Source organism: Phragmites australis, chromosome 4 (assembly GCF_958298935.1).
Source record: "Phragmites australis chromosome 4, lpPhrAust1.1, whole genome shotgun sequence".
NCBI classification, from domain to species: Eukaryota; Viridiplantae; Streptophyta; class Magnoliopsida; order Poales; family Poaceae; genus Phragmites; species Phragmites australis.
Window position 1 is genome coordinate 34,960,956 of NC_084924.1, and position 72,089 is coordinate 35,033,044.

The window sequence follows — 72,089 nt, forward strand, 5'->3', positions numbered from 1 at the left end:
TTCAGCGTGACTCGATTCTTATATAAGTTGTTGAACGTTTCTTGTAGGTTAGGATGAGATCTTCCTTATTTTTGGTTTTGATGACGAGATCATCAACTTAGACCTCTATGTTATGGCCAATCTAATCTTGGAGTGTTATTTGCATTCCTCGTTGGTATGTGGCACCGGTATTCTTCAATTCGAAGGGCATTTTAACATAGCAATACACCCCGAATAGAGTGATAAAGGAGGTTTTCTCCTCATCCTCTGGATGCATGCTAATCTAGTGATAACGTAAATAGGCATCGAAAAAGCTTAGATAGTCGCAGTCAAAGGTGGAGTCGACTATCTAATCTATTGGCATTAGAAGGAAAACGTCCTTAGGGCAGACTTTGTTGAGGTCCGTGAAGTCGACACACATTCACCATTTTTCGTTTGACTTTTTGACCATAACAGAGTTTGAAAGCCAATCGGGGTGATCCACTTCTCGAATAAAACCTACCTTGGTTAGTCTTTCGATTTTCTCCTTAATGGCTTCTTTCCGATCATGTGCGAACCGTCAAAGTTATTGTTTGACTGGCTTCATGTTGGGTCGGATAGCTAACTTATGCTAAATCACCTCCCTTGGGATCTCAAGCATGTCTAACAGTAGCCAGGTGAACATGTTGGTTTTTGCCCAGAGGAAGGTTATGAGCGTGAGTTTCTATTTCAGATCCAGTTTGGAGCCAATCTGAACGGTCCTAGATGGCTCTGTTGGGTCCAAAGGAACTGATTTGACTTCACCGTGAGACTTCACGATAGCCTTAGGCCTTGAGTTTTTCATCTCCTTGTCGAGTTGATGTTGTGTGGCCATATCTAAACTCCGTTTGTCACAGCGTAAGCCAACTTTCATGCGGCCCCAGATGGTGATGACTCCCTCGGGTCTCGAGATCTTCACGCACTGATAAGCGTAATGCATGGCTGCCATGAATTTGTTGAGAGTATGTCTTCCTAAGATGGTATTATATGTCGTCTCAAAATCGACCATGTCGAACAGAATTTTCTTTGTCCGAAAATTGTTGTGCTTTCCGAAGGTAATAGGTAGTGATATCTAGCCGATGGGAGTAGTTGAAGATCTGGGTATTATACCATTGAAGGCTTGAGTAACCGGTTTAATCGTAGACCGAAAGATCTGCATTCCTCCGAGTGCATTAGCAAAGAGGATGTTCAGCGAGCTCCCTCCATTGATAAGGACTCGGGTAACCCTGCAGTTATTTATCATAAGCTCGACCACTATCTGGAAGCTGCCCTACCGTATGAAGTTATCAGGGTAGTCTTCTTGATCAAAGGAGATTTCAGTGTCTCACCACTTCACTGCCTGACATCCCTTAGGGATGGTGGCTAGGACTTCTTGGGACACCGTCTTGTACTACCGCTTAGACTCGTAGGATGCAGAACCACCAAAGGTGTGGTCAATTGTCTTCTCGCCCGACTGAAAAAGACATTGTGTCCATATTATCCTCACTGCCATCCAATTCGGAGTCCCTACTTTGGGTCACGACCTGGATCTTCTTTCCCTTAGCCGATTCTTTGACATCCATTTTGACCAATTTTTTCTAGATGTGGCACTCGTAGATGTTGTGGTTGTCGGTTTGGTGTAAGTCGCACCATGGCTTTTCGTCTCATTCGATAGATCCTGGTGTAAATCCTTTACTCCGTGAAGGACCGGAGTGCTAGTCGGGACGGACGTCAAGTAGATCTGCAAACACTTCGTCATATTTAGCTGTCTTGCTATTACCTCCCTTGGTGTTCTTCTTGCGCTTGCTCTGGACCTTGTTGCCACCGAGCCTTAGTTGAGGATGCTTGATGCCCTTAGTTTTTTTCCTTAATGTAGAGGAGTCCATCCTCGACCTTAGTAGACTTATCGACAATCTGCATGAGCTCCTTAACTGTTTCAGGCTCCTTTCTAGCGATGTCTTCAACACAACATTGGCTCTTAATCCATTAAGTGAGTGCCTGGATGACATCGTAGTCGCAAATCTTTGGGATGATATTCTGGGTATTGCTGAAGCGGCACATGAACTTGTGCAAGGTTTCGTTCCCCATTTGCTCACAATGGTAGAAATCGTTTTTCGTACCGGGGCGAATTTGGGTACCCTGAAAGTTTGCTCAGAACACATCGCAAAGCTACTCCCACGAATAGATTGTCCCTGGTGATAGATTGGTCAACCATGTCCCGATTGCTCCTTCAATGGCTATGGGGAGGTAATTTGCTATGTCCCTATCAGCCGCATGGATGGTCGTGGTATAGATCTATAGAAACTCAACGAGATCTGTGTTTCCATTGTATTTCTCGATCATTCTGGGGTGGAACCTTGCCGGCAAGCTTACGTTTCTTATATCTGGAGAGAAGACCAGGCATCCGTTGATGGCGCCTTACTTGGTTCTTGCACCCCCAAGAGTCTTTCCCACGGCGATAGGAGATTGATCTCGATTTGATCGATGCTAGGACATTTTCTGATTAGATTGATGAGGGGTACAAGAAGCCTCCTCAAAGGCCCCAGGCATTTTCACCAGTTGTTGATGACCTGAAGCAAGTCATTGATCGGATGACCTTTGACTGATGAGGTCCAATGGTGATTGTTTGTCCGATTGTCATCTCGGGAATCCTTGTTCCTACGGTTACGTCTCTCCAAGTCCGAGGCGTCTCGTGATGAGGGATTGTCGGGTCTGTCCCAATTAGCACTGTTTCTGGCTAGGGCCTGGTGAGAGTTCTCGACCTAGATGATTATCTCCTTTGTTAAGTTGACCGCTGAGTTCACTCAATCCTTACCAGCTTAGGTAGTCAGATCCGTGATCAGATCTTGCATGAGGGTCTCTTGCAAAAGGAGGATCCTCTTAGCAATCGTGAATTTAAAGCGATCAGCCCCCTATTGATAATCGGAAGACTATATGATCAGGCTCCCGATAAGGACAGGAAGTGGTGTGCCTACCTAAAGCTGACCATTACCTACCATCGGGGCCAGAGGACTTCGACCGTCCGCAGGATCGTTGTCATGATGACCTAGATCATCACCCCCGTCTCCAAAAATGAAAACTTCTTAGGGGTAATCTCCATTAAATGAGGTGTCTAGATCCATCATTGATGCTTCATCGGATTGCTTTGGATCAGTATCTTGACAATTTATGTTGTCAGAAACTGGGAAGATTGATCCTGACTTGTCGTAAATCGGACGACATTCACAGTTGCCTTGGCTGCCGAGTGGTTCGAACTCGATGCTGCAATCTTTGACGCATTGATCCACAAATCAACTTACCTCGTCGTTTGAATCATCACCAGAAAGTTCATCGCCAAAATCCATCCGATCAATCACTGGTTTGTCGGGAAGATAGATAAAGTTGTTGTAGAACCCCTCATTCGAAAACTAGTTTTCGGCGAAGCTTTGGGCGATGTAGACAGCATATCGTGTGTAGACTCTTCAACGTTTTTTTCATGATCCCTACGGACGGCGCCAGCTGTCGATGATTAGTAAACCGTCGATATAACAAACTTATTGAAGGATTGAGGAATACTTTGAGTAGACATCTTGTTTATCTTGTATTGATTTGAACCTGTTATAATGAGGTGTGGCTAGTCTATATGGATCTAAACAGTCGATGACTTTCTTCTTGGCTTCCGTTGACTTGTCTCGCTTGTAATGCTCTCTGATGACTTGTTTTTGGCTCCTTCATAAGGCCCCTTGGCTTTGTATATGTACGAGTGTCGTGCATCCTCCTTTTTATTCTTGAAGATAAATTTTCCCGATTAAAGAACACCTTAAGTATCTACCGGTGTTTCCTTTCTTCTAAAAATTCTCTTCCTAAGATAAAGATATATACAAGAATTATAAAAAATTATAAAATACCTAAATACGATAACTATCTGTTGTTCATCGTCAGCTCCTTGCAAAAGTTACAAGGATCTCAAGTTCTAGATGGACTAGCTCGTAGAGTGCAGGGAGCAGACATTCATTCTGGCACCGCCGCTGCGAGCCCGGGAGGCGAGAGCAACGGTGCACTGTGCGCAAGTCTGGCATACCTGAAGCGCTGGACACCGGACAGTCTCAAAACTAGCCGCCGGCAGCCGGCCGCGAGACGCCGAAGAAAACGAAGCTCTAAGTCTCCAACCGTCGATGCCGTGGATATAACCGTTCGTCGAAACCTTGCGTGCGCCGTCCACACAGCCCAAACTGGAGGCTCTTTATTCGCATTATGAAGGGCAAAAATACAACAAGTAAAAAAAAAACAGAGAGGATGGAGGTGCGGGGAATCGAACCCCGTGCCTCTCGCATGCGAAGCGAGCGCTCTACCATATGAGCTACACCCCCTTTCGTATTAGGCGTTTAAGAGATTTACTTAACATTTATAATTTGAATGGTATGAATAGCAGGAATAAAAGTTGGTCGTGGTTGTAAGTGAGCTAAGAGCAATATATAGTCGCATGCCTGGATGCTTATTTCCTCAAGGAAGTGAATTCTTGTTCTTATTACATGAAATTTTATTTTTTCCTGCAAAAGATTACGTGAAAGATATTGGGTATGAGTGCAACGATTATCATGAGAAAGAAATAGGACACACGAAATTAGAAAACTTGGTTAATTCTCAAGACCGATTCAGATAGCTAACATTCCTGAACACGTTTCCTTTGCCACCTTCGTTCTTGTGTTTCGCAAGTTTGTATTAGTTGATGGAGGTGTGGCCCACTGCATGGGGCCAAGTAATCTTCAGCTCAAATATGTATATCTTTCTTTTTCCTAATTGAAAGATACATAACTCATCCAAAGTAGCTTTGTTTCGGGCTTGAGCAAGTGTTGGGAGCTGTACCTAGCCTAGTCGCTCAGCCTGACATTTGAACAAGCTTAGTTGGGGCTAAATGAAAGCTGCTATGTCCAAATATCTAGCTTTGTGCCTCTTTGAGTCCTACTTCTACTGTGTATCTTCCTAAATTTGTTGTTGGTTTATGTAATTCCAATCGCCGGCAACCAAGTTGCCACACACTCGCATATGACACGCGAATCAAGCAACTCTCTTTGCCTCACATCCCCAGACCCTCTCTTCGTCTGGAATGCGTCACTGAACACTCGGTGTGTGTTTATTAAGCATGCAAAGAGAGAGAGGGAGTGTTAAGAGCCATAATATGTTTGAAGCTGAAGTTTGTATATTCTCTTAGTCAAGTTTGATAAGGTTAATTAGATTTATACCATTATAAATATTGCAGTTTTAAAATACGCCATTATAATTCCGGTATTGGGAAACATAAAATTATATCTCTTAAAATTAGGTCCACGTCATTACAAATTTTCTGAAAATTTGATCCATACCATTGAGAATCTCCTGAAATTTGAATTCATACCATTTTAAATCTCCTAAATTTGGATCCATACATTTAGATTTGTAATAGCATGTTTTTAAATACCGGATTTGTAATAGCATATTTTAAAATCATGATATTTATAATATTATGAATCTAATTAACCCTTGATAACGTTAGGCAAGCATTTGTGGTTTGTCTTGCCACGGCTTAGAATCCTTAGATGCGCCAATCTTCTTTTAGCTTGCTTCGGCAGATCATTCACTTAGCTCATTTCTTTTGGATGTTCATTTGGTCAATTTTAGATGCATTGTAGTCAAGACCAAAATGCGGAAGGAGAGGGTTTTTCCCTTGGCAATTAGTCCACGGCTCCACGGTGTGATGTCACGGATTCACTGTATGGGAGAAATCCCCGTGCGTCCTTCTTCGTCCTCCTCCCCTCCCCTCTTGTTCGTTCTTTCTCTGATTTCTCCCCCAATTTCGTCCCGTCCCAGTCTCAAATTCCCCGTTCTTCTCTCCCTCGCAATCTATTGTGCGCCATCATCGGCGACCTCGTCGCCGGCGGCCGGATACACTAAGCCAGGTCCCTTTCCGCCGAAATCTTCTCTCGGCGAGAGCAGTCGCGCTCCTGCTCCTCGCCCCCTCTGCTGGTACTGGACTTAGCGTGGAGTGGAGATCCATCCGGGCATAGTTTGATTTCTTCGTTTTGGTGAGTAACCCTAGCTTGCTTGGATGGATTGTCCTTACTCTAAGAGCTCCTTTTGTTTGCTGAATTGTGTGCAGTCAAATCCAAATCTTTCTTTCTCTCCATACAATTAGTTATGGATTTGTTTGCTGAGTAGTAGTAGTACCCTAGCAATATAATATGTCCATCCATGCTTCGATCGGATTCTTCTTCAGCGCGCAAGATCAATCTTAGACACCATAGGACGACTTCTTGGTAGCCGATGTGCGGGTGCATTTATTTTTCTTAAAGGATTTGGAATTGAACTCCCATGTGTCACAGTGCTGTCGTGCTGTACTTGTTGCGTACTTGCGTTGGAGCTTGGTGCTGCTATTAACGTAAGGTAGCATTTGGGGAGGTGTTTCACCACGAGTTCCTTTATGAGCTATGAGAAATACCCTTTGGCCCTCATGCGGTCTGAAGGTGTTGGCCGCCGGCAGAACCCCTCGGAATCCGCACCTGCCTCTCGAGCTCCTCCATCAGCTGATGTTAGCTTCCGTTTTCTCTGCTTAGGCAGAACCCTGTTCTTTTGATGAGCCATATTCCGTGCTTGCCCGTTGGTTAACACTGACGAACTTTGTATAATTCTTGCACGAGTGGTTGGAGTATGTCTGAATTTGCTGTTCCTTGTAGACTCTCTCGGTTGAAAATTCTTAGGTTGGCCCCTGCTTTTGCAAAAGCTTAGCAAGCTGGGGTATGAGCTGGGAAAGGTCAGGCCTAGTAAATAACGTTTGTAACTAGGGAAAAGCTATCCTTGCTCTTTTGCCATAGCCCACCTTGCGTCCTAGTGGTGTTGTGCTGTCCTAGTAGTGCTTTCGGAATTACGAGCTGTTAGTAAGAAGGTAGCATTTGGGAAGGTGTCACCACCATGAATTTCCTTAATGAACCACAGCTAAATGTCTTCTGTTTGATCTTTCCAGGTCTGGAGCATGCAGTTAACTCTGACCTGTTGGTTATTTTGGTAAAAGTATGGATATGCGTGTGGACTATTGGTTTTGTCATTTCTAGTTGCATGCCCTTTATTATGTTTCTGATATGCCTGGACATTTGTTTCAGGTTGCGGCTCTGGCCTTTGGGCGACTTATGCGACTACTGCAGGCAGGCTTATCATCCTGTCATAAGGAAACTGAAAAAGAGACAAAAAAACAATTTGTTGTCTCATTCTTAGAAGCTGGCGAGAACCCGGCATGGCAGATGCTAGTTCGAGGACTGGCACCTCGACTGTTGTAGACACTGACGATAAGAATCTAAGGGTAACCCCTCTTTTCTCCATCTGTTGTATGTTTCGTTCCTGATGATTGATCCTTCATGAAGAATTGGGGGAGAAGTGAAAATAATATTGGTACTATGTTTGAGTTTACCGATAGTCTAATAGGAGGAGAAGAATTTATTGTATCCAATAAAAGATGAGTTTGGCTTCTGTTCTCTGATGCACATAATTTTTTTACCATGTTTGTGTAACAATTTGCAGAACATTGTACACACATGCTCTAATGCCTGAAGAAATAAGATACAAATTATATATTAACTTGCAAAGTTGAAAAGTCTGATGTTAGACTATTGATTTCGTTAAGCAGAAATATCAAATTTGTAGTGCCTTAAAGTGTGAACACTTGGATAATCAAAGAAATCTTTGACGAAGATAAGGACGATTCATGAATTGGTTATTACCCCTTGGTGATGTGAGATACTCTAAATCCCTACAAAACAAGGAGAGCATAGACAAAAGATGGTCGTTTCTTGTATATTTCCCCTCTCCTTTTGTCTCTATTTTTCCTGTTTTATCTTTATAGACTTTGCATTGTGGTTCGGTCATCAGGTTGTTTGCATATACTTTGCTAAGTTTGCTTTAGAGTTTGCAAGCATTAATTGACACTGCAATATCGGTTCACACTAATCACATCTTCTATATTTTAGATGTGAATTTTGTCAAGAACTTGATTACTAATAGAATAGAGCAAAGTTATTTTTTGGACTTAGAGGCACTAGGTTCTACTACATAACCGATAATCTCCTATTTTGTAATTACTCGTGTCAGATGATTGTACAAGTCCTCAACTTCACTCTGTAGAACATCTAATGGTGAAGGTCTTGCTGAAATACATGTAAAGTGCTCATTTCACCTTGAAGTCATTATATGTTACCAATTCCATCATCTATGTACTGCCCCATGCCAACTTTTCCTTTACGTTATAATTTGATTCATAAACAGTATATTTTTAATTTGTCTTAACCAACTTCTACAGTTAGAAAACGGACAGAGGGCAGCTGTCATGGCTTCTAATTCATCTGATCGGTCTGACAGATCTGACAAGCCTACGGATCAAAAGGTATTAATTTTCTCTCCTATGTCTTATGTACTGTTGCTTACCATTTCATAGCAATGGTATTTAGACAACGAATTTGCTATTGTAGGTCTTAAGGCGGCTTGCCCAAAATCGTGAGGCAGCAAGAAAAAGTCGGCTGAGAAAAAAGGTATTACTATCATTACTGTGCTCACAGAGAGAGCGAGGGGGCTTGCAGTAGAGTAATTTAACTACTTCGATTTATTACATCTGGGAGTTATTGCTACATGTTGGTGCAGTCACGTTGAAAATTATGCACATGAGTTGGTGTGTGGGTGTCTGGCTGACACATGCACGTGTGTGAGTCAGGATTGAGGAGCGTTGTTACCTAGTTGCCATCAGGGTAAAAGCCACAGGCCCACAGCCCATGCTGCTTGAGCTTCAGCCTGCCCCTGGCCCCACACTGACCTAATATTCTCCTGATCATCATTGTGTAACTTTCTAAGGATTTGGTTTTTGATACACTGATGCATTGACTCTTGAGTACTAACAGTCATACGAGTCTACTTTCCAATATAATGTTTGTAAATTGTAATTGATGTGTGTTGTATGCAATGGTAGAACTTGCAACTATAATAAATAGAATCTCAGATAATAAAATCATCCTGGAATTCTGTATAGTTCAACGCCCACACATTGTTGTGAGCTTATACAAAAAATAATTCCACATCGAAAAATGACTTCATGGAAAATGAGAAATCCATACTTGATTTTTCTACAAATGCACACAGCACAGTATTGTAATGGGTTAGGTAGCAAGAGATATGCCAGCCAGGCCTGTGTTAATTCCTGGTTCCTCCACTGTTTGTAATGGTGTAGTATGAATAAGTTTGAGTTTGTGCATCAAGGAGCTAATATTGCATGGTAGTGCAGTTTGGATAACCTGCAGATACGAGTGATTTAGCACTTCTACTTCCATATTCTTTTCTTATTTCATGATATTGTATGGAAATTATAAAAACGCACAAGGTATCTGCTTTGAAAAAAAGTGTGCAGCCACCAAGGCACTCCATGTTTCGTTATGTACAACTACCCTCGAATATTTGCAATTTGAGCATAAGCAACTGAATTATGTAAATTGACGTGTATCCGCTAACTTTTATTTGTTCACTTTTGGGTTTATTTATTTGTTAACAGCCCTTTCTAATACTTCATGTTGTTCTAAAGGCATATGTGCAGCAGCTAGAGAGCAGTAAGCTAAAACTTGCCAGCCTAGAGCAAGAGCTCCAGAAAGCTCGACAACAGGTAAATCTGTAAATGTTTATTTTGTTGATGTTGATAGATGTCCAATTGTATGCACTTTTTTGCTGACATGTCTCAGAGGGTTCTTTTAATTTTGTTACTTGGATGGTGTACTCCAGGGAATCTTCATTTCTAGCTCTGGAGATCAAACTCATGCTATGAGTGGAAATGGTGATCTGCTTTTGCTAACTTGCATCATTGTAATTCCCTAGTGCTTGTTAGGAGTATAACTGAAAAGGTAAGCTTTTCTCTGCAGGAGCTCTGACATTTGATTTAGAATATGCTCGATGGCAAGAGGAGCAAAACAAGCAGATAAATGAGCTGAGGACTGCAATAAATGCTCATGCAAGTGATAGCAACCTCCGTCTTATCGTAGATGGGATAATGGCACATTATGATGAGATATTCAGGCAAAAGGGTGTTGCTGCGAAGGCTGATGTGTTTCATATACTTTCAGGCATGTGGAAAACACCTGCTGAAAGGTGCTTCTTGTGGCTTGGGGGTTTCCGTTCGTCTGAGCTTCTGAAGGTGCATAAATCAGATGCTAGATAAATTTGTATTACAGTGCCTCTGATTACAAATATAAGTAGTTCTAGAATCCATGCTGGTCAAACGTTCAATTTTTTACCAGAAATTTATATAGAGTCGAGATTTACCACATGTTTATCATGACAAATACTTTCATGTGCAAGAAGTTTTTTTGGCAATATTGCTCAATATCATCACAAAGATCAGAATTAGAAAGTATCTACCAATATATCAATGACATGTAGCTTGAGGTCCCACATGTCCTCGCATTCAATGGTATTTTCCAATTTATAACTCTTTGCAATAGTTCTGAGTACAGACTTTTTTTTTCTTATACAGTGCTTGTTGCGTAGATGCTCAAAATGACTTACATTTGTAATTGGACGGGTGTACTGCAGGAGTATTTTCCTTATAGTAGGGTGTTAGGTTTTTATTTGTATCTTCAATGGGTGCTTCTGATTCAAGATGAACTATACCTTACACTGTTGCACAATTGCAGCTCCTTGCAAATCAGCTTGAGCCTCTAACTGAGCAGCAGTTGTTGGGGCTGTCCAATCTCCAGCAATCCTCCCAGCAGGCTGAGGATGCATTGTCACAAGGAATGGAGGCATTGCAGCAATCCTTGGCAGAAACGTTGGCTGGGTCCCTTGGTCCATCAGGGTCTTCTGGGAACGTGGCAAACTATATGGGTCAAATGGCTATGGCCATGGGCAAACTTGGCACCCTTGAGAATTTCCTTCGTCAGGTAAACTTTCTGTTACCCCAGACTCTGGTAAGCATTGCTTGTAATAGGTAAAAGAATAATTGAAACTAATTTGCTGATCAGTTAAGATTTTGTCTGAGAGTTCCACAAATTTTATGGCAGAAGACAAGGGTTGATTCTTACACATTTACCCTTCGAGTCTTTACAACTTTTGAGCAATCTTTGCACCCCTCCATGTTTGTAGCTCTGAAGAGTTTTGTTTTGTTTTATTTGCGCTAGGCTGACAATCTACGACAGCAGACCTTGCATCAAATGCAACGAATTCTGACAATCCGACAAGCTGCTAAGGCACTCCTTGCAATTCATGACTACTTTTCACGTTTGCGTGCCCTGAGCTCTCTTTGGCTTGCAAGGCCACGGGAGTAACATCGGTGTTTGTGTGGCTCCATGAACTGATCTGTGAATGTGGGACTGCTGTGGTTGCAAACATGCCCGTGCATTTGCAGATGACTGGAGGTTCAGTCCTCCCTGTACAAGTTGTATTGACATCTTCTGGTCTCAGATTGTGCTTCAATGTTGTACAAGTAGGGTAAAGCTTGTAACGTGTAAGTTGTCATGAATTTATGATTGACATATTGTACAATTGTATTAGCAATAAAAAATAGAGTACATAAAGGTTTGAATAATACCCAGCATTTGAAATGGTTGGAAATGGGCAGTAAAAGTAGCATGTCGCTTTGAATAGTCGATCAAAGTCTCTTTTTAGCTCTAGAACAGATAAATTTTGAAGGAAAGATGAGGGATTCAGAGCATGTACAATCTGATGCTTAGAGGTGTTTATGAAAAAAGGATTTTTTTTCTCAACTGCACTGGTGCAGATGTTTATACGGAGAACAAGGTGCTTATTTAAGCACCGATGCTTGAGCAGGTGGTTTGCTGTCGGTTAGCCGCAAGACGCTGCACCAGTGCTTAAATTGTTAGCACCAGTGCTTATATTAATGTTAATATTTTTTAAGGCTCGCATTTTTAACAGCTATCCATTGGAGACTACAGATGCTTATATTAGTACTAATAAGATAGTTAATCATGTTTAAACACGTATAATCTTTTTTTCATTAGAACTTACAATTTTTATATAGGTGCTTAACATTCTCTTTCCTTAAGCAACTACCCATAAGCACCTACCATTGTTCATGCCCTCACTCAATCCTACTAGGAGTGTTTGGATTGTGCTTTAATTGAAAGGAATTCATGAGATTGTAAAATTTGCTACACATTATGGCGGAGGAATTTTATGATAGTAAAAATTTGCTTCACAACCAGGCGAATAACCCTCGCCAAGCCTCACCAATCAAAGATCAGCCGATCAGTGACTTACGTGAGGTCATCGACGACCGGTGAAGATGGTCGAGGGCTTTTGAAAGGGCTTCATCAACCCCTCAGCAATCTAATCAGGGGATGTCCCGACATCGATTAAATCGGGATCGATCTCTAATCCCCGTGGGAAAAACTCCTAAGGCTACTAGAACCAAACAGAGCGCCATCAATGAATGCTTGGTTTTCTCTCTAGATTTACAGAATGTAAGTTGGCCAACAAGGTTCCGCCTTAGGACGATCGAAAAATACAACGGAAGTAAAAACCCCCATTGAGTTTCTTTAGATCTATACCACGGTCAGAGATGGCCAAATGGGTCTATCAGGCCAGCATGGCATGGACCTATTTAGGCACGACCCGGCTACTATAACAGGTCATGCCATGCTGACCCGCGTGCCTCTCTCTCGGCCCATGGCACAACTCATTTGCCACCATGTCGTGCTATGCCGGCTTGGGCACGATTGCGGCCCAAAGGGCACGACAGGCATGGCGTACCAGGCCAGATCGTGCCGGTTCGTGCCTGTGCATGCCGTGCTCGGGGTAAGCATTGCCCATGCTGACCCGACTCAGCTGGGCCATGCTGTGTTGGCACGCTGTGCCATGCGTTCGGCCCAAGCATGAACCGTGCCTATAGTGTCGTGCCTCGAGACGACCAAGTAGGCATGACCCATTTGGGCATCTTTAACCACGACCATCCAATCGGTTGGTGGGGATGAGAAGGTAATAATGAATTACCTCCCTATCGCCCTTGAAGGGGTAGCCAAGATATGGTAGAACAATCTATCGCTAGGAATAATCTACTCGTGGGAGAAAATTTGCGATGTATTCCGAGCCAACTTTCAGGGTACATACGTTTGCCTCGGTATGAGAAACGATCTCTATCGTTGCAAGCAGACAGGGAATGAAACCTTGCGCGTGTTCATACGCCGCTTCAGCAATATCCGAAACAACATCCCCAAGGTCAGCGACCACAACGTCATACAAGTGTTCACTCGGGGGGTCAAGAGTCAGAGATGCGTTGAAGACATCGCCATCCAGGATCCTAAGACAATCAAAGAGCTCATGAAGATCGTCGATAAGTCCTTCAAGGCTGAAGAGGCGTTCCTCTTCGTCAACGAAAAGACTTAGGGAATCAAATGCCCTCAACATGGGCTCAAGGGTGATAGGGTCAAGGCCAAGCACAAGAAGAACATCAAGGGAGGTAAAGGCAAGAAAAATAGTTCTGAGGAAGTTTTTGCAGATCTGCCTGACACCTGTCCTGACAAGTGTCCTAGTTCTTTTTGAGGTAAGAGCTCTACCCTAGGCTCCAGCAAACGCAACGGTAAACCTTGGTGCGACCTCCACTAGACCGACAACCATAACCTCCACGAGTGCCGCCTCTAGAAGAATATGGTCAAAGTGAAAGTCAAGAAAGCGGCCAAAGGAAACAAAACCTAGGTCGTGGCCCAGAGTAGGGATTCCAGCTCCAGCGGAATTGAGGATGACATGAATCCATTGTCTTTTCAGCCGGACGAGAGGACGATCGACTGCATGTTCACTGGTTCTGCATCTACAAGTTCGAAAGGCAATACAAGATGGTGGCCCAAGAAGTCTTACCTACCATCCTCAAGGGTCGTCAAGCTATTAAGTGGTCAAACGTTGAGATCTCCTTCGGCTAAGAACATTGCCATGATAACTTTGTATGGCCAAGCCATTTCCCGATAGTAGTCGAGCCTACAATCAATAACTGCATGGCTACCCGAGTTCTTATCGATGGAGGGAGTTTCTTGAACATCCTTTTCGCTAACACGCTCGAAGGGATGCATATCTCCTGGTCTGCTATCAAGCCAGTTACTCAAGTTTTTCATGGTATAGTACTCGGATCTTCGGCCACCCCTATCGGCTAGATATCGCTCCCCATTACCTTCGGGAAGTTTGACAACTTCTGGACAGAAAAGATTTTGTTCGACGTGGTCGACTTTTAGACATCATACAATGACATCTTGGGAAGATCTACTCTTGCCAAATTCATGGCAGTCATGCATTATGTTTATTAGTGCATGAAGATCCTAGGACCCGAGGGAGTCATCCCCGTCTGGGGTTGTCCCAAGGCAGGTCTCCATTGTGACAAGCGAAGTCTTGGCATGGTAGTTTAACACCAACCAAGCAAAGAACCCAAGAGCTCAAGGATCCAGATGGATAAGAATCCTCAGTCGTGACCGCGATCATAGCATCTCGAGACACAAACCCAGAAACCTGGGGGCTTGGTTCCATGACTAATTCGAAGCCCATATAACAGTGCATATGCCCCCCTCGAAGTCTGTGCCGTTTAGGTTTAAGATAACATGTCTACATAGCTCGTTGGTTCTCAATAAACTCTGTAAGTCCCAAGTGTAAGTACTAAAAGTACATTTTCATAATAAGAAAGATCATATTGCCTGGGAAGTTGATCGAATTATTTTCCTACCTTACTCGTCTTCTGCGCATCCTCGTATCTGACAAGCGGGGTAAGTCGCTTCTCGGGTCCTTCATCCCAAACGCGCACCTGGGGTGGCGAAAAGCTTTTCTCGACTCAAAGGCAATATGACCTCTCTTTTGTGTTATTAAGTTTGTACTATTTAAACTGCCTACCCTGAATCCTTCTATTTGAGTAGACAATCAAAGGCTTAATAAATACTAGGAGCTGGAAACCAAAAATAACATATTATGTACCTTCTGAAAGTAGATTATAATGATAAGAGAATGATCGTTGCGTTGCGAACTTGGGGTTGCGGAAAGGCTCCTTGTCACGTTCCACAAGTGACTGGGATCTACGATGCCTCCCACTCAAGCGGGCGTAAGGCTGGTCATAATAAGTGCTCTGACTAGCGATCAACGCATCCCAAACTAATCAAAGGAAAAAGTCAATAAGAGTCCACGATATGTTGTCAAGAGAGTCCAGCACAAAGTACTCCTATCAAACATGACAAGCGTTTAAATTCCTACCAAAATAACAAAAGCTATCAAGTGTTTATTACAGGTCACAGGGTAAAGAAAAAGAAAGAGCTACGGTGAGGGTGCTACTCTAAAGTCCATCTCATCCACAAACGCTTTGGCTGCCCTGGTCGCCTCATCCACCTTATGCGATGATGACTCCTCCGACTCTTCACCGAAGCCCTCCTGGAGAACATTGACCTTGATCTTCGGGTAGTGGACCTTCAGGATGGCCAGCACGAAGGCAAACCTCTTGCTCTGTGCTCTACCAAGACTAGCTCAAGAGGTGCTCGATCACCTTCCCTCCGAGTCCCCCGAACGCCTTGGTGAGCTTGTGAAAGTGCATCTAGCCCCTATGTGTGGTTTTGGTAATTAATGACAATACCTATGGACTAACAATGGTGTTGAGTTTGTTAGTAGGTTGTTCCATAGGTGATGCATGGATGAGAGATATGCATGAGCTCTAAGTGAATGGGGAGAATGAAAATGTATCAAGATGAATGAGCTCTAGGTGATGCTCGGGTAAGTGATGATAATGCTTATGGACTAACAATCATATTGATAATTGCTATTAGGTTATTCCATAGGAGATGCATAAATGATGAAGCATGGATTCTTTGAGAAATGTCATGAGTTCAAAGAATTGCATCAAAAGTCATTGAGATTTTAGTGATGCTCATAAGAAGAAGAAGAAGAAGAAGCTCAGTAAGATTAGCAATAAGCTTGAAGGCTAAGTTACTTGTAGAGATCAAGTAACTAAAGGTATGCTTGTCAATAGAGTTTTAGGGACTAACCCGTGTGCTATGTGTTTAAGAATGAGTGGGGTTAGGTTCTATATGAAGATTGACAATATGCATGAAGGCTAATAAGTTACTTGTGGAGATCAAGTAACTTAAGGTATAAATGTTGTCATTTAGGTTTTATGGACTAACTTATGTGCTTTGTGTTTGAGAGTGAGTTGGGGTTAGGATCTATAAGAAGGCATAAGTTGAATTGAAATTATATATGCCAAGAGTGAAGAATAAGAGTGGATTCCATATTTGATAAAATGAATTCCTTGAAGATGTCAAATACAAAATGATTTTCTATGGCAAGACGGTGAAGGGAAAGTAAGACTCGGCTGCGATGGACCATCCGGTGGTGAAGGGCAAGCAAATGGCTTGGCGCCGAAGGACCAAGGCGATGGTGAAGAGCAAGTGAAGCTTTGCGTCAATGGACTGTGCAAGACCATGAGAAGCTATGAGTGATTCGCATCAATCACATGAGAAATTAAGAATATATGGAGTGAAGATTTTATGGAAGTTAGTAACTCTCAAAGGTTTGAAAGTAAGAAGCGGTACTTGAAAGTATTCAAAAGGCTCAAATTGGTTCAAATGCGTTTTATCTTTGAAATTGAGTCTAGGTATGCCGCACTATTAAGAGGGATGCAACGTGAGCTAATTTTCGTGTCTCAGTGCTCAAGAGTTCCCAACCAAACCCAAAGTGAGAGTTTGTTGTTAAGAGTCCGGAGCGGAAAGTGTGAAAGTGTCCAAAATGAGTTTTGGAGTGTTCCTAGTTTGATCCTATGTGTTTTAGGTCATGAATTCAGTTAAGATGTGTAGCCCTCTGAATAAGCTTTCCATAGAGTCCAAAATCGTCGAAATCGGACTCCGAGATCAAAAGTTATCGCCGTTTTTCAGAGGTCAGCTGTGCTGTACTCGGAGACTCCGGTGAAGACCGGATTCTCTGGTACCTGGAGTGGCCGGAGACTCCGGTGTAGGCCGGAAACTCCGGTAAAGTCCAGAAAAGAGCCTAACGGCTAGTTTTTTGAAGTGGGCTATTTATACCCCACTCACCCCATCCTTTGGGGCTGCTGCAAGGGCACGAAAGAAACACTTTTTAGAGCCAAAAGAACTCCATCCCACTCCATTCTAGTGTGTGATTTGAGAAGAAAAGTGAGTTGGGTTGAGAGATTGGAAGATTGAGTGCAAGTGAGCTAAAATCCAATCTTGAGCACTTGAGTTCTTGACAAGAAGTTCTCGAAGCGTTTGTTACTCTTGGAGGTGAAGCCTCTTAGCCGGCTAGGTGTCGCCGGTGAGCTCCCATGCTTGTGGTGAGCCGCGGGAAAGTTTGTGAAGGGCTCGAATTCGCCTCCGCAAGGGAAGAAATCAAGAGTGGATCGAGGAAAGCGGTTGAAAGAGACCCGGCTCATTGGAGCTTCCTCAACGGAGACGTAGGATTCACGGTGGTGAATCCGAACTTCGGGAAACAAATCTTGTGTCTCCTCTCTTGTTTCTTTACTTTTGAGTTCTTGTTCAAATCTTTGTGCATATTGCTCGATCTACTTGTTTGTGTATATTTGGGTGTAGGTTCTCCGTGGATTTACTTGAAATCATCTCCAGGAACACACGACATCACTTGGTTTGAGCTAGAACTCTCTACCCATCCTTTATATTCAGTTTTGGGCTCAGTTCTGTACAGAATCCGAAGAATCCGGACTTTACCGGAGATTCCGGACCTGTACAACCCGGAGACTCCGGTCTTCACCGGAGTATCCGGTAAACAGTAATTTCAGGCATATAAACAGTGTTTTCAGCCTTTTTCAATTTAAGTTTTATTGCATATCTCTTGCTAGGTTAGAGTAATTTTTGTCACCTTAGGATTGTAATTTCCACACTTATTTAGGGTGATTGTGCACTAGTTGAGCCTAGCATATTTAGGTTTTTCACTTGTGAAAAACCCGTTAGTTTATATTCCGCTGCAAGTTTAGGCCAACGGTAAAAGGGGACGAATTTTTGTAAAAATGCCTATTCACCCCCCCCCCCCTCTAGGCGACATCATTGTCCTTTCAGCTTGGTCGTCCGGGTGGCCAGCCTAACGACATCATTATCGATGACAATGTCCTCCTGAATGACTCCATCAAGCGCCTCCTGAAAGATGTTGAGAGCCGTGGCGAGTTATTGGCGGGTAGCTATCATCTTGGCCTCCTCCTGCGCTATGGCTTCTCAGACCTTGGAGAGTTCTACAGGGTAGCATGTTAGAGGACAAAGTGAAGAGATGACAAGTCATGAATACTAGAGATGTACCCTTGGTTTGGCCCTCCAGTTCGGCGATCGCCCTTTCCTTCTTGACAGTCACCTGGGAGAGTTGCTAGCGCAACATAGCAGCGTCTTCTTCAAGAATGACCGCCTGGGTGGTCGCTCGTCGGGCCTCCTTGCGGACACTCTTTAGCCACACTGTGTACACTTGTGAAACCTCAGGTCAATACCCATTATTTCATCAACTAAGTAATTATTTTGCAGGAGAGCTCTCTTCGTGTAGAAGGATGAGAAGGTGCTATCCGGATCATAACTAGGATGACTCTCACCTTGTAGAAGGATGAGCACATGTTTCAGTGGGAGAGTTTGGGAAGCTGGAGGATCATCTTCCTAGTTCTCGGTAACTGTTGCCGGGGGCTCGCTGAGCCTTCCCACATCTTTCTCGGAGGAGGTCATGACTAGGGCCTGGGAAAGCTGAGGCTTGGGGGTTGCAGGTGGCGCTTCGAATAGCCTACAAAAAGAAGAATTTGAATATTGTGCTCCTATCAATATAGGAAAGAGATATGCGGTACTTACGCATATCTGGGCCATTTCTTAGCCAGGGAGGGCTTCATTGGGATCAAGAATGATGCCGACCTCTTGAGGGTCTTCTCGGGGGCGCCTCCCTCAGTTCTCGATCCTGTCCGAGCTAGGGGAACACCGCTCGATGAGCCCATGGGGACGATGGCCTTCCCGTGGTCCTAGGCTGAAGGCTAAATACGAGTCAAGAATAAACTAGCTGCAAAGGTTCTAGGTAAAAGCTTGACTTAATAGAGTTGGGGCCACCACTCCGGATGCTCACGTCACGACCAGATCGCTGGAAGTCTTTTCTAGGGTTGGATCCCTAGCTGGCAGGGTCAACGGGAACAGAGGGGGCTAGCGTTGTTGGCGTCAGCGGCCTAGAATCGCTTGCCGGTGAGTTAGCCTCCACATCGTCACCCCCCTCCAGCTCTACTCCGCCAGCAAAGGATGGGGCTGATGATGATGTTTCGCCGCCTCCACTCCCTCTTGGTCCCACACTACTCGTGATGACAACGTCATCCGAGTCTGTAGCCGGGGCCCCCACCTTCTCGGCCTTCAAATCAGGCAACCGTCACTTGGGAAACTGTTCAAGCCTATGACGGCCGTCAGTATGGTTGCAACTACTCAAAAAGAAAACAAAGTTAAAAAATAAAAAGGGTCATGAGACTTACCAACATGATCCTCCTTTGGGCATCGGGATCCATCTCCACGATGGGGACCAGGACTCTCGAGCAGGTGGATGTAGGGATTGTGTCGAAGAGAAGCTTGGTTTTCTTGTTGGCCACCTCCAGCGAGAACATTGGAAAAAAGTGACATGAAAATCATAAAGGCTAAGCTAGCAATTCCCTCAAAAGTGACTACTCGGAGTTGGTAAGTACCTATCTCACCTTCTCGAGTCGGATCTATCTTGACCGGAAATTGCCAGGCGCCTGTAATCCTCAACTTTAACGCAGAGCCTGATGAAGTGTCTAGCGACATCGTACGCCGTTAACTTCCTCTCCTTCAAGTGCCAAATCTCTCCGATGAATTCTTGGTGGAGGGTAGTCGTCACTGGCTCTTCTATCTATGCAGGCCTCGGCAGTGGCAAAAGACCTCGGTATGGGAGCCTCGATGGATTGGGCTAGCAGTAGAACCACTTCTTGTGCCACCCCAATCAGGAGCACTTGGTAGCAAAGTTGATGTACTCCGTCGACTTGCCCTCCCAAAGTCAAATCCAGTGCCGCAAGTGACCTTGTTCTGAAACCCCTTCAGTACATAGAAGTATTTGAAGAGGTCGAAGGACGAACAAAAACATAGGAACGCCTCGCACAAATATACGAAGATGCTTAACATGATGATAGAGTTGGGATTGAGGTAGATGAGTTCCACACCATAGAAATTAAGCACCTCCAAGAGGAAACTGGAAGGAGGGAAGTGGAAACCATAGCGGAAGAAGTCGAGAAACACCATCGTCCAAGTGGTGTCTGGGCTTGGGATTGTTTGCCCACCATTGTCAAGCAAGGGATTAGAGCTCGAGGAGGTATCACCTCATCAATCTTCGATTTAATCAAGGCTTTCTCGATGATCTTAGATTCCTGCCAGGTTAGGATTGCACTCGCCATATCGTCAACGCTGGAGCTCTCCCTCTCAACCTTCTTATGGGCTATGGCAGTGGAGGGATTGGAGGAGGAGGGTTTTCGAGGGTCTTTTGGGGCAAAGGCACAAGGAGAATGAATAAGATGATGGAAAGCAAATGATGACGGAGGGTGAACAGAGAATTGGGCTCCTCATATGCTTTTACACACGATGACAAAGCTCGGGACGTCTCTTCAATTGACACCGTGTCACGACTTGAGGTCACGATCTCCTGCATTCCCATCATGTCGCATTTAATGCCCAACGCATGTGGAGCAGTTGGAGCATTGGCCCGAGGAGTTCAGCGCACCACGCCACGTGGCGTGCACATTTTCTCACTACAATCATGATTTCTTGCCAAGTGAAAGATTCTCACCACTACCTGAAATTTCTGTTGCGACAGTCCAACTTTTGAATCCGATCAGTGATAAGTTTTCCCCTCTCCATCCTCCCATGTGAATGAGATAATCTTTTACGGTCGAATTAGAAAATCTACCAAGATAGAACACCTTCTCGAGGACTCGCCTGATAGCTCGGAGGCATTTGAAATCCCGAGTAGGTGATCTGAAAACCAAGAGAACCAGATTAGATGCTTCATCTTAATTGGAAACTTGAATCTTACTCGATGATACAGTCGGGCAAAATACTTATCTTTGTTGGATATGTACTTGATCCGTCAAAGGCTCATTTCACATGCTAATGGGGGCTTGACGATGACTATAGAATAACTACCATATCCGGGCATCCCAGGGCTTCCCGCAATTCTTGGGGATCCCTAGATGAAAAGGAAATTACCTGTAGGTACCTAGGACATCATATAAACATGCAAATTTATCTCTAAGAATGGAAGGACGACTCCAGAGGACGTACGACACCCCATATATATACGTAGCCTGAGGTCCCTGTGGAGGAAAAAAAAGAAGTTGTACAAGCCAAAAGGCATCCAAAGCCGAGCAAGAAAGTCATCGACTAGGTTTCAATCCATCTAGGATAGCCATATACCCCCTTGTAATTGGCTCAAATTGATACAAGACAAACATAATGTAGGGTTATTATCCTCTAGAAGGCCTAAACCTGTATACAAACCCCTGTGTGTGCCTTCTGTGTTTCATTACTCGAAGCATCCTCTCACCACTATAGAACTGGGCTTATATACCGGGCTATCACGACCGGTTCCTCATGGGCCGGCAGTGATGGGGCATCACTGCCGGTTCATAAGCCGCGCGGGAAGAATCAGCCATCGTGGCTTATGAATCAGTAGTGATAAGGGTCATCACTGCCGGCTGATGGATTGAGTTGGCAGTGATACCCAACACCCTCATCACTGCCAGCTTAATCCACTGAGCGGCAATGATATATGTACATTGCTGCCGGTGGATTATATGAGCCGGCAGTGATGTCCTCCTCTTCCCCATCTTCTTCTACCTCGAGCTAACAGAGTCATTTTAGAACTCTCTCCCTCACAAAATCTTCTATGGCAACAACCACTTCATCCCTTCTCCTGCATTGATTCCTCCACCACTCAAGCTCAATATTGGTCAAGAAGGAGGTCTAGATGAGCTCTCTCTAGCTATCCAAACAAAATCCCTTTTTTCCTCTCCATTTGCTCATTTGTCTTTTTTCATTTTTTAGGGCAAGTGAACTCTAGATTTTTCCCCAACAGTAAGCAAGCTTCTAGCAAGAGCCTCTTGAGCTCAAGTAAGTTGAAATCCCCAAGGTTAATCCTATAGTTAGCATTTTAACTCAAAATGTTACCCGAAAAACTAAAGTTGATCTTATCCCTATAGAGACCTAGGAAAATCTTCAAAGTTGATCCTAATGAACCATAGGGATAAATTTAGAAGTCTACAATATAGAAACTTTAGGTATGAGCATATTTATTTTTTATTTTTAATGAATTAGAAAAATTAGCCATGATATTTAGGTATGCAGCAAGATCCACTTGTATTTTTTATATTTTATTTAATTAGCAAGCTCCAATATAGAAACTTTAGGTATGAGCGTATTTATTTTTCATTTTTTAGGGGTTGAATAATAAAGAAAAATTCTAGGGATGGCACCAACAAATACTCATCGGAAGCGGACGCGGAAGCATACAAAAGGTGGCTCCTCTAACCCAGGCCAATTGCCGGTAGGAGATGGCGAGGTAATTTATTTGTTGTTGATCGCAAAATGTTGTAGATATTTTGAATTTGTATTTACAATAATGATATAATTGTAGATGGACAGAAGATGGATGTATGATGCGAGCCGTGTGAGCGCAGAGTACAAGAATAGCGTGGAGGGTTTTCTAGTAGCAGCCGCGATGCAGAAGTCAAAAACACAGTCTCAATACATGTGTTGTCCATGCGTCGATTACAAGAATAAGAATTAGTTCTCCACCACCCAACAGATGCATTTCCACTTGATGCCAAGGGGCTTTATGCCTGGCTATACCCATTGGACCGAGCATGGTGAAGCTGAGATCGTACAGGAAAGGTAATACATTGGAAGAGAAGACGAAGACATGTGCACCGATATGCCAATCAACAAATACATCAGTATGCCGTCTGCCGGAGATACGTTAGCCAATGATGATCTAGAGGAGTTGTTGGCCGACGCCGACGTTGATCATTTGGAGCAGATGTTGTGCGATGGGGAGGGGAACTTCACCAATGAAAGAGAGCTTCAAAAGTTCTAGCGTATGGTAGAGAAATTTAAAACACCGTTGTTCCTTAGATACGAGAAGGAGCACACAAAGTTGCGTACTGTGCTTTCACTGCTCCATTTGAAGGCATGCAACGGGTAGTCTGATACAAGCTTCAAAGAGTTGTTACTGTTCTTGAAAAAAGTTGCTTCCAAAGGAAAATGTGCTGCCAGAAAACAAGTACCAGGCCAAACAGGTTGTGTTCCCTTGTGGTTAGAAGTACAAAAAATACATGCATGTCCAAACGATTGCATGTTGTATCGCGGAGAGCATGCAGACTTGCAAGTGTGTCTAGTCTGTGGTGCAGCACAGTACAAGCATGACGGTGATGATATCGATAGTGAAGGAAAGAAGAAAAGGCGTCCCGTGAAGGTGATATGGTATTTTCCTATAGTCCCCCGTTTGGAGCATTTATTCGTGAACAAAAGGCATGCCGAACTGATGCGATGGCACACCGATGAGCGCAAAGATGATGGAATGCTGAGACACCCCACTGATTCTACGTAGTGGAGAAACATTGATAGGAAATACAAGAAGCCCTTTGCAGAAGATGTGAGGAATATATTTAGGTTGAGTACGGATGGGATGAATCCATTCGGCAACATGAGAAGTAGTCATAACACTTGGCCTATAACTCTATGTATCTACAACCTTCCTCCTTGGTTGTGTATGAGCGAAAGTACATTATGATGCCGGTGCTGATACCAGGGCCGAGGCAACCTGGTAATGATATCGATGTCTACCTGAAACCATTTATGGAAGATCTTGTAATATTGTGGAACGATGGTGTGCAGGTATGGGATGCATACAAATGAGAGAACTTCACCCTACGCGCAATGCGGTTTGTAACAATCCAAGATTAGCCAGCCCTTAGCAACCTATCGGGCCAAACTGTCAAAGGGTGTGCATGCGTGCATTGCTTGGATGAAACAGAGAGCATGTGGCTAAAGAACAGCCAAAAAATGGTGTACCTAGGTCATCGTAAATTTCTTCACAAGGATCACACGTACTACAACAACAGGAGAGCTTTTGATGGGAAAGTTGAGACTCGATCACCTCCGAAGCATCGCACTGGGAGACAGGTATATGACATGATAAAAGGACTTAGGGTTATCCTTGGAAAGCGACACGGGAGTACACCGGTTTTGAAATCTAATCTTAGAGCTCCTATGTTCAAAAAGAAATATGTCTTTTATGACTTAGCATATTGGCCGGATTTGGTGGTTTAACACGCAATCGATGCCATGTACATTGAGAAGATGTGTGACAGCTTGATTGGTACATTACTAGACATACCTGGCAAAACAAAGGATACACTCCAAGCATAGAAGGACTTGATATGTTTGAAACTCAGACAGGATCTACATCCCGAAGCTATAGAAGAGGGCAACAAATATCTTGGTCCCGCTAGCAACAATTTGAGCAAGGCGGCGAAAATTGTAATATGCAAGTGCTTGCATGGAATCAAAGTTCCATCCAGTCACTTCGCTAACCTAAAGAGACTAGTAAACATGAAAGACTTGAAATTAACTGGCATGAAGTCTCATGATTATCATGTGATGATGACATAGATGCTTTCAATTGCAATTAGAGGTATTCTACCGCTGAAGGTCCGAAACCCAATCATAAAGCTATGTTCATTCTTCAACGCGATATCACAGAAGGCCATCGATCCGACCAAGCTAGATAAGCTGCAGGAAGACGTGGTCGAAACTCTATCCCAGCTTGAGGCATTGTTCCCTCCATCGTTTTTTTATATCATGGCGCATCTTATTGTTCACATTGTGAAAGAGATATGGATTCTTGGACCGTGTTTCTGCATCAGATGTACCCTTTCGAGAGGTTCATGGGAGTTCTGAAAAAATTGTTTGTAACCAAAATTGACCAGAAGGATGCATAGTCGAGGGCTGGGGAACCGAGGAGGTCATTGATTTCTATGTCGACTACATGAATTTCAAATAGATTGGTGTGCCTGTATCTCACCATGAGGGGAGGCTACAGGGGAAAGGGACGATATGTGCAAACTCATTCTGCACCGACAACCCTGTTTCATTCATACAAGCACATTTCACAGTTCTGCAACAATCAGTTATAGTGGACCCGTATGTCGAAGAACACCAGACCATGCTACACACCAGAAACCCAGGAAAGTCTGATGTTTGGATCACACGAGAGCACCGGATCATTTTGTTGGGTAACAGGTAAGCTACACTAGCCTAAAACAAAAAATTTCTACCGCATTCATACAGGAAATCATGCTAGTAGGATTCCAACCCATTAAGTGTGTGACCCATTAGGTTCATGTACAAACGGCTACGACTCGGAAACCCCTTTCCAAACCAAAATCAATAGTGATCCTTAGCAAGACATGTTGACTCCTGAGTAAAAATAAAAGATCATATCAGTTGAACCTTGATATACACATGCACTGATCTCTTCACCTCATGATACCAGTCAAGCTCAAGGTGAGATATGTGCCACCCTTATGATAGCTTGACTATTCACTCGATCAAGTAGTGGATTCATCATGATTGACTCTTTAATCATATTGGCATGACCATGCACTTTCTCAATCTAACTACCTCGAGGGGCCCAGAGATATCTCTCCTATCATCAAAGAGGGGAAAATTCCATCTTGATCACTCATACCCCACGACATGTTTCATGACAAACCCGAAAACTACCTTTATGACTATCCAGTTACGGAATAGCGCTTGGCAGTCTCAAAGTATGCCACTACACATTCTGGGAATCAATAACGATCTCAGGTCTAAGGATCCTGCAGGTACACCATTTGAGATAACAACTGATGTCACATCATAAATAATAATTCCAGCAGTATCTCAAGGTGGGTCTATCCAATATCATGTTCTCTAACATAAATATCCACATTATTGACCTGATATCTCTATACCTATGATCCATGAAACGTGATCATCAATCAATACATGTGTTGGTCTTATGTATCATCACAATGATATGCGACCAGGGATCGACTAAGAATAACATCATGAAATAAACAAAGAGTTTCATGAACAAGTCACATACTTATCAATCAATATAAACGATAGTTATTCTTGGAATAACATATTATTCGATAGTACATGAACATAGACATGTGATACAATCATCTCTATGATTGCCTCTAGGGCATATCACCTTCACATTTTGGCACCTGGTTACGTAGATAGGTAATGGATAAGCAGATAGAGTGTGCTCAGTTGCATGTGTTAGCTCACAGACCGTCAACTACAATCCTCACATTCCAAGGTTACGACATAAATGGCTATACATTTTATATGAGAGCTCAGGATAATAAGAGCGTCAACCAAAATAGCGGTGTTCGTATAGATGCCTACGACTGCAATGGAAATAGGGAGACCTACAACTTATTCATAGTGGAGATCCGGGAGCTCCACTATGGAGTATTAAAGGTTCCTCTTTTCTGGTGTCAATGGGTCAGACTCCCAGGGGGTGTGAAGATTGACAAGTACGGTATGACTACAGTGGACCAAAAACTCGTTGGATACAGAGAAGAACCATTCGTACTTGCAAATAATGTTATGCAAGTCTTCTATGTAAAGGACCTGGACCAACTAACAAGGATGAGCGACACGTGGTTCTTCAAGGAAAAAGAAAGATTGTCAGAGTGGAGAATGTTGTTGGCGAGAAAGACTACAATCAATTCAATGCGCTACCTCCTTTCGGAGAGGACGTTGACCTAGGTCCCATGAAAGACACCGACGAACCTCCCTATGTACGTCGTGATCATAATGAAGAACGAATCGTTAAGCCAAAGTAGCTAAATTGTATTAATTACTATGTATGAATTTATTTTAGATGCAATTATACCTCACTTATGTTATGGAAGCTTCAATTTCTAATTTAAATAAATATGTATTAGGATTTTAGGTTAACATAATATTAATAAATACATATAGTAAAAAATCAATCGAAAACATTCAAGTAGCATAGAGGTTTGTTCAGTTTTACTTGGAGCAGATCATGGGTTCAAGTCTCAGCGCGCGCAGCCAAATGAATTTTTTTTTTGCTCCCCGCACCTGCAGTGAAAGGGGTTTCACTTCTGGTGCACATATTCAACTCGCTGTGAAACCACTTTTACTACCGGTTGTCTTATTGAGCTGGCAGTGAAGGTCACCTTTCACTATCGGTGGACTTCTTCAGCCAGCAGTGAAAGTCCTCCCCCTATAATACTGCTCGATGCATCGCACCTTCTGACACTTAGAAATTTTTTTCCCTTCCTCGCGCCCTCACCAACACCGCCATCCCCATCCCGGAGCCCGGACGCCACCGTCCCCGTCCTGGAGCCCCGACGTCGCTGTCCTTGTCCCGGAGCCTCAACGCTGTTGTCCCCATCCCGGAGCCCCGCTGTCCCAGGAGCCCCGCCGTCCTCTCCTTCTTCACTCCCATGGTTAGTGACAACATCTCCCGCCATCCTCCTCCTCTCCTCTCTTCTTCTCTCCTTTCCTCTCTTCTTCTTGTCCATCAGTTTCCTGCGACCTCGTACTGATGTAGACCACAGGCTGTTGCTTGTACAGATTTTCTGAATGAATGCTTTTGTGCACTTATGCATGTTTGATGGATGTTTTGCCATAGATAGGAAGATGAAATTCATCTTTAATAGCACATAAAATTCATGAAGTCAACTGTATTTTCTTGCCTGTTGGGTGCTGGATGTGTTCATGATATTTATTATGTGTATTGGCCTGATGGACAACTATTTGCACTCCGAGTTAGATTTTGTAGCAATTTAATAAGTAGGTAGAACCATAATTTGTAAAACTAGTCCAATTTCAACTGAACATATGCATGTGTCATATTCCAATGCTCCCATGTTTCTTCATAAGTGGTGAACTTGAGTGTAAGACTATTACAATGTTTAGTCTCCTTTTCAATTTCCCCCATATTTATTTTAACGCTCTATCAAACTAAGTCATGCTTGTTAATGTAAAGGATGCATCAATGTTCTCAGTTAAAAAGAGCTATATGATCCTTTCAGCAATGAGAAAGTAAATATGGGATTACTTGCTTATGTTGTTGTATATCCCAAGTTATGCGGTTGTTTAGGACATGACAGGAAGGGAACTTCAATCAACTAGCTGACATATTTTTAAGTTCATTCAAAACTCAGCCATTGAAAATTGCACTGCTTTCTTACTTGTTTTAGTTTTTTTAAATGATGAAATTGGAGAACTATTTACCATACATACGACTGCAAAGATCGTCTGGGATGGTTATTACACATGCACCTTGCACGTCTTTTCATTATCCCAGTCGAGCTTGTAGTCGTATATAATTATCTCCATAATCTGATGCGGACCAATCAAATAATAGACTCTTCGTTGTATGGTGGTTGCATATGATCTGTTGTCAGACTTCAATGTCTTTGACACGCCGATGAGCCTGGAGCTTAGGCGATGTTGCGATCGATCAGGCATGGACGGGTCCTCCGCTCCACCACCATCGGCCCCTCGCGTCCCCGCACATACACAAGTCGTCAGCCGTCCGTGCGAAGACGAGGTCCTCATCGCGTGAGAGGTAGAGGGATATTGGACTGGTCAACTTGACCAACTTTTCGGGGGTGACCTGTAAGATCTATTATATATATATGTGTGACATAAATTACTATGTATTAATGAATGTGCCTTTATTATTGGTTTATATTATACATGTCTCATTGTATGCATGTATTGAGTGGGAGAGAGATGGAGAGATCGAGGAGAGAGGAAGGATAGGACCGGAGTAGATGGGGGAGGCACAACACTGTCGGCTGAAACCACCAACTGGCAGTGACACCCAAGGAATCACTGCCGGCTGAATCCTTCAGCTGGCAGTGATAATCATTTTCACTACCGGTCTATGGAGCCGACAGTGATAGTCCCTGACTATCACTGCTCGTTACCCACTACCGGCTCCAAAACCAGAAGTGAAGGGGGTTTTGGAGCTGACAGTGATGTACTATTGTGTAGTAGTGCCTACCTCTTCAATAAGTTTGTTAGATCGGTGATTCACAAATCATCAACAACTTACTATCTCGTAGCTAAACATGGGGAATGATGGGAATAATGACTGGTGAGTTGATTCCTGGCACAACCGCTCAATGTATGAGATTCACTTCCATTTTTTATTGCAGTCAATGATATACAATTCCTCTTCTGTAACAAGGCCTGATCGATAAATTTTAACTAGAAATGCAAGACTATTTTCTTTCTTGGCTTTTGATTTAAGTCCCTAGTTAGCAAATATGGCATGTGGTCTCATGGTCCACATGTCATCCTCACAGTTAATAATATTTTTCAATATAGATATCTTTACAATGGTATCCACCTAATTTTTCTATATATATAAAAACCTATACACGGACTTGTGTTGAGCAACTCGTTTGCCAAACATGCTAATATTTGGCAAGTAATGAAACATAGGGTATAGGCTAAAAAACTCCTCTACGGTACACAATCGGAACTCCAGCGAATGGCTAGTAAGCTATTTTTTAATCTTTTTTTAAAGAACGAGCATCCATGTGTTCAGAGGTGGAACACCGTACGTTGGTGCGTTGATACTAGAGTGTACGGCAAGGGTTGGCTAGGGTTTTGATGTGGTTTATGTCATCCACCCACAAGGCCATGACTGAACGGGCCCCTCTTTAAATGTAGCTCACTAATTGATCCCTACATTAGGAACCAATATTAGGACTCTTAACCATTCCACATCATTATCTGAGTAAATTCACTTTGAATCTGATTTCAATTAGTTGTTCCAATCCATTAAGTGTGTAAACCTACATGCTTGTAAGTTCTTGTGTAAAGACATGACTCAAGAACTCTTTTTCGATAGTTGGGTCGGCAATGGTCCCTAGCAAGGCATAGCGATCCCGAAATACATACAAAGATCGTATCGGTTGTACCTTGATGTACACCAACAACGATTCCTTTGCCTCAATATCAGTAAGCTTAAGACGAGATAGATCCTTTTGTGGCTTGGCCATTTACTCAATTTTATACTTAGTGGATTACTCAACTCATGTTTGACTCAATCACACTGGAGATAGGACAGACAAATTACATCTTAATCGCTTACATCCGTGATTGTATAATGATACATCTGAAAGCTACCTTTATGGCTACCTATTACGGAGTAGCGTTTGACGACCTTGTTGCTATATCATCTGAGACCAACTGATAGCACTTAAACATATAAGAATCACATAAATGTCTCAAGGTGGGTCAATCCAACATTATCTATAGCATATGTCATAACGTCTATATTGTTATTTGATATAACCATATCTATGATATGTGAAACATAATCGTCAACTAATATATATGTTAATCTATATATGAACCATTACCGCTCTAATAACATATAGGATTAAGGATATAGAATAGCATCACAAGGTAAACAAAGAGCTTTACAAGCAAATCATATAACTGTTGATCAATGCAGATGATAATTATTCAATAATCCTATCTAAACAAATAGGTGATGCATTCATCTCCTTGATTGTCTTTAGAGCGTATCACTAGCATCACCCTTATGGTTATATAACTTATGTATGCATCCAGTTACCACCATATACGAAATTGAAGGGGAAATTTGGAAATGTAAGCACAACGCAAACGTACACTGGGGCCGGAACAGGACACGATGCGCCAGAGCACGGCTAAAGCCGATTGCATTGAGCAGGGACGAAGGATAACTTGTTATTGGCCAGGTCGTAGAGTACGTGCATGTTCTGCTGCTGATAGTTGCCTATGATGGTCAGGCCATCCCCAGCGTTGATCGCAAGGCAGGTGAAGCTGCCCCCCGTGTCTTCGATCTCAAACATGTAGTTCTCCCGCGGCAAGTCCAGCGTAGCGGCCTCAAAGTGCAGCACCAGCTTCGGCACGTCAGGCTTCGCCCGCGGTGGCGCCGAGAAGCAAAGCTGGGTGAACGACGAAGCCGTCGAGTTGCGCACAGGGAGCTTCACCTGGGCGACGAACGCGTCGTGCACGAGCTTGTACGCGTCTTGGGGCAGAGACGTCATGCCGGTGCCGGAGTCGATGATCGTGCCGCCCGTCCCGTCCTGCTTCAGCGCGAACGCCGACTCCGGGATCGGCAGCCTCGTCGAGCCGACCGTTATGCCCTTGAGGGAGATATAATACGCGCTGAGAGATGACGAAGAGTTTTGGATGAGAGGAGTAGACTGGACGACGACACCGGCGTTGCTGTAGAGGTTGGTCGGAGCGCCGAGCAGGACGGTGCTAGGTTCCGATCCCGTTATGGCAGTGAAACAGTAGGAGAAGTTTTCCACTTTGAGCTGCGACGGCAGGGACAACGCGCCGCGGCCAAAGCCGGCGATGCCGGTCTCGTTGGACCTGAAAATTCCGTTGTTGAAGAGACCGCAACCGAAGGCCAGGCCGGGTACGGAGGCCTGGCCGGTGCCATCGGCGGCCGCGAATGTGAAGGTATCAGCGTCGAGGTGGCCGGTCGTTATGGAGTTGTCGCCGTAGGAGTAGACGTAGACACACGTGTTGTTGCCCCAGTTCTGCTTGCCGCAGGAAGACCAGGGCAGGTTGTGACACATGGGCAAGTGGCATGAGAGCAAGGCGAACGTGGAGGAGTTGAACGTGTCGAAGTAGGGGAGCGTCTGGTCGAAGCAGGCTTGGCACGGCTGGCACTGCGTCCAGACGAGGTCGCTCCCAGTGTCGAGGATGAGCTGCACGGGCTGCGGCGGCGTGCCGACGGCCAGGTGCACCAGGTACTCCGTATCGGGGACGCCGTCGGTGTAAGGTCCCGGGTCTACGCGGGCGCTCGCAGCGCGGCCCGAAAGCAGCCGCACAGCACGAGCCTTGCTCCGCACGGCCATGCGGTGCAGCAGCTCGCGGTTGGTGAGGCCGCGGCCAGCGTCGGCGTGGGTAGCGTGCAGCCTCAGGGCTGCCGCATCGCAGCAAGATATGATCAGTGCAAGGAACGGCAGTAGGAGAACTGTCTTTTCGAACAAAAGCGGTACGATAGCTATCTTCTGAAGCTGCTTCATTTGCACTTGATTCGGTTCCTGCAACTGCAGTATGAATTATTTGCACGAGAATAATCTAAATGGAGAGGGGGGCTCTCTATATATGAAAGATTTGTGTTGCACTATTTGCAGCCTTGTTAAAAAAAATGAAGAAATTGAAAGCGTCATGGACCGATCTTTTTCCTTAATCCAATCCCAATAGGTGTTTGGTCTTTCACGCGTACGAGGGTATAAACGCCCACTCTATAACGTGTTACTGGCGTGCTCCTTTTGACGTGGACGTGCTCAAATGTCCATGGTCATCGTCACTGACCCGGTCAATCTTATATTTATTAATTAGAAGCTCCTTTTGCTATCTCCATATTAATTCTAAAAAAATTCTAAAAATTCTCATAAAAAAGTAAAACATCTAATCGTTGAATTAATTGATTGACTAACTGTAGCCATAGATCAACAACTAGACGAAACAACATAAAAGATTAAAAAAATCATAGAATCCAGCCTCAAGATTACTTCTTGCCTTGCCTTTCTTTCCCTTTTTTTTGTAAATATCATTTGTCCAACAAGGTTACGTTAGCAAACTTCAACTTAGTTACGTTAGCAATCAACACACTTTTCCAAATTAATTATAATCAAACATTACAAAATTGAGACAACAGAACACAAACATATTACGGATTATCACACAAAAATAATATAAAATAATTTATAATGTATTTCAAAAAAATAATATGAGATAAGGTGATGACAATAATAATAATAATAATTTCAAAAAATCAAGAAACAAATAAAAATCAATTTGCATAACACATAAAATGAAAATTATAAATTAGATCTATTTACAAATAATAAACATGATTCCAATATTATGAACAAAAATTATATTTATATTTTACATTCTAATATTTAAATATAAATAATTGATATATCTTAGCATACAACCATTATTAACACAAATATCTACAATTCAACCGTAAACTAAATTTCTAGCATGTGCAGTCGCACGGATTGATACGCTAGTAAATGATAATACCATATCAAACAATGTACATCCTGAAAACGAAAGGAAAGTAGGAAATAAGAATGCAGGCATTTCTTCTTCCCACTTGACAAAAAAGTGGTTGAATAGAAAGGAAAAAGGGTCTAGACTCGGGAGTGGGTGGAACCTTAATGCAGTGGAACATGGAAATTGCAGATTGACAATGTGGGTTTATAGCTGACCGGTTCATCTAAGTAATTAGGTTCACAAAAGTTGTACAAGTTTGTCTTGATTGCAAGTTGCAGTCATCCTTGGAACTAAGGCACTTGTATCTTTCCCTTTTGAACTCTTGGGAAAAATATTCTGATGCTGGTTACAGTTATAACAGTTGAAATTTTCTTCAATTCAAGTAAATTTTCAAATGACGGTGATAACTCCAACTCTATCATCAAAATTGGTGTACCTTTTAGATTTACGAATTAGAATTATAAATGTATCAAACTGGCACCTGACTTCCCTAAAAAACGGTATGTGACAATTCATGAATCAGCACGATGAATTCAGTTTTGACAATAAATCTGGTGTAAAATATTCTGAAACAAAGACCAAACTAACAGGTTTCACCCAAAAAAACTAAATTATACTTTTTCAGAAACTTTAGATACTTAGCACAAGAAATAATTCGGAGTTGGTCGATATTGTTGAAAAAATTGATGTAATCAGATACAAATCAACACGGTTACATTTTTATGTAGAAAGCTAATTGCTTTACCTGGATCCACTGCTGGCCAGCAGGATTATATTTCAAGAAATATAAGGAAATCTCCACGCACAATCTCCGCAAGTAATTGTCTGATCAGACAGCCTGCATAATGTGCAGTTGTTGAGATACCACAGAACATTCGTGACCTTTGTCATGTTGCGAGTTGTGACTGTTCCCCAAACTTTGTGTCTACGAAGTTAAGTGCAATATATTAAGTAATTTGAGCTGAAATGCTACATATTAAAATTCCACATCTGTGCTTCCGAGCATTATATTAGGTATTGGTATCTGCAGAGGAAAAGTTTAATGTGAAATGAAAAATATGCATCTAAATGCACATCAAATTCCAAGTGAAATATGGAACTAAGTAGATAACACATACTAGTAAGTCACCTCATAGATTTCTTTGTCAGACTGTACCAATTCAAATGATAAAATGCTCCTGTTGAAAACAGAGGCTCTGCAATAGAAAATGATTTACCTCTAAGTTTTTTTGAAAGAATAACAAGTATATATCTGTCTCGTTCAGTTTAATCTGACCTCTAAGATACAAAGTCGCTTAGTGCAGCAGCCTGCATTATACTGTTAACAGTGGCAAAGGTAACTCTAGGGAACAAGTGACCATGTACTGATAACGGATGATGTACTTCATGTTCCGTGGAATTTGAATCCTGAATGTGTCTCCTATAAAGATTTGAGATATCACTAAACAACGTATAGTGAGGCCTTTTATAGATGAAGTTAATGGGAAGCATTTATAATATAGCCAATTTAATTTATGATTTGGAAAACCAAAGGTTGTCTTAAGATACTGAGACTTACCAAAAAGAAAGGATCATCAAAGAGATGATGTGGAGAAAGGAATTTACTACACCATTCACCTCACCAATAGTCCCTGCATGAGCAAAACCCATCTTTGAAATGATGGAATCTATTTGCATCTCTCAGTATGATTTCCCGAGAAGTTATCTTTGCAATCAACTTTATTGCAGAGTGGCAATCACCACAAACTCTGAGGTTCTTCATGACACGAATGAGCATTCCTTCCGGGACTTTCAAGAGTCCATAGGCCACAGCCTGCCTCACTGTGACACTGCAAGCTATGAGCTTTTTGCTCCTTGTCGACATCATGACGCACAAAGCTTCCATCAGCTGAGTATCCAGATTCCATCAACAACCCATCTAATTTCTCCAACATGTTAAGGATAATAGCATGCTCTGGATGTGCTAATATGTCACCCGACGTGAAGAGATGCACACTCTTGTCGTATTCTATCCAACTACAGCCTGGTGACTTGTTCAAATGCCTTGAACTAATGAATTTCCGCATCTCAGAAGCATCTTCCCACCTCCCGGTGGACGTATAAATGTGAGAGCAAGACATATGGCCCAGCATTTCCAGGCTCTAGCTCTAACAGCTTCTTAGCAGCAACCTCAGCAATCGCAGCATTCTTGTGCATCCTACAGGCCCCCATCAGAGCTCCCCAGATGACAGCATCTGGTTCAACTGGCATGGTCTTTATCAAATCCAGTGCTTCACCCACAGGTCATGCTCGACCAAGCAAATCAACCATACAATAATAATGCTCGACTCCAGGTCTGATGGCAGAAATTTTTTTTTTCGGAAAGACGGCAAGAGCTTTGCCGATTTTATTAGACAAGGAATGAAACAAGAGCTTACAACAATAGTATAGACAAGAACGGGGGACGCTCACAACGGAGCAAGTCGCCCTGGCACAACTGAGGTTTCAGAACAACATCAACGAAAGAATCACAAAAAACAACTGGAAGAAAGAAAGAGTAAGGGGGGTGAAGAAGGCTGTCCACCAACTATCTGAGTCCTGCAGCTATCAGATATTGATCAAAAGCCTCTTTGATTTTAATGGCCACCTCCCGGGTCGAGCTGCTTGTGTTTTTGAAAATCATGGCGTTTCTTTCCTTCCAAATGGTCCACCAAAGGGTGATGACAAGCCCATCGAACTGGCTTCTGTGATTTTTGTCCACCTTCCTTGCGGCCGCGCGCCACCAACCAGTAAGGGTGCGAAACTGGTCCATCCCCGGTAAGTTATTAAGCTGCATCAAGGGAAGGAGGTGCGACCACACCTCTTTTATGAACACACAGTCTTTACAGAGATGAACTGGGGTCTCATTTTCTTGGTCGCAAAGGTTGCAGGCTTGGTTATGTGGCCATCCTCTTTTAGCCAAATTGTCTACTATCAGGATCTTTTTTGCAGAAGAATCCATGCGAAAGTTTTACACTTTGGTTGAACTTTAGCTTTCCTCAGCGCTTTCATGTTGTTTTTCATCATGGATCCATGAAATTGAGCCCTGTATGCACTCCGCGTCGTGTACAGACCACTAGACGTCCAGCGCCAAACGATTTGGTCCGGTACCTCTTGCACAAGGTTGAAATGTTGGATGTGTTCCCAGAGTTCCGTTAGCTGTAATAGCTCCTCTTGCGTGGTGATTTCCTCCAGATAGGATAACCATTGATGATTGTGGAGCCCTTTTTTAACACAGAAATTCTTTCTCCGAGATTTGGCAAAGATTAAAGGGGCTATATTTCTAGGCGCCCTCCCATTAATCCAACTAGAGTTCCAGAAGTAAGCTTTCTCTCCATTTCCCACTGAAACTATTGTAGATGCATGGAAAAGGGCATGGTCTGTCTAATCACATGGCAAAGGAAGCCCTTTCCAAGGTCGCTCTTCATCTTGCCATAGGAACCAGAGCCAACGAAGACGCAATGCCCTTGCAAATCTCTCTAGATCGACAATACCTAAACCTCCGTTCTCTTTCGGTTTGGTTATGGTCGTCCAATTCACTAGACAGTGGCCTCCGCAGACCTTGTCGGGTTCATCACCCTTCCATAAGAAACTCCGTCGAATGCGATCAATCTTCTTTTGGAGCCATTTTTGGAGAGGAAGAACGGTAAGATGATAAGTTGTTTGTGATGAGAGAACAGTTTTGACTAGAGTCTCCCTTCCTGCGATCGAGAAGAACCTCCCTTGCCAGCCCGGTAGCTTGCTTCCGACCTTGTCTATAAGCGGTTGAACATCAACTTTTTGTAACCGTCTTGTATGAAGAGGGAGTCCCAGATACTTACAAGGGAAAGATTTGATTTTCCCTGGGAAGTCAACTGTTATATCGGCCATATTGATGTCGCCGCAACGGATTGGGAAAATTTCCATTTTCGCAAGATTTGTTATGAGCCCTAAACATTTGGCAAAAGTGTCCAAGATCATGCGGAGGGCATGGAGCTCCACTCTATCAGGGTTGGCAAAGATCGCGGCGTCGTCTGCGTAAAGGGAGCAGCGAAGATGAGCCGCTCTCGGAAGGATAGGTTTGAGGATGTTGTTTCTAGCTGCCGCGGTGATTAGTCTGTGCAAGGGGTCAATAGCCAGGATAAAAAGCATTGGCGACAAAGGATCACCTTGCCGAAGGCCTCTGGCATGCCGGAAAGCAGGGCCTGGAATCCCATTTAGTAAAACCCGTGAGGAGGAGGTCGCCAGAATTGCCGAGACCCAGTTCCTCCACCTCTGACCGAAACCGAGCACTTGTAAGACTTCAAGTAGGAAAGGCCAGCTAAGGGAGTCAAAAGCTTTGGAAATATCCAGTTTGACGAAGAGCGCCGGCCGTTTCGCTTTGTGAAGCTCTTTGATCACATTCTGAACATACAGAAAGTTGTCATGTATGCAACGTCTCTTTATAAACGCGCTTTGGCATGTGGGAACCAAATCATGGAGATGGGGCGCAAGTCTATTTGCAAGCATCTTCGTGATGATTTTGGATATGCTGCTAATGAGACTTATTGGTCTGTAATCAGAAACCAATTGGGCTCCTTCTTTTTTAGGAAGCAACATGATATGCGCCTCGTTGATCAGGTTCAGTTTGTCCGAGCCCAATCGATGGAAGCTGTTTAAAGCTTGTACAAGGTCATCCTTTATAATTCCCAGCAATTCTTGAAAAACAGCCCAATAAAACCATTGGGACCCGGTGCCTTTTCTGGGTGCAACTCATTGATGGTACTGTGTATTTCATCTTCACTGAAAGGATCCTCCAAATCCGACAAATCATACGGTTCGTAGTTCAAAGCTTCCCAGTTGATGGCAAGTTCCTGTGGTATGTATGTGCCTAGGTGGTCAGTGAAGTGTTTATGCAATAAGATCTCTTTCTGCTACTGGGTGGCCGCCATGACATCATTGGATGCTAAGGTTTAGATGAATTTCTTTCTCCTCCTCGCATGTGCCGAAATGTGGAAGAACTTTGTGTTGGCGTCCGACAATTTTATCCTCGTCAATCTTGCTCATTGTCTCGCACAAGATTTTTGCAGGACAGCAAGGCCGGTCACCCTTTCTTTAAGCCACCTGCGAAGGTCTCTTTCGTCCTGAGAAAGCAACCGGCCCTCTTGTGCAGTATCTAGTTTGAGGATTACCTCACGTGCTATTTGCAGACGTAAATTTAAATCCCCAACGTTCTGTTTCCTCCAGCACTTGAGCGCTTTCGCCGTCCTGCTTAGTTTGACATGAATTTTGAGGATGTCATCAGAGACTAGGACCGGTTGTTGCCAGGCATTTTGGACAGCTTCCTGGAACCCAGGCATAGACACTCAGAATGATTCCATGCGGAAACCTGTGTATTTGTGCACCAGAGCTTCTCCATTGAGGAACAGTGGACCATGGTCCGAACTATCTGAGGACAGTGCCGAGAGGTGTGCAGCAGGGAAGAGAAGGTCCCAATCGGCAGTGCAGAAGAAGCGATCGATTCTTCTCATGGTGGGCTGCGCTTGTTCATTGCTCTAGGTATACTTACGCCCGTGGAGCTTCAGTTCTTTGAGATTGAGGTCATAAATCGTTCTTTTGAAATGATGGCAGAATTTGTATCCACAGAATTAAAAATATCCCTCCCCTCTTTAACTTTTCCTGTGTAGCTACAAGCTGTAAGGGCCCCTATATATGTAATTCCATCTGGCACCATGCCAGCCAACCCCATATCATCAAATATATGGAGTGCTTCCTCCCCCAACCCATGTTGAGCATAACCAGTGATCATCGAGTTCCACATCACAACATCTTTGGGCTCAAACTTGTCGAAGACCTTCCTGTCCTTATCCAAATACCCACATTTGATGTACATTGTGATTAGTGCTGATACGGCAAAGATGTCCATGTCAAAGGAGCACCTCAGCATTGCACCATGCACCTCCCTACCATAATCATGAACAGCCAGCGCAGCACATAAGGAGAGGATGCTGATGACTGATGGGTAGTTTGGCCGGATACCATTGCGCAACATCTCACGGAAGGTAGACAGTGCCTCCATCAAGAATTCATTCTGCTCATATGCTTTGATGATTGCACTCCACGATCCATCATCTCTCTCACGCATCCTCTCAAAGACAGCCTTGGCAGCATCCACCATTCTGCGCTGCCCAAACCCAACTATCATCGCGGGCGCCCTCCATGTTCCCCGCGCGCGCCAGCCGGGCGATGCGCGCGTTCGCGTCCACCACCGCCGGCGCCGCGCTCGACGGCAGGAAGCGGACGGGCGGGAGGCGCATGGCGAGCAACCAGCAGCACGAAGTTGGCGCCTACGCTGGCTTACTCGCGGCCTGTGGCATTGTACGATGGGGTGGGGGGAGGGGGGAGTAAGAGAATGCTAAGGCGATGCGAAGATATATTTTTTCGTTTTAGTTAGGAAAGGATTTTTAAGACTATTTTTTTTAAGATAGTATTCTCTTTTTTTCATAAATTTTTTTAAAGAAAGTTGTTAGATATGAGAAAAAAATAAAAAATAAATAAGAATGAAGAGAGAAATCAAGAAGAAAACGAAATGGAGTGAATATGATTGGAATGATCTAATACGGTGAGGCAGTGTGAGGACTACAAATGCACGGTAAATATTTATTTACAAAAGTTTATTTTCTTTGAGATGATGTGAAATTTTTAGGACATGTTTAATGCAAGGATTTCGCAGGAATTTTGTAAAAATGGTCAAATAGTCCAATGCTTCTAAAAACTATTTAACAAATCTTGAAGCATCACTATTAGCGGTGAAGAACAAAAGTAGAGGTTTGTTGCAAAATAGATCATCGTGAGAAATAAAAAATATATTAATATTAAATCTGTGAAAATAAATTAAATACACAATGATATTATGTACCCAGTATTTGGAATCCAATTATATTGTCGCATACATACAGCACCACGAAGATGCTAATTCAACAAGGCAGTGCCTCTCCTTTGCTGTAAGAACTTTCGCTGTTAATTTCAAAGCTTATGCGGTGTGATCTATTGGATCTACAAGATTGTTTGTTATTCGTCATTTCAAGAGACAAGAGGTCAAGAGCCAAACTACAAAATAAGATCATTGCCTAAGGACGCTGTTAGAGCTGAAAATGAAGTTCTCCTCTCCTGCGATAGTTGAGGTGAGCCTTCCGGCTGCCCACCCGTTGTTTACTACTCTAGCAGCGCTCTTTGCTGGATCTCCTACAACGCGGCTGCCCTCAACAACTTTGTCGAACTCCGGGAGGCCTTTCTCCTTTCGCTCCTTTCTCCTCCTCCTGTCCTCATCTCTTTCTTTCCTCAACCAGGTCTCCACTGTTCTCTGAAATACAAATGCACCAAATCTGGTGATGGACGACCATGCTGTGCTAAAACATACTTTGTCGTATGGATGATACTTACCATGAGAGATAACTGGCTCATTTCTTTAACCTTATCCAAAGGCAGTGCTAATTGCAGCTTCCCATGAGCAATGTAAACCTGAAATCCAACAGCAACAATAATCTCAGTCTGTAAGTCCACATGAGTTTCCTGACCTTACAAACTACAAATATAGCACAAAAGCTTACAATGTGTGTTGGCCAATCATCAAGGCCATCAAAAATATGTGTGGCATAGATGATTGTTGCACTTCTTTCCTCGCATTCCTTCTTTAGATATGTCAACAGATTTGCTCTTGCCAACACATCCAGATCAACAGTAATCTCATCAAGAAGGAGAACCTGCATTGCATTTGTTTTTCTTAATAACATCTCATGATGTGGCTGTAGATATGACAGATCCTTTTGATGACATAACAAGGGAAAACAAACCTTGAATGGCTTAAGAAGTCCCATGCAAATCTGGACTCGTCTCCTCTGACCATCTGATGCCTTGTGCATGCGCCAGGCAAGGTCAATATCCAAAATCTGTAAAATGACACTGAGGGAGTTGAGTCAAATGGGCTGCTACTTCAACCTAAGGGCACAATTGACTTAGCTTGTAGGCTTATTGGAGCCAACATCAGATTATCTACTAGCACATCCTCCAAAGAAGTGCAAACTGAGTTTACCAAATATCTTTAGGGCTCGACTATTTATATTGTCTACTATAACCTCGAATTAAGGTAGGCTATAATGCAACTCTAATCAAGGACAAAGAAGTGTCAGCTCATTTCACCTTAAAGTACATGCAGAGCAAAGTTGCTTACATGGGTTAAGTTTTATTCCCAAGGGTTTACATGGGTAATGAAACATGAATATTTTGATGTTCCTGTTGTTTCTCTCAGGGCAGATTGGATTAGTTCATATTTTCAGCACTGTGCTTTGACATCCCCAAAGCCCTTGCAGCTAGTATATCAGAGTATGAGCTGAGCCAATCATGCCATTAGATTGACTGCTGATATTACATATTTTGATGATTGACTTTCCTAAATAATACACTCATTATAGGAGAGCAGTACACCTATGTCAACTAAGTGATGAACCTAAAATGGAAGCATATGGGATGCTAATCAATACACAAATAGCTTACAAAATTTTGTTTTCCAGTTGGTGATGACCTGTGAGAGCATGTGACTGTCCTATGACAATGCCCATTACTGGGAGAGTATTGCAGAAGTACTAGGTCCAGAGCAACAGATTTTGAATCCCCATATAGCATACAAATATTTGTTCATATTACACATTTTAGACGGAGTCTACATGACATTTCAGACCTGATCTACATGTAAAAATTGGGGGAGGGGAGGGGATGGTGAATAAGCAGTCGGTACATAATAAAAAACGAATGAAAACAATCAAGTTCAAAGTATCAACCACAGTTTTCTCAAACGTAGTGTCTGGAAATTTACAAGTGGCTGTTCCATGAAAAATGGGGGTATTTCCACGAATTTGTTATAAGTGAATTAACTGAAATGGGAGTTAACTTGCCTTGATAAGCTCATCTCTCCTCTTTGGATCAACACCAGCAACACCAAAAAGCATCTTCTCCGCCGATATGTCCATCTGAATATTCACCTGGTAGCCGGCGAAGGCCACGTCGCGTCTCCACTGCACCCATTGACACAGAATAGATTCATTGGATCATCGAATCGCAATAATTCTGCACGCCCATTACATATCTGGGCTCACAATTGCAACAAGAGAGAGAAAGAGAGAGTGAAAGCGAGATGAAAATTCTCGGATCACCAGCTCACCTCGCCACCGAGGTAGCATAGGTCTCCGGAGGAGGTGAGCGCCGTGTCGTGGAAGGCGGACCTGCCCAGGATCCGCACCATGCTCGGATCCACCATGTGCTTCCCGCCCAATATCTTCAGTATCGTCGTCTTGCCTACCGCACGGACAAAGCCGCCGCCAAATCAACACCAAAACGGCAGAGAACAAAGGAACCGAAGGGAAGAGATAGAGAGAGAAACCGGAAAATGCGAGTTTAGGGGGGCTACCCGCGCCGTTGGAGCCGAGGAGGAGGCATCGTTGGCTGACGTCGAGGGAGAAGCAGACGTCCTCGATGAGCGGCGGCGCGCCGGGCGGCGGGCTGCCGTCGATGCCAGGGTAGGTGAAGGAGAGGTGGCTGATCTCCACCGTTGGCGCCATTGGGGCCTCTCGCCGCGCGGCGGCCGGAGGAGCAGTAGTTGGTTTGGTTGGTGGAGAGGAGGGAGGGGACACAAGCGTCGTAGCGGGCCGCCTCACTTGAATGCGCCGTGGCGTGGTTGTTGGGCCGTGGGAGACGTGGTTCCGAATTCGAACCCGAGGACAGCACACGGCCACGTCTCGCAGAACTTGCGAAGAGGTCAGAATATATATATATAAATATAATATTTTTAAAGATACATATCTGGTTGAAAAAATTGTCTGTATAGAATACTATCATCCATTGAATGAACGAGAACTTATAAGCTCCTATGCTCAATACATTAAATAACCAGAGAGATGAATATCTTGCTCGTTTAGTGGATGAGAACTAGGTCTCACCTGCTAAGTGGGTTATATCTCTGTGGCTGTGAACCCACTCATTTAATTCGGCCGTGTCAACCTTGCCGACGTAAATTGCTCATTTCATACCAACACAGTCAAGAGGATAGGATAGGAGAGGAGAGGTGAGGGAGGAGAGGGGAGGGGAGGGGAGAGGGGGAAATTGTGCGGCGAAGTCCTATCAGAGAAAGAGTATGATTTTTTCTCTGAATTTTTTATAAACCCAGTAGGATAGCCATTAGTGCTAGGTTCTGATATAGGTTAGATACTATATCTAGAATTTTTTTACAAACCTGATAGGATAATCACTAGACATAGGTTAGAATGTAGATCTAGTTTTAGAATTAGGGTTAGATGTAGTTTAGTGATTATATCCATTTTATACATATTTTTAGTAATTAGATGTATTTAGACATACGTTTGGTAATAGATGTATGATTTGGATATAGTGTAGTCATAACTGGTTTGATAAATGTATGATTTAGAGGTGTTTGATGTAGTAATCTGGAAATATTTTCTTGCAGTACAAATTACATGTTAGGCTATGTTTGTAATCAATTTTTCATTGTAGATATAGTTTTACATAATTATGTATGTTCTGTCGCAACAATGTTAGTGTTTTTATCGATAGTTGCTATGTATGTTGGATATATGGTAGTGCAGGATTTTTAATGGGGATAGTAAAATATTATATGGTCTGGAAGGGGTGGTATTTATCCGTATTTCACTTTATGAACAAGGGTATCTTCAGACTTATGCACAAAAGTATCAGACACTTGTACGCTTAGTTGATGCAAGGTTTCAAAATAGACCCCGAGGTCAAGAGATGGTTGTTAGCATTGTGGGCAACAGAGTGAGAGATGGTGTGTACTAAGAGGTGTACCCGTTGTGAGAAGATTTAGTGTGAAAGAGGTACTTGCAGGATGTTATGCACATATGTTAGGCTCCTATGTTACTTGTGCAATGGAAGAATAAGAATGCAGTGGATGAGATGCATGGTTAGGGATACGCGAAGGAGGAGGGTGATGAGGAAGAGTACGAGGATGATGTCGATCCGGATGATGCATATTCATCGGAGTATCCGAACTGATCGGTGATGTATGCCCAGACCGGTGATGGTGTCACCTTAGCTTTTATCGTCAATATGATGTACGTCCAGATTGTGAAGAATCTGAACTACGAACCAAGGTCCATAATCAAGCAAATTGAGAATAAGTACACCAAGATCCATAATCAAGCAAATTGAGAATAAGTACGAGTACATTATCAGATACAATAAGGCATGGAGAGCGAAGAGGAAGGCAACTGAGATGAGATTCGGGACCTACAAAGCGTCATATGACAATATACAACATTTGTTGCAGACCATTGCTCGAAGGAATCCTAGCATGTATTACGACATTGATAAATACTTATTGTTGTCCAAACCTGGCAAGTACGTCCTGAAGAGATCTTTCTTTGCATTAGGAGCATGTATCGAAGCTTTCAAGCATTGCCGGCCTATCTTGTGCATCGACGACACTTTTCTTACCGACAAGTACACGGAACAGATCCTAACTACTATTGGGGTTGATGGGAACAATAAAATTGTACTATTGGCCTTTGCGTTTGTGGAGAGTGAGAACATCAGCAGTTGGTATTAGTTCCCATACTATGTGAAGATGATAACTATTGGTACTCGGTTGAATGTGTGCCTTATACATGACCGGCATGTTGGGATGCTCGCGGCAATTAAGGATTTGCAAAATGGAACATATGATGGCTTGATTGGACCTGTGTGGCCAGATCTGCAGAGTAGGTAGTGCATGAGGTATTTGGGTGCAAACTTCTTCCGCCAATTCAGGAACAAAAACCTCATGAACATGTTCAAGAGGTTGTGCAGTCAAAACCAGCAGCGGAAGTTTGATGCTTGAGTCCCTGCAAACAGACAATGAAACTGGCATCACGTGAAGGATCGGGTCATCTACGAGGTTATTTAGCGAGTGGATTGAGAATGAGTCGAAGAAGAAATAGGCTCTTCTCTACGACACAAATGAGGCTAGGTACGACATTATGACTACATTTAGAAAAGATTACAACCAGGAGATGAAAGGTGTGAAGGGGTTGCCGCTGGTGGGGATTGTAGAGTTTATACTTCAAGGGACCTGCAAGTATTTTAGGGACCGCTATGTGGTAGCACACATGGCACTGAATGATACTCGTTTGATTTATGGGATGAAGATGACTAACTATATAGAAGACAAGACGGAGAAGACAAAGACACACCAGGTGAAGATCATAGGAACTACAAAGCGTAGATACAAAATTCTATGTAAGAATAAAGGAAGGAGAGGGGGCAAGCGTGAGAGAGTTATCCACGAGTGCATCATCTTTGGTGATAGGTGTGTTTGTACCTGCTACAAGCCGATGCTACTGTAGAATCTATGCTCCCATGTGATTGCCGCATGTGCTACTACAGATGGGAGACGTCCTCGAGGTCGTTGGTCGTCAACTCTGTTGGCTCATTGAGATCGATTAATGTTGTAATTCGTTGTGTGATGGATATTCATGTGCGCAATATTGTACTTTATTATTTTAGTACTGAGACTATCATTATGTGTGAGGTTGTAACATGTTAGGTTGTGATTTGTTCACATATTTATGTACAATCTGAACAATTTATTATATCATGTTATATGTTGGACGTTTACTTGTTCAGTTTTCATAAATAAAGACCAATTTAGACCAGGTCTAGAGTGGTCGACACTTCTTACTCTGTATTTGTTTTGCATATACAAATGTAAATAACTTTGAACACATAGGTGAACCTAGAGCTACTTGACCTTGAGCTCGATGTTATGCACCGTTTGTACCACACCATGGTGCAAGCTGAGGAGGTCCTGGTACTATGACCTCGTGTGCCAGATGAGCTCATGAGGATTAATGAGCGAGGGATCATGAGGTTTGTCTATTTTGAATTTAACATTTTATATCAATTTTTATCGGTATTCGTCTCTAAATGTATTATGTTTGCAGGTTGCATGTTGCTGGCCTACTTCTGCTGTGCGGGATGGTGGAGGTGGGCGCGTTGGCAGGGGCCTCAGATGCGGCAACACGGTTCAGCTACGACAGGGTGCTCCTCGCAGCCCTCGTTGACAAGTGGCATCCCGAGACGCACACATTCCACCTCCCGTGCGGTGAGATGGCGCCCACGCTCGAGGACGTCTTGCTCCTAATGGGCCTGCCTTGCGTGGGTGCCGTTGTTGGGGCTAGAGACGTGGCCGTGGGCTGGCACGATGAGATACTAGCCCGCTTCTCCGTCGTTGAACGGAGGGATGACATAGCCCCGTTCAAGCATTTTCCAAGGATCGAGAAGCACCACCGACGAATACTTTTCTCGTTCAGTTTGTTGTACGTATGTCTTGTACTACATTCTCATCTCCTTTACATTACTAATGAATGAAGATATTGGTACTTGTTTCTTTTTTTTACAAGCAGATAACATCCACCCACAAGTTGACGATGAGGACGTCTTTTGTTACCTATAGGTGTACCTCCTATGGTTGTTCGGGTGGGTCATATTCATTGAGACCCACATTAACATAGTCTCAAGGAGCATGATCTCCTACACCAGAGAGGTAGCGGACATCGACCGTGGGGAGGTTCCACAGTACAGTTGGGCTGGCTGCGACGTATCGCGGCCAATGCGACGGCTGCACGAAGACCGACATCAACGCGATCCTCACAGGGTGTCCCCTACTGCTTCAAATGTGGTCGTATGAACGCATCACCATTGGTAGGCCCGTTGTCAACCATAGTGTGTACCAGTTCGCTGCGGACAGCGTCGATAGCCCGATCATGGGGTCATTGTGGTGCAGACGTAGGGTAAGTGCTATGGTACTTGTTTACGTATATGTGCATTACTTCCTTTTTGTTCCTCTAACTTAGTTTGGTTGCACAGCCAAGTTGGTCCAGCATGCAGACACACCTCATGTACCCAAATTCTGTTCACCAGTTCGATGAGCTGACAGTGGACTGTGTTCGCTAGAGGCCGTACACGGAGGTTGAGGTACATCGACGCGCTCTGCTAGGACTTTCGGTGCTTTGCTTACGTGATCGGGAGTACTGGCTCACGTTTGACACCCTCATTTTCAATATCTACTTCGAGGAGTACTCATCGCATTGTGTGATGCAGCAATTTGGAAATATCCAGGCGTTCCCACTACAGGTTACTAGGTCGGTGCTTATCAATATACATAGGTGTGTAATGTTGTAATTACATTTTTATACGACCCACGTCTACACCTGTTTTCACGTATATAAGTTTTTGCATGTTGACGCGGAGGGGGGCTCATTCCACGAGCACGTTTGTATCATTTGTGCAGCGATGGATTGACAAATGGGACTAAGTTGTTGAGCACATCGTGGATGAGGATCGGCCAAACTTTGAGGAGGCGTACGCGGAGTACCTCTTGTGGTTCATGCCTTAGACGTAGATGTGGGTCACGTACACATCAGCCGAGCTTCCACGGCAAGTGGTGTACGTGCGTGACACATACCCGACACACAGTGACTAGGTGAGTTCTCTTGAGGTACGAATAACACTATACGGGTCCTCATTTACTACAATAGATTGTAAAAAATTGTATAATTAAATGAAGCTTTCCTTTGTAGAGGGACATACTGCACCAAATTGATACCAAGGCACGTGCACCGAAGTTACGGCTCAACAATGGTAGTGAGGTCCTCAAGGCCAAAATGAGCGTGACTTTTGGTCAGATTATCCGGAACGTGGCCAAGGTCTTTTGATCGATGAGTTGTAGTTCATCATTGGAAGTTACGATGGGACCACGAGCGTCAGCTTATACCCCGGCATGCCCATCCACCATCTTCACCGAGTCACCGCACCCACCGGAACAGCCGACCTTCACCACCGACCCGTCGAGGACATCTACGACCCTGACTACCTCTTCGACCCCTACTATGGTGAGGCAGTCCTTCACCAGGGCTGGTCACCTTAGTACAGTGGCATGTTGCCTCGGCTTTCATTCTCCAGCGCCGGTGACCCCCTACTACGGCATCACAACGTCCAGGCCACCCCTCACCTGTGGCGGTGATCGCTTCTACGCCACTAGCGGGGTGACACACCCTTTCTCCATGGACCTAGGTCCCTCAAGTTCTCACATCGCTGGCTCAGGTACGACACTCACTTCATGTATAACAAATTGTTATATATGTCACAGTTTATCGATGCTAACATATTTTCTTCATTGTTCCATGTGCAGAGATCGACGATCTTCGGGACGTAGAGGCACAGGGTAGCTATATGGAGCTACTTAGCAGGGATGTTACTCAGCTCCCTAGGTACGACTTCATATTTGGATAGAGCGACAAGCTCGGTGTATCATAGCTACCTAGCAGTCCACTCCCGAGGACACAGCCCTCCCCGGACGAGTACTCCACTCCAACGTCTACTAGACGGCCTGAGCGACTGATCATTCCACCGGACCACCTGACGTACTCAGCTAACCAAGTGAGAGAGAGGAGACGCAGGGTCCCAAGGACGGATGCAACCAGGGGCCTCATCCCTAAGAGGGGATAACCTGTAGGCGGCTATGTCATTGTTAGTTTCATGGTGTTATGTTATTGTCTTTCTTCATGCTACTATATTATTGCTAGTGTCATAATAGCTTTGATGTACCATATTTTTGTTTTATGATTTTATTCGGACCATCGACTCATACAATGACCATTCCATAGCAATCATAATAAACATGTCAACTGAATAAACGATGGCATATATGATACCCCTAGTGATGTACTGGCGCTTCACCTAACATGCCTTAGGAAATGAAAAGTAGTACAAGTCAAATACAAAATCAAATCCTCTACCGACATCACATCGATATTACTCTCAATTGTTACTATGACCCGCCATGTGAGGCGGGATGTAGCATCTTCTGATATTTCTAGCTCTCTCTTGGATCAATTGTTCCTGTAGTTCCTCGATGATGACGTGAAGGTGACAAATGTATTCTTAATGTGTGGTTCTATCCGCGGGTCAATCTAGTACTGGAACCCACAATCATCTATATAGAAAAAGGGATAGATGAGATAAGTAAATGGTGATGAGATAATAGGAAAGAAAATGAGTATTATTTGTTCAGACTCTAAAATATGGACAACGGAAGAATCGACGGCCTGGGTCACCGAAATGCTCATAAACTTGTACTACAGCGTCATCTCCATACCGACATGGTGGCCAAAACAAGCAAGGAAGAGCATTATGGTTTTCATAGTAATCTCTACCATATATGTCTAAATAGGGGTGTAAGGGTGGTGGATCAATGGGGCCATCGGGAGGATGAAAATATGCCATTATCTCGATTCAATTCAAGCTCAGAAGATGTGTGAGTAGAGAATTGATTGAGTTTTGTTTATATACAAGAAGTCCTGATGGTAGATATATGTGGTAGTACTGAAAAGCCTATTGCCTAGGCTGCACCAACCTATTAAGGGTAACACCAAAAAGTCTATTCGCTAGACTGCACCAGTCTATTAGGGGTACCATTGATAACTATATAGTTTCTGAAACTTACTCTACATTAAGGTAAAAACCAGCGTTAGCACGTAGGTGAAAGCATGCCAGAGGCAGGGGCCAGGGTAGGGGTGGCGTCCTGTCAGGCAATTAATCGTTGGCTTGCAACTTTTTATATCAAAACCATTCGCATTATGAAGCCTACCACTAGTATGCGTGCAAATAGAATATAACGTTACATGATAGGGTACAACTTATTCAATTACAAACAACATGGTATAATAAAATATTACGTAAGGCTAAGACAGTACATCTAGATATATTGCTTATAGTCATATTAAATTAATAACACCCTCATAAACTGTAACAATGATAGTACGATACATGTAGCATACGACACATGAATACCTTACATGGAATACATTGGCGGTAACAAACTCAATAGTCTGCACTAGTTGAACCACCCTTCCAACGAGAGTCAATAATAACTCATTCCTTAACTTTTGCAGAATAAAATGATCACACCAAGCAATAGCTTTCACAAAGATTATCTGCTAAACATCAATACCACAACTATTCTAGCTTTCACAGGGAATTCCATGCTCTAGCTCCTAGCCATGCCATGGACTGGACTAGTCCCCAGCCACCATAAATAACCCTACCCTCAATCATGGATAGATCACTCATTCCTCAGCTCTCTCAACTGCAATATCTTCCTCAGCACTACCAAACCCACCCAAGAAACATTAGGGGATTTTCATCCTGCAGTGGGTTGAACCGCCGATGTACTTCTATGACGACCCTTATAGGCTTCGTGAGTCCTAAGACATCTCCTACACCTATGACCTACGCTTCCTCATATGTGCCAACTACCAGTATGACCTAATTCAACTTGTTGATACTTTTCATACGATTCTATGCATTGTTTTACTAATCTCCGCTCTTGTTTCATTTGTCTAGTATCCTCCACCTATCTGTGACTTTATGGAATGGCTTGATATGGAGCGAAATGAACACCAGAAGTGATGGGTCGACATGAGCATGAGGTGGAGGAGGGAAGCATACGAACACCAGGAGTACAAACAACAATAGGAAGAACTACAACTGAAGCGTCAGGAGAAGGAGCGCATGAGCAAGGCAGCGAAGGAGCGCACCATGACTTAAACACGCGAAATAGAGAGGAAAAAGAAGCGGAAGAGGGCCCGTCGCACTAAGACGGAGGGCCTTGATGCCGTGCAAAAGGACAAATATCTTAGGTGCACTTAGTAAAAAACATCTATTATAACCTGATCTATTTTTATTCTCTAAAATATTTTAGGTTTAGCAGTGGCACGCTATTTGGTTAGTCTTTACACGTACTATACATATCAATATTTGTTGTCGTTATCTTTTTATAGTTAGGGTCCATTTGAGCAGCGACGATAAACTCTATGTCGAATGTAATGTTTATCAGCATATGTAATCTTCGTACCGAGTTATATGATAATTGTGCTTCACAACTACTATTGTTCTACAAATTAGATTTTATATCCTCTCAATGTTACTTCACTAAAAAAAATAACTCACGCACTTTTACATCAACTAAATATAGAAATATTGACAAAATAACATCGAACCAAAATTAAAGATAGAATGTGTAACTATTTGCACAACTAGTATTTTTTGCTGAATGAATATGCAATATTTTTCAAATTACCACATACAAAAGTTATATTAGAAAAAAAATAATTATACACATGCCTATTTTACTGTATATTAATAAAGACGTCGTCCATTTACCGGGCGAGACGAAGTTCTCATTCGTTTAGTGGGCGAGGCCAAGTTTTTGCCCACTTAATGAGCGAGAAATTCCTTTTTCCAATTATTTAATATATTAAACGTCAAGTTTACAAATTCTCACCCGTTCAACGGACAAGAACGTATTCCTGCTTGTTAAACGGACGATAGTAACAAATACATACAATTTTATATAAAATTCAAGAGGTCACATGGTTCACAGTGGCGGTCCCATCCACTGGACACTTGAGCAATCGCGACTTGCTCTGGCATCCGTGGAAGCAGAGCCGGCGCTTCGTCCCTTCGCTCCTTCGGCATCTGTTCCAATTATTATAAACGGATTTCGTGTCACAAAAAAAAATAGTTGTAAGTGGATTTTGAGGTCGTGATATCCGACCTTGGTGTACGACTCGGTATTCATTTCTTAGAAAAGTTTGCGGGAGTGGTATTTCATGGAAAAGTTTGGCATTAGCGAAAACTAGAACTGGATCCCAATTTGTTTCAAAACGAAACCCCCCTGAACCTGATTCAAGAACACGGCTTTTCTGTAATCTTTCAGTCTACGGCCCGAATCCATTGACTGCATCGTCTCTTTATTGTTAGACCGAGGCCTGGCCTTAAGCTTCCAGACGGACCATCGTGGTGTTGTGGCCTGCTTCAATTCCGCCCTATGAAAGAAAATAACTGGGCCGGCACAAATTAAATACTGTTGGAGACGGACCCGATGCATCGGCTGACCGAGCCTAATCACCAGGCCGGTCAGCCCATGAGTGGCCCACGATGCTACGCTTCCCTTTTCTTTTCTTTTTTTTCTTTTTAATTTTTTATTCGAAGTACTAGAGCATAGTTTAATCTCGGAGATTTATGTTTGTAATTTTCGGTCTTTCACATACACACAACAATTTAAAAGACAAAATCCAACAATTTTTTAAACTTAATTTAGCAATTTTAAAAGTCATATTCAACAATTTGTAAGACTTATTTCAACATTATATGAGACCATGTTAAAATTGATTTTCAACAATTTGTAAAACCTATTTCAACATTCTATGAGACTTATTTAAACATTTTTTACACCCTATTTAATATTTTGCATATAATTAGTTGAAACAATATATTTTTAATTGTTGAAATAGTACACCCAAATTGTTCAATTTTTTTTAAATTCAAAATATGTGCATATTAGATCTTATTTGGTTGCACTGATTATGAACAACAGCATGGTACAAATGGTTTTTGAAATGGAATCTCGATTTGGGAGAAAAATGTGTTTGAAACTTCAAAGTTCCCTATATTCCATGCCACACCTCCACCTCGCCAGCCAATCAACCTGCACCACATAGGTGACAAATCTCACGCCCACAGTTGGCTAACCAATGGATATGGATGCGTGTTGTTGGATACTATTTCCTTCTTTTCCATCCTTAACAACGAATTTTTAAGCGAACGTGCCTACGGCACGGTGGTAAGACTCCGGTGATGAGCTGAGCCCACCTGGGCTCGATGCCTGGGTGACGCACGGGATTCCGATTTATTTCGGTTTTCCCAGCTTCTCCAGCGTGACGCTACAGAGAGGATTACGACGTGCTCGTCGTCTACGGGATTCTCGATGGGTCCTGGTGATCTTCGGATGGACGCTTTCTTCAAGCTGCGTGTAGTTGTAGGGCTAGCATGTGCGTGCGTTAGGTGTGTGTGGAGTGGGTTCGTGTGTGTGGGGTGAGTACGCGCGCTCATGTTCAGATACTACACCTGTATTCAGTGGTGAAGAGTCAAAAAAAAACAACGAATTTTTAATACATTTTTTATTAAAAAAGATTAAAAAAAAAGATGTATGTTTTCAAATTTTACAAGAGTAAGCGTCTGTCACACTATATTTGGATGACTTTTAAAAATCACCCAACTGCTAGGCGATCTTAAAATAACTCGTCCACTTGTCAGAGGACAAGGATTTGTCGCCAGTTGGTAGGGAGGGATTTAAAATGGCCCAATGTGCAGGGGGATAAGGGCTAATGTGGCTTGCCACCGTGGCTCCAACAAGGTGTACGTAGCGCCAGCTAGCTTGTCACTTGGCAGTTGAGCAAGATTTAGATTTTTTTTTGTACCTTTAGGACATTGCGTGTTGTCGCATGACGGTGGGCCCAATCGCTCGAATAGCGGACGATATTTGGATAAATCTCCCATTGTTCGGGTGACAAGGCTGGCAGGGGCTTCTATCATCCAACGGTGGGGCGACTAGGTACTGCACCCATAAAAGGCTAAAAATCACCCTGGCTCATTTCATTCTAAAGAAAGAAAGAGGGGGAGGAGATGAGAGGGATGGAAATGAGGAAGGGGGTTGGCACACTGTCATGCCACGTCTTCTTTACGGTAAATTTTTGAATTTATGCTAGTTTTGTGTTAAATCTAGTTAGTTAGCCATTTGACCTAGTAATATATGAGTAACATAGTGGCTAATGTACATGTAAATTGAATTAGATATAGATTAGAGTAGATATGTAGTCGTAGTAGTGATATGTAAACTGATACCTTGGTAGGTTAGACATCTGATTTAGGATTAGATGAGTACATAATATTTAGTGTAGATTAAAATAGAATTAGTTATAGATTAGGTAGTTATTTAGTCGTAGTATGATGTGTAAATTTGATGTAAATTGATAGATTATGTTAGGCAGGGTTCTCATTTTATTATAGAGGATTAAATTTTTTATGGAAATAATGGTAGATCTTATGTTATTTTAGGCACTTATACTAGAAAGATTAGTTTTCCAAAAATTATATGGAGAAGGGCATATTGTTTAGGGTTCATCTATCTGGGTTTCAGTCAGTGTGCAAAGGGATAAGTAGAGCAAATGAAATGACATATGAGGCGAGTGTAAACCTGGATGATGTGGACATTTCACCTTGGGGATATTTAACTTTTGCCACTCTTAAAAGTAGCATTTCTTTAAATGTCATCCTCTTCATTGCTCTTAATAATTTGCCATTGGAGAGAGGATGCTTTTTATTTGTGTGACTATGAAAGTGCCACTGGAAAGAGAAAGACTTCAACCAGACTTTTTTGCCCTTTCTTCTTCCTTGTCCCCACCATGGCTAGGCCATCGTACCTTGTGTTCCTCGTCAGCGCTTGGTGGCGGCGATGCCTCTACCTCCACTACGACCCCACACACGCACAATATCCTCGATGGCCAGGGCTACGTGCTCACGAGCCATGGTGGCACACGGGCCCACCGGCCATGCACCAAGCTCAATGGGTCCTATGGCTCTGGATCTAGCCCCATGGAGACCAGGTTGTTGGCGGCGGCTAAGGACAAGCCCTCGTCATCCTCTCGGGGAACCAAGGAGAGGCCTCCAAAAGAGGGGTATGTGGCAGTGTCATCGCGGTGCCTAAGTTTGCTGGAATGGCTGCATGAAAGGGCAATAGTGGTGGGCGCCTCCGCTTCGAACATCATCACCCCCATCAACCCAACTTATGGCATCCATGGTCTCAAATCCATTCTAGCTTGTTCCCATGAATATATTCTTTTTATTGCTTTCCTTTTTTCATAGTTGGAATCGAAGCTAGCATGGATTTGCTTGTTGTGTGGACATCGATTTTGAAATATGCTATTGCACTCATCCATGGACCTAGACCCCCGAAGGGAGACTATTTCTCCGGAGGAACACAACTCATCTACAACTTGACGTAACCACTAGGACCATAGAGGATACTCAGCGACTTCATCATTAGTCTAGTTTAGATCACATCTACTCTTTGTAATAGATCTAGACATATTATCTGTACTCGAGTGAATATAGATACATCATCAACCACACAACACATAGGGTATTACTCCAATCGGGGGCCCAAATCTGTATACATCACGTATGCCTCGTCTCTTGTTCGATTCCTAGATCATGAAGACAAACCCGTTATTCTTATGAACATATTGTTAGGAAAAAACCTTTGACAGTTGGCGTGCCAGGTAGGGGTCTTCTGCTTTTCAGGATCGATTATGTCTCGAGTGCACATTCACACTGGATTCTCTGACGCCAGCTTTTAGGATCGCTTCGAGTCGCCAGTGATCGCTCTTGAATCACCTCCGGCTGGATTAGAGATCACGTTCGGAACTATGGTTTTCCACTAGGATGATCAGGGTGGACTGATCCACACCTGTATTCTCGAGTCCAGCCCATTGGACGCGTACCGTGAGGTGGGACACCTTGAATGGGATCCTAAGGAGCTCAATGTTCTGCAGTTCATGGACACTGACAGCGACACGAGTGGTGACAACTACTCCGTCGATAGCCAGAGCAGCCGACTAGATCAATTCGTGTTTGTGGCTAGAGGAACCGAGGTCCCACCTGCCGATCCGATGGCGGTAGATCCAAACATCATGGTGAATAATGACACGACAATCCCCAAGGATCGAGCAGTGGTGGCCACCAACGCTAGCAATGTTAGATATATATCGCCAAGGACATATGTAGTCGGAGCTCTATACGCTCCTAATACCATCGATCATCGATGAACTGCAGGAAGATCGGCGCCTCTTGGTCTTCAACGGCGGCACCAAAGACAAAAGAACTGATGGTGGTGTCAAGGCAGTGCCCCTCGACCTATCTGAACCAGCTAGGACGGTCAAGGTTAGGGCTGGTCTCAACCCCAAATAGGAACTTGAGCTCGTTGCTTTCCTCCGGGCAAACCAAGATGTGTTTGCAGGTCAACCGTCCGATATGTCCGGGGTCCCTAGGGAACTAATCGAGCATTGACTAGCAGTTAAATCCAAAGCCAAACTTGTGGTGTAGAAGTAGCAAAGATATGCTGAGGATATGAAGCAGGCCATCCAAGAGGAGGTCGACAAACTCCTAAATACGGGCTTTATTCGATAAGTTCGTCATCCTACGTGGCTCACAAATCATGTCCTCGTCAAGAAGGCTAATGGCAGGTGGAGAATTTGTATCGACTTCACCGACCTTAACAAAGCCTGCCTCTAGGATCATTTTCCTCTCCCGCGCATCGACCAGATAGTCGACTCCACGGCAAGTTATGTGTTGCTGTGTTTTCTAGATGCCTATTTAGGGTATCACCAAATTAGCATGGGAGTTGAGGATGAGGAGAAAACTGCTGTTACTACTCCTTTTGGTGTATTTTGTTATGTAAAAATGCCTTTTAGTTTGAAGAATACCAGTGCTACGTATCAAAGATGTATTTAGAATTGTCTACAACCCTGAGTTGGGCGCAATGTAGAAGCTTATGTTGATGATATTGTAGTCAAGTCTAGAACCAAAGATGCATTGATTAACGACCTCAAGGAAAAATTTATCAACCTCAGGAAGTATCGCATGATGCTCAACCCTGAAAAGTGCAAGTTCGGCATGCCGTCTGGCAAGCTTCTCGACTTCCTGGTGTCAAATCGAGGCATTGAGGCTAATCCACGCAAAATTGAGGCTCTCGACCAGATGCGGTCACCTCAAACACTGAAGAAGGATAAAAAAACTAACAGGATGTATAACAGTCCTTAGTCGATTCATTTCTAGGATGGGCGAATGAGGGATGCCATTCTTCAAGCTGCTGAAGAAACACGACCGGTTCGAGTGGATAGAAGAAACAGAGAACTCAATAAGTTCGATGTATACTATGCACCACACACAAGCGTGAAATTGGGAGTGCTGGCAGAATTCATCGCCGAATGGACAAACGTTGACAAAACTAAGCCAAGTGTGATCAAGGACCAATGGATGCTCTTTTTTGAAGGATCGCTGACGCTTCAAGGCTCAGGGGTTGGCATCATACTCAAATCTCCGACAGGCGATGAAGTCAGGTATGTTTTTCAATTATATTTTAAAGTTTCCAACAATGCTGTAGAATATGAGGGACTGGTAAATGGCCTCTGCATAGCTGCGTCACTTAGAATTAGGTGACTTCTCATGAAATGGGACTCATAGGTAGTCGTAAACCAACTGCAAAAGGAGCACCAATGCTCGGATGACAACATGGTGGCTTGCTTGTACGAGTTTCAAAAGCTCAAGGAAAAGTTCGAAGGGCTAGAAGTAACGCACATCAGAAGGAGTGATAACTCTGGTGTGAATGAACTTTCTAGACTCACTTCTTTTCGAACACCGGTGCTTGTAGGAGTCTTCATTGAGAAACTCCTAAAACCATATGTCATGATAGTTCAGTGAACGAGTGGTGCCCAACCCGACTAGCAGTCTGGCCATGTCAGCGAGACAAAAACTGTAGACACAGTAGCTGCACTTCTCGAATGTGAGCTGACTTGGATGACTCTGTACCAAGCCTATCTCGATGGTCAAGACATCCCTGACAATTATGCATATACAGAGAAAATTGCTCATAAGTCCAAACTATACGCTTTGGTAGATGGCAAGCTCTACCAAAAGGGGAGTAACAGAATCTTGATGAAGTGCATCACTCAAGAAGAGGGCAATAAATTATTGCTCGATATCCATGACGTCATGTGTGATAATCATGTGTCTTATCGTACCTTGGTCGAAAAAGCTTTCTGTCAGGGATCCTATTGGTTGACTGTCCTTCAGGATGCTTTTGAGCTAGTCAAAAAGTGTGAGAGCTGCCAATTTTTTGAAAGGCAGACCACTCGACTGGCTCAAGCTCTGCAAACAATTACTCTTTCATGGCCTTTCTCCGTCTAGGGCTTGGATATCCTAGGATTGTTCCCAAGGGTCTAAGGTGGTTACAAATTCCTATTTATGGCTATCGACACATTCACTAAGTGGATTAAGGCCGAACCCGTTAGGAAGATAATCATAGAAGTGGCTAAGAAGTTCAAGAAGAGCATAATTACCCGATTCGGAATTCCACATCAGATAATTACATATAATGGTAGCCAGTTTAAAAGTGGGACCTTTATTGCGTTCTGTGAAGAATTTGGCATTAAAACTTGTTTCGCCTCTGTAGCTCACCCCCAGAGCAACGGTCTAGTTGAGCATGCCAATGGTATAGTCTTGCAGGGTCTCAAAACTCGGGTTTCGACAGGCTGAAGGCCTACTTGAAACGATGGGTAAAAGAGCTTCCCTCGGTACTATGGTCCGTTCGTACCTCGACTAATAGGGCCACCTGTGAAACTCCGATATCTTTAGTCTACGGAGCAGAAGTAGTGGTCCCGACTGAATTGCAGTTTGGATCACCTCGAGTGGAAAATTACTGGGAAGAGGGGCAATAGCAGTTACGAGCGGACGACATCAATTTACTCGATGAGTACCATGATCGAGCATCCATTAGAGTGGCTAAGTATTAGCAAATGTTGCGTAGATATCATAGTCAAAAAGTCCAACCCAGGAGACTCGCTACTAGAGTTCTTGTCCTACAAAAGGTGCAGAAACAGGCCCAATACTATAAGTTATCACCTAAGTGGGAAGGATCCTACATAGTAGTTGAAGTTAGTCAACCTAGATCAGTATGATTATCTACTCCAACAGGTGAGATACTCGAGAACTCATGGCACTTCGATCAACTCCAGCAATTTCATTCATAGATAAGGTAAGTTACAGGTAAGTCAATTACATTCGATCAGATTAACTAACCTATTACATACATTTTCTTTTCCACTTGACCTACATGGAAAAAGTGAAGATCCACCACCTCCAAGAGTTCAGAAGAGTGTGGACCCTTATTCACCCTTGAACGAGTCAAGAAACCTTTTATACTCTTCCCTGGGGCTGTAGCTAACAACCCCGGGAATTGGACACCGGCCAAAATAAGTGCCAGCAAAAATTGCCAACACGAGGACCCTGCTGGAGCTGCTAATCAACGCCAGTGAGCCTGGCAGACCCTCCATGGGCCACAGAGGCAATCTGATGGTTGTCGACAGAGAAGACGACCACACTTTCTTCGCCGCTAGGGGCTCGGGAGCTTCATCACCGAACACTTCGTCAGTAGACTGGCCGATGATCTTGTCAGGATCACCATCAGCTTCATCCCTCTCCTGTGTCATTCGCACCGCTTGCCGCGCGGCATAAGCGGGAATGAAGCGTTGCACCCATTGGGAGAGGGGCCAGTCATCCCTAAGTGATTCTCTGTGCTCTCTTCCTCTAGGCCCCTCACTCGATTCATCCTCGTCGGAAGAAATGGTAATGACGCTAGGTGGAACCATGGTGAGATGATTTGGGTAGAAAGTTCCCTCTTCTCTAATTCCTGAGCTTGACTCGCGAGATGGTGGTGGAGTGAAGGCCATGGCTTCAAGCTATACAAGTTCTACCAGGCAAGGCAATGGAAGAAAGAGAGGAGACGGAGTGGAAATAAATAGCCTCAAGTCTCCTCTATTTATAGCTGCGATAACAGATCAAACTATGTAAATGAAGCTGTAAAGATCTGAAATAATAGCATGCTCAAGAATGCCTCGGTTGCACTGCGCGCCTGGTGGAAGTCGAGGCATCGTGGGAGTGTTATGTCCTGTCTAATCTCTACAAAGAGGAATGGATGGTCATTATGACGCGTCAAATCAAAGGTTGCAGTGAAAACGAGCACGAACGGGAGCGGATTTTCAATGCTCACCTACCCATCCGCTCGAGTTTACTCGATGACCACAACATAATTGTAACCCAATGCTTTGGGGCTAAGGCCATCAAGTATACGGTTGAGAATGATATGTTGATGCTTACAGTCTACTCTCCACACGATTATCACATCAAGCGCAGAGTCGGAGGCTACATCATACTTTTTTGATGCTTATGCTTCATGTTTTCTCTCTAGTTATCACGTCATTCAAAAGGCTAGGAGCCACATCATGTAATATTAAGCGCTTATGCTCCATTATCTACTTGAATCCAGTCATTGAGTTAGAGACAGGGCCACATCAAGTATGGCTCATATGCTCTACTCTCTGTTTTGATTATCACATCAAAACAGAGAGTCGGGGGCTACATCGCATAGTTTCGATGCTAATGCTTTACTCTTCCCTCTATTCCATCATCGAGTAAAAGGTCGAGGGCTACGCTATATTCCTTCAATGGTACATGTATGTTCTTTCGCACTTTCTACTTGAGAAATCTTCTCCTCGACTAGAGAGTCTGGGGCTACATAATAATACAATATTCTTTTGTAAGTATTTTTACAAAAATTGTCCGGCTTTGAGTTGATCGCGTTGGATAGAACCAACAGAGACATGTGTTGGATCGGTGACGGACAATTACACCTCATAAGGCATAACGTCACTAAGATTGTTAGACATCTCACGCCAAACGACCAACCAAGGTTTTGAAAGTCCTAGTCGGTCTGGTGTGTTCTCTCTAATGAGTTCTTATTCGTACGCTGATCAAATGCACATGTCGGTAAAAGTATGCAAAAGTCCATCATATGTTTTGTTTCTAGTTTTACACTAGTCTTTTCCTTATTCCTTTTTTGGCTACCTCAAGTAATTACTCAAAGGCCACACATCTAATGGCTTGTTTAATCGAGTTTTAAGGCATTAACGGATATATAGTCAGACAATCTCGAAAGTGGCGATAGCATGTGCTAATCAGTTTTGCATCTATTCATGCTAACTCTATTTCATCGACAAGGAAATAGTAGCAATAGCATATTAGATTAAGCAAAATATCAGTAAAATATTTTTACAATCGTCAGCCAAAAGCATACCATGGTAAGAAACCTCAAGCACCGTGTACTCATCCCAGTTGTATGATGAGCTCATTCGGCGAAAGCCCGAAAATTTGGCCAGGATGGGTAATCCCGGGTACTGGTGGAACAACCTCAGATGTCAAGCCCAGTTGGATTGTTCTTTCCTTCATCCATGAGAAAATTTTCCAATCTAGCAGCTCCTAGATGTCATCACCAAAGACATGAATGGAAATTGACATTGAGGCATTGTGCTCAGCAGGGTCATCAATTTGGTCGCCCTAGGACTTCAAGAAAAAGGCGCGGGTCCTGTCCAGGATGAGCCGAGTACCCCCATATTGGGTTGCCAGAGCTCAAACTCAGGCATCGACTTCTCCAATATTGCTATGGTCCCAGATGGATCTCCTAAGGTGATTCCATCCAGAAAATCTGCAATACGCCACCGGAACTTACTACTGGAGATCTGGAACCACCGCAGCGGCCCGTCGACAAGATATACATGCACACCCTTTGTGATCTGGAGATGGATGCATGGCATTCTTGGAACAACAATTAGACACAGCATTCTGTTCCTCTGTACCACGCATTCCTCTAGGTTCACCCAGAATGCATCATAGGAGAATGGCGACAGATCGGAAAACCATCCGATCACCGAATTTAATACCCTACATTTGATCTGACACCCTCATTGGATGAAGATCAAGAGCCCGCTCGAGGCCCCAATCATCTCCTAGCTATCGCCAACTAAATCTGGAAAACAAAGGTTGAAGATTGCTTCGCTTCCTAGACGATGCACCTCCACCAAGCCATTGTTATGCACAAATGGCCCTTTTAGGATCTACGGTGCGAACTCGGCCACCATGTGCACTTCACACCAGGTGGAGCAGATGCAGCAAAAAAAGTCAAAATCTTCCAGGTGCGGTAACTTGTTGGAGATGAGGCCCAACACTCCCAATAGTAGAGCTGCCCAATCAGGATTCCCCTCCATGAGGGAGAAGAACAAAACTTTCTCGAACAAAAGTAGACAATGCTAAAAAACTTTAGAGAAGAAATCCAAGAGCGAGAGTCTGGCGAAAGCAGAAAAGACGAGGCAATGTAGTTTCTCCTTGAGGGAATAAGTAGGCATTATCTCCGGGTAAAATTCACAAAAAGATTTCGCTTCATAAAATGTTCCTGTGGAGCCTCGATCGGCATGAAAGGCGGAGTGATGAATTGTGTGAATCTCTATACGCATTAAATGCGCATATACCCATCGGTTCAAATTTTAAAAGGCATTTTAACTCTACTCAGAATCGGGTGTCAACTAATCAACCTTTTAGTCCTTTCTTGAGCTTCAAATGTAGTTAACAGCAGTGCACTCGACCCAATTGTGTTTCCACTCGATACTCAGAATTGGATCCATTCTTACTCGATTCTCTCAACTGCAAGCCCGAACCACCTTACTCGACCAGGCTTAGACCTGGCGATACTCGAGTGGAAAATTACCAAAACCCTTCCTCCCGAGTAGAGTTAGGGGGCTGTTGTCGAATATCTAACTATGTGGTATATATGCATAAAGAGTATACCATATACGGATAAGATATGCCGTGTGCATGCTTAACAACTCCGGATATTACAAAACTGAATCTGCAGTACTTGATACTCCCAGAGATCTAGAAGGCACATACTAAGAAGGTATCGATTGGTTATCCAACTCGAGAACGACTAGTATCCTAGCAAGATTTATCTGATCTTTCTCGGTGGTCAAGATGAAGGATTCCCTATCGACTATGATGAGATAAGAGGCAGTACAGGACCACTATATAAGGCGAGGACCCAGACCTCCGACGGGAGACTCTTTTTCCAGAGGAACACAACTCATCTGTAACTCGACGCAAGCACTAGGGATACAGGAGATACTTGGCGACTTCGTTATTAGTCTAGTTTAGATCCATCTACTTCTTGTAATAGATCTAGACATATTCTCTGTACTTGAGTGAATACAGATGCATCATCAATCACATAGGACGTAAGGTATTACTCCAATCGGGTGCCTAGACATATTGTCTGTATACATCGCGTGTGCCTCGTCTCTTGTTCAATTCCTGGATCATGAAGACAACCTGTTATTCTTGTGGATATATTGTCAGGAAAAAACCTTCGACAGTGCTCCCTTTGGTGCCACAGACCCATACTGACACCCTATGATGATGGTACTCCAGCGGCGCGGCCTCCATCCCGACAGGCAACGATGGCCCTAAGCGGCGGTGGCGGCGCGACCCACCCATGCAACGACAGCTGCGCACAGTTAGGGGAGGAGCGTGCGGTTAGGGTTGGAACCCTAACTTCCACCTCCTTCCTCTTATATATGGGGCTTGGTGGGGGGAGCCCGAGCCTAGGTTTGCTGAGACCATGCACGAAAAAAAAAGAAATCCCATGTTACTGTTCTTAGGTCAAATACTAAACGAGCTTCGATCCAGACTATTTTTGCCTGAAATTTAATGCATTGGTCAGGCTATTTCCATTTAGGCCCCTTGGGTTCCAATAAATAGTCCATATAAATAGCATTGTGTGTATTATTTTTGTTATAGCCCATGTAATTGTTTATAATTGTACCAGTTTATGTAGTTTTATGAATAAGCATTTCTAGACCCATTGAGTGCTATATTTGCAACATGTTCAATGTGTTTGCATCCACGCATTCCCAAAAAAGATATCTTTACCTTTTCATACTTTTAAATTCTTGCAATTTACTTTTATATTGCAATGTAATACTTTCCGCACTTCTATTTTGATTTAAGCCCAAATTACTTCATAAAATCACAAAGTGCTTAATTAAAAGCGAAATTTAATGCAAAATTTTAGGTGACTATCTCAAATAATATCAGTATAGCACAAGGTAGTTAGATTATGGCATCTACTGCAATATTTGTAGATTATGCTCATAACAGCAAATTACTTGCCCACTACTATGCGGTCTACACCACTTTTGGTGACTACCATCAATGTATTAATTCACTAAATTAGAGGTCTACACCGTTTGGTGACTACCTTATATGTGATTACCTAATATTCTAAATGAGTATAACATAAGATAATATGAATATAGGTATCTACTGACAAATGTCAAACTATACCTTCTACTGCTGTGAGGTTTACATCATTTTTGGTGATTATCTTCAATGTGTTCACTTCACAATCTGAGGTCTACACTATGTACTTCAAGTCTCAACTTGATTTTACAAATTGTGCATCATTATTACAACATTACCATGATTCTTCAAGTTACTCAAAGTGTAAATTAATTCAACCTTTGGTTATTTTTGTAGGACAAAATGTCCAACATCGAATTCGACAGACTCATGTTAGATGGCCACAACTATCTAACTTGGGCAATGGACATGAAAACAAGTCTATCATCTCGTGGACTAATAACGGCGATTAATCCTCCTCAAGAAGGAGATCTGCCACTTCTAGATCAAATCAAGTATGGGGTTTTATACTTCATAAGACACCATCTTCATGCAGATTTAAAATCTGAATACTTGATGAATGAAAATCCATATGATCTATGAAACTTGCTTAAAGAGCGTTATGAACAGCAAAAGGCATTCATTCTGCCTGAAGTACAACACTAGTGGTCCAACATTCGCCTCCAGGACTTTAAGTCCATTGGAGAATACAACCATGCTATTCATATTTGCGACAAAGCTCCAACAGATACAGAGAAAATTAAAAAAAAACTTTGTCTACAATGCTTCCCGCCCATAGTGTATTACAACAACAAAACCATGCTAGGAATTACCAACACTATTATGATTTAATTCACACTTTAATTCATACCGAAAAACATGATGAACTTCTTATAAGGAATCATCACCAACGCCCTACATGCACTGCTCCTTTACCTAAAGTTAATTCTAATATTCAGAATACCACAAAGTTCGACAGTAACAAACGCCACCCCAAGAAATTCGAAGGCAACAAGATGCAGAAATTCCATGGATCCAACAAGGGGAAGGGCATTTCCAATAACAACAAAGACAAATATGAAATTTGTTATAAATGTGATTGCTACAGCCACACAACTAAGAAATACAGGAACCCTAGACACTTGATTGATCTCTATCTCAAGTCTGTTGGACGAAGTCGACCAGCTTAAGGCAAAAGATATGAAGTATATTTCAATCTTCAACCTGACACCACGAGGAAGGCCAGTTGTTCCCAAAGCGTTCCTCTAGAACCGGACAACGACATCCCTATGCAGCAGCAAGAGGACTTGGAGAGCACCGACAACATGATCGTAGAATTTGCTTCTAACGACTTGTTTGGATATCTCAATTAATCTCTCAATTAATTAGATATTATCATATCTATGTCCTACATAGTGTTGTAATATAATATGTTGTCATCACTTTATTGTATATCACAATAATGTATAAGCACATTTGATATGTAAAGTTTGTATGTATTTTATATATCTGATAAAGAATTTTATATTAAATTTTTCATTTCTATATATAGATTTCTACATAAGTCAATCCGATGGAGGAGGAAATGTACCTTGTGAACAATTGCACCACAAATTCTATACTTAGAGAAACAAAATATTTCCAAACTCTTACTAAGAGGCAAGGAAATGTTTTGACAATTGCTAGATGCGATGCAATGATTGTTAGCTCTGGCCATGCCATAATTACTGTCCTCATGGGTACTGAAGTCATTATCGATGATGCTCTATTGTATCCCGATTCAACCCGTACCTTACTAAGTTATAGAGTTATCCGTCAAAATGGTTTCAATATTGAACCTCATGATGACAAAAAAGAGGAAATTCTCCTCTTAATCAAAACAACGGATATGGCAAGCTTTCCTATATACCATCTAGATTGTACTATACATATATCAAATTCTTACCACATATTGTGTACAAAATAATTTTTCTATCTTGATAAAATCAAAACTTAGCATGATTGCCTTGATCATTCTACCTTAGAAATGATGAGAAAAACCATTAACAATTCTATTGGTCAAACAATCAATTCCCAAAATCCTCATATTTGAGTGCACCACATGTGTCACATAGAATTTAATTTTAAGACCCTCTTACCTTAAAATTTATAATGCACTACTCAATTTTTTGAACACATTCAAGAACAGAAATGTGGCTCTATTCGGTAATTTTATAGACCATCTAGGTACTCTACAATGTTGATTGATGTATCTACAAAATAGTCATATATGTGTCCCTTATACATAGTCACCACACTTATATCAAACTCATTGCTCAAAAAACAATTGAGCAAATTATCCTGGATGCACGATCAAATCCATTCACATGGATAATATCATTCCTTAGCATGCATTTAATTATTGTTTGGCTTTGGACACTACTGCATAAGTACCCTATGTGCACGTTCATAATGCTCTAGCTGAATATCTCATCAAGAAAATCAAATCATTTGCATGACTAACTATAGAATTGCATTTTGCTAGCATCTTATTGGTGACATGCGGCTTTACACACTGCATCATTGAACCAAATTCATCCAACTGCAATCATATGGCTCCCTCTGTTGTAGATAGTCATGTAAATTTAGCATCAACTAAGTATTTTATATCTGCAAATCGGTTACGTTCTTCACGTACTAATATCACCATCCTACAACATCTATCAAAGGTGAGAAACTAAGTTGAAATGTGTCTTGGTTTACTTGTGATGACTAATTGACATTGGTATTTATTTAGCTTGATGATCTTCGGTTTTGCATGAGCTTTGATGTGATTTCAATTGATTTGGGATTTCATTTGAGCATATTGATTATGGACTAACTGAAATTGGAGTTGGAGATATGTGTTTGCTTGTCTCATGGTGTGAAGGTGATGGATACAACTTGGCGGTCGACGGCAGGACGATCAGGGCCAAGTAGAGTGCTTGGTGCCGGACGATCAAGGAGGCCTGGTGGAGTCAAGGATGATTCTAGTTGAACATGTGGAGGTCAAGCAAAGCATGGAAGGTGGATGGAGACAACGTATTGACAAAGTCAAGTGAAGGGGATGCCGGTGCAAGTGACAAGACGGCCCGAGGGATCGGGAGCGGGAGAGACTTATCGACGGTCAGGATCGCATGACATTGAAACGCTTGCTTAAGGTGTAAGCAAGGCGGCGAGTCACGCTTTGAGAAGCGTGTAGACGGTTTCGCGGTTTAGCCTCAAAACTGTGGGAGGTCTGGAGGAGTACGTGGCACCATTGCGAAGCTTGGATCAACGCAAAGATAAGTCATGAAGGCGCTGTGGCCATCCGATGAATGGAGAGAAAAATGGATCAAAATGCCCTTGGTGGTAGGTAAGAGTGTACTACAAGAGAAGGGTATTTTGAGAAAAAGCTAGAAAACATAGGGGTCAAGTTTCCTAGGCCTATAAATAGAAGGGTAGGGCTATGAGAGAGTTTTAACCAGCCACTTGAGTCCCTCTGTGCCACCCATTTGAGAGCTTAGAGCAAGGGTTTTAAAAGAGAGAAAGATGAGTTCTTAGCCTATGTAATAGGTGAAAATTTTGAGAGATAAATCATGATAATCCGCCTAAAATAAGGCTGATCTCTTTGAGTAACGAAGTTTATATTTTTCCACATGCTTTAATTCCCCTCCTTGTAGTTTCTCTCTATTGGTTCCCTTGCAAGTTTGCAAGTTTTTTGGTTTCTGGTTTTGATTTTCTTTTTGGTTTTTTAGCTAAAATTTTAGTACCTTGTGAGGTCATTCTTCTTATTGCTAGAGGCATAAAATTCGCATACACACGCTTATGTGATGGTGTCTTAAATTCCCTTCTAGACAATCAACTTGGAGAGCTTCATTGCTCGGTGTTCATCTTTTTTTTTCTTTGCAAGTTGTGATCTTTCGAGTGCTAAGACACATGGATTGATCTTAAATGGAACCTTTGGTTCATATACCATCCGTGGAATCATGTTACCTCGATTTTCTCTTGTTAAAACTTCTCTCTATTTTTTCTTCCACTTGAGTTTTGAGGTGCGTTGGGTGATCCAAATAGGTGAAGGCCATCGATTTCGCAAGAAATTGTTGAGGCGTCTATTCACCCCCTCTAGTTGCAAATCTCATTCTTACAATTGGTATAAGAGCTGGTTTGATCACTTGTTGACCTTAACCGGCTTTGTGATCCATAGGCGACACGGAGAGAAGTGGGAAGATTCCGCTGTTTGATGGCCATGATTTTTCGTACTGCAAGGTGCGCATGGAGGCTTATCTCTTAAGCCAAGGAAGTGCAATTTGGGAGGTAGTTGATTCCAACTACGAGATCCATGCTGCTCGCACGACACAGGTTCAAATTGAACAGTATGAGGTCAACAACAAGGCCAGAAATATTTTGTTCATAAGCCTGAGTCGGAATGAGTTTGACAAGGTTCAGCACCTTCATGCTGCCCGGGAGATCTGGACTACTCTGAGTGTCTTTCATGAAGGCACTAATCAGATTAAGGTCAGACACCAAAGCACATACAACCAAATGTTTGTGCAAGACCCCAGAGAGTCTTTGGATTCCATGTTTGCTCGCTTTGATGGAATTGTTAGCAATATTCGATCAACTGGTGTTTTAGCTTACTCTGACCACGAGAGAGCGATCAAGCTTTTCTATGCTCTGGATCGTAGCATATGGGAAGTGAAGATCTCGAGCATTGAAGAGTAATCAAGTTACGACACGTTAACTTGTGATGAACTCTTCAGCAAGCTCAAGTCCACCGAGATAACCAAAGCGGCTCGGATTGGTCTTGAAAACCCCCTGTCTCAGAACATGGTGTTGGTTTCTGGACCTAGCAGTGACAACCAGTTTAGAGTTGGTGTTTCTTGTGCTAACATTTTATCTGGTAAATTTTCTTTGTCTTTCTTTGTCTCTGTCACAGAGGAGCAAGTGGATGTGCTTGATGATGAGGATCTTGCACTGATCATGAAGAAATTCACCCGCTTCTACAACAACTGCCGAGACCAGAGGAGGGGCAGTTCTCGTGCTTGCTTTGAGTGTGGTGACACCACCCACTTCAAGGTGGACTACCCCAAGCTCAAGAAAAAGGAAGACCACGACCATGACTATGACAAGAACAAGAAGCCCTTCTTCAAAAGAACCGCGATAAGATGGCCAAGAAGGCGGCCAAGACAGCTTCTAGGGCATTCGTGATAGCTCTTAGTGACATCAACACCTCTTCAAACGATGAGGAGAGCTCAGAGGAGGATGAACCGCAAGTGAAGAGTAAGAAGAAGGCCAAGGACCTCACTGGCCTCTGCTTCATGGCGGATGATAACAATGACAGCGACCCCGAGCTTGATCCCTCTGAGGTATTACCTTCCTACGACCAGCTTTCCATCCAAGTCGATATCTTGAATGATGCTCTCATTAGCCAGGATATATTACTTAAGAAAGTTGTGCGTGAGTTGAAAGAGTTTAAGCCTAAGTATGAGTCAGTTTCTTCTAAGCTTGCATTTCTTAGGTCTAGGCGTGATGATGAGGAGTGTGAGAGTTGTTTGGCGGTTATAATAGAACTTGCCGAGCTTCAGGCTTTGCATGCTCAAGTTGCCAGTCGACTTGAGGCTGCTGAGAAGAAGCTCTCTGAGAAGTAGTGTAGATCCACTCTCTTAGGCACCTGCATGAATTGCCCTTTGTTTGCAGAGGATGTTGAACTGAAAACAGTGTGCATCAAGAAGTTGGAATCTAGATTGGAGAGTGCTGGGATTTTGAAGGATGTGCAGTTGAATTGTCCCACCTACATCATCTTTCAGGACAAACTCAGCTGGGTTAGAAGGCAAGTTGAGAAGCTTTTAGCCGAGAATGAGTATCTCCTTTCTCTAGTGGAGAAATGCTCCGAAGGCAAGGGCAAAATGAATTTGATCTTGGCTAAGACCAAGATATGTGCCGATAAAGCGGGTTTGGCTCTTGGGTTGGGTTTTGATAGGGTGGCTTACAATGGAGAGAGTAAGACTGTTTTCACCATATCTACTAACCTAGAAGCTGAAAAATCCAAAATCAATGCCACACCACAACTCAACAAGAAGAAAATCACATCACAGCCTACCAAGAAGAAGGTCACACCACAACCCAAGAGAGCTTCATAGTCTCAGATGAGAGCCCCTGTGAGAGAGCCTAGAGTGACTGGCAGTCGAGTTCCTGAGAGATGCTACCACTGCACCTACTGCCAGAGAGAGGGTCACTTGGTTCACTATTGCTTTTGTCGTAGGAGGGATGAGCGGCGTGAGTGGGAGTGGAGTACTCGGGACATGTACCGCCCCTCTGTTGGTGTACATGAGTCTTCTCCTCGCTCCTACCCATGAGTCTCTAGCGCTTTTCAGTTTCTTCCTAGAGGTGGTGCCCAGTGTGGATTTTACCATGACTCATATAGTTTTTATCCACGTGTAAGAGACTTTGAGTTCCAGCGCTTTGGCAAATCACATTTTTCTCTTCGTGGCTCTCGCTCGCAGCGTACTAGTGTTGATTTGCATGCAACTGCTTTAACTACTTCAGGGCGGATACCCAGTACTGGATTCCCAAGAAGTTTATGATTAACCCCAGTACTGAGCCATCCACCTACTACTCTTCCCGCATGTAGGTGGCAGGTAGAGGCCTGGAGAACAAGTGGCTCATTGACTCCGATTGTTCGCGCCATATGACCGGAGATACATCATGGTTCTCCAACCTCACCCCAACGAAGTGGCATGAGTACATCACTTTTAGGGATGATCAGAAAGGAAGGGTCAAAGCCAAAGGTATGGTAAGAGTAAATGAGAGTTTTACTCTCAAGGATGTGGCTTTGGTGGAGCATCTGGGATACAATTTGCTTTCTGTATCTCAGTTGCTAGATGAGGACTTGGAAGTGCATTTCAAATGCAATACTTCTCGAGTTCTTGATTCTTCAGGCGCTTTGATTTGCCGAATTTCTAGAGTTAGGAGAGTTTTGGAGCTGATATTTCTGAGTCCCTTGGTTCTTCTCATTGTTTGATTTCTCAACTTTCTTCTAAGCTTTGGGTGTAGCATAGGAGACTAGGGCATATGAGCTTTGACTTGCTTACTCGTTTGAGTGCCCTAGGCTTGATCCGAGGATTGCCCGAGCTCAAGTTTGAGAAGAACCTCGTTTGTGCTCCTTGTCGACATGGTAAGACGGTTGCTGCCTCTCACCCACCAGTCAATCTGTGTAACACCCAATTTTAAACAAACAAAATCGAGCACAACATATGTATGCCAGGATCAAGTTTCATACATGTGCCTACATCATCAGTGTATCATCACAGTGCCATTATTAAAATAACGTACTTAACTTAATAGAAAGGGACCCGAGGGTCTAAAACAAAACATAACGGAACTAAAAAGAGGTCTTCAGCGCCAACGGAGCCTCCATCTTCCACAGGTGTCGACCGGGGGCACACCAGCCTAGAATAGTAGCTCCGGGTCGAAGCCGCCCTCGTCGAAGGTTGCAGCTTCATTGACAGCTTCTGAACAGCGGTAGAATGCAAGGAAGGGGACAACGGGTGTGAGTACAAAAATATACTCCGCAAGTGGAGGGGAAACATGATATGGGGTTTAAGTCAAGGAAATGTTACACACGAGTTAACTGCACTAAGGAACCTTAACCTATGACTCCAACAACAGGCATCCTATTTACTAAGTGTGGAGACACAACTGTAATAAGAGGAACAGCTCATCGGATCCCGTCCGATTACCAAGACTCACCAGATATCCCATATCCGGTTACCAAGACTCACCAGGTAACCCTATTATCTGGCTACCCGACCATCCATACCAGAACCCTGATCCCGGCTAATCCTGAAGAAGTCCAAGCTCGCTCTTGTCCGTGAGCACAGCTGATCAACCAGATAGATACTCTACAGAGTTTTCACAGCTTTCTCCATGAGTCGTGATTCTCGTGTTGCTCCATACTTCCGGGGTGTGGAGTCGGGGTCTCACTACAAGGCTTTTACAAAGCTCCCACCGATTTGTAGTCACCCACTGAGGTTTCACCGCTAACAAACGACTAAGTCGCTGCAGAAGCCCCCTCTTGTACCACTACTCATCCAATGGTGCCCACAGAATCAGAAGGTAACTAATTAGTTGACCAGGCCATACCCATGTAGGCCTCGTGGTTGTGCGGATTCACTTGGTTATAGGCTTCAAGAATCGGTCCTTAGGACCCCACACAGGAACTAACACAAG

The 72,089-nt window shown here is 43.2% G+C and overlaps 3 protein-coding genes, 1 non-coding gene and 1 pseudogene across 6 annotated transcripts; 1 reads left to right on the plus strand and 4 right to left on the minus strand.

The window, feature by feature from the left end:
- Positions 1 to 4,252: 4,252 nt before the first annotated feature.
- TRNAA-CGC (transfer RNA alanine (anticodon CGC)) lies at positions 4,253 to 4,325 on the minus strand. The gene has a single exon. It is a non-coding gene; the product is annotated as a tRNA-Ala (tRNA).
- A 1,265-nt stretch (positions 4,326 to 5,590) lies between these two features.
- Positions 5,591 to 11,536, plus strand: LOC133916218 (transcription factor TGA2.2). Of its 3 annotated transcripts, XM_062359801.1 has the most exons (11): positions 5,591 to 6,017; positions 6,953 to 6,999; positions 7,089 to 7,285; positions 8,071 to 8,137; positions 8,279 to 8,362; positions 8,448 to 8,507; positions 9,545 to 9,622; positions 9,739 to 9,790; positions 9,876 to 10,147; positions 10,647 to 10,892; positions 11,130 to 11,536. In XM_062359801.1, exons 5-11 carry the CDS (start codon positions 8,306 to 8,308, stop codon positions 11,274 to 11,276), a joined length of 912 nt encoding a protein of 303 aa, XP_062215785.1. In that variant the 5' UTR covers positions 5,591 to 6,017; positions 6,953 to 6,999; positions 7,089 to 7,285; positions 8,071 to 8,137; positions 8,279 to 8,305; the 3' UTR covers positions 11,277 to 11,536. The 3 variants fall into 3 exon arrangements, with proteins under 3 accessions (XP_062215785.1, XP_062215783.1, XP_062215784.1); XM_062359799.1 differs by lacking the exon at positions 8,071 to 8,137; XM_062359800.1 differs by lacking the exons at positions 6,953 to 6,999; positions 8,071 to 8,137.
- An 18,964-nt stretch (positions 11,537 to 30,500) lies between these two features.
- Positions 30,501 to 32,160, minus strand: LOC133916219 (aspartic proteinase nepenthesin-1-like). Its single transcript, XM_062359802.1, has one exon. The coding sequence runs from the start codon at positions 32,090 to 32,092 to the stop codon at positions 30,737 to 30,739; it is 1,356 nt and encodes a 451-aa protein (XP_062215786.1). The 5' UTR covers positions 32,093 to 32,160; the 3' UTR covers positions 30,501 to 30,736.
- A 2,535-nt stretch (positions 32,161 to 34,695) lies between these two features.
- On the minus strand, positions 34,696 to 39,258 carry LOC133914746 (pentatricopeptide repeat-containing protein At1g56690, mitochondrial-like; annotated as a pseudogene).
- Positions 39,259 to 39,904: 646 nt separating this feature from the next.
- LOC133916221 (ABC transporter I family member 20-like) lies at positions 39,905 to 42,766 on the minus strand. The gene is made up of 7 exons (XM_062359803.1): positions 42,517 to 42,766; positions 42,271 to 42,404; positions 42,005 to 42,124; positions 40,907 to 41,002; positions 40,664 to 40,816; positions 40,497 to 40,574; positions 39,905 to 40,416 (listed from the first exon to the last, which is right to left on the minus strand). The coding sequence occupies exons 1-7, from the start codon at positions 42,665 to 42,667 to the stop codon at positions 40,177 to 40,179; spliced, it is 972 nt and encodes a 323-aa protein (XP_062215787.1). The 5' UTR covers positions 42,668 to 42,766; the 3' UTR covers positions 39,905 to 40,176.
- Positions 42,767 to 72,089: the final 29,323 nt, after the last annotated feature.

Bases quoted from the DNA above. Each gene is read 5' to 3' on its own strand.
- LOC133916219 (XM_062359802.1), bottom strand. From the start codon at position 32,092: ATGAAGCAGCTTCAGAAGATAGCTATCGTACCGCTTTTGTTCGAAAAG.
- LOC133916221 (XM_062359803.1), bottom strand. From the start codon at position 42,667: ATGGCGCCAACGGTGGAGATCAGCCACCTCTCCTTCACCTACCCTGGC. The intron at 41,003-42,004 runs GCAAGTTAACTC...GTCATTTTACAG, and splicing joins GGAGAGATGAGCTTATCAAG to ATTTTGGATATTGACCTTGC. The intron at 40,817-40,906 runs GTTTGTTTTCCC...AATGCAATGCAG, and splicing joins GACTTCTTAAGCCATTCAAG to GTTCTCCTTCTTGATGAGAT.
- LOC133916218 (XM_062359799.1), top strand. From the start codon at position 7,220: ATGGCAGATGCTAGTTCGAGGACTGGCACCTCGACTGTTGTAGACACT. The intron at 8,508-9,544 runs GTATTACTATCA...GTTGTTCTAAAG, and splicing joins AAAGTCGGCTGAGAAAAAAG to GCATATGTGCAGCAGCTAGA. The intron at 9,791-9,875 runs GTGATCTGCTTT...TTTTCTCTGCAG, and splicing joins TCATGCTATGAGTGGAAATG to GAGCTCTGACATTTGATTTA.